This window comes from Pogona vitticeps, chromosome 4 (assembly GCF_051106095.1).
Source record: "Pogona vitticeps strain Pit_001003342236 chromosome 4, PviZW2.1, whole genome shotgun sequence".
In the NCBI taxonomy this organism is placed as follows: Eukaryota; Metazoa; Chordata; class Lepidosauria; order Squamata; family Agamidae; genus Pogona; species Pogona vitticeps.
This window is the reverse complement of record NC_135786.1, coordinates 219,247,252-219,319,340: the sequence shown is the minus strand read 5'-3', so window position 1 is coordinate 219,319,340 and position 72,089 is coordinate 219,247,252. Positions and strand designations below refer to the sequence as shown.

At 40.8% G+C, this 72,089-nt stretch overlaps 1 protein-coding gene and 1 long non-coding RNA gene across 2 annotated transcripts; one reads left to right on the top strand and one right to left on the bottom strand.

Annotated features, from left to right (window-relative positions):
• The first annotated feature begins 31,757 nt into the window (after positions 1 to 31,757).
• Positions 31,758 to 71,225, top strand: EIF3E (eukaryotic translation initiation factor 3 subunit E). The gene is made up of 13 exons (XM_020783456.3): positions 31,758 to 31,921; positions 34,452 to 34,566; positions 36,055 to 36,172; positions 38,233 to 38,275; positions 38,745 to 38,849; positions 47,506 to 47,631; positions 52,416 to 52,540; positions 55,051 to 55,177; positions 55,856 to 55,957; positions 59,053 to 59,162; positions 63,853 to 63,955; positions 70,351 to 70,485; positions 71,057 to 71,225. Exons 1-13 carry the CDS (start codon positions 31,832 to 31,834, stop codon positions 71,093 to 71,095), a joined length of 1,338 nt encoding a protein of 445 aa, XP_020639115.1. The 5' UTR covers positions 31,758 to 31,831; the 3' UTR covers positions 71,096 to 71,225.
• LOC144589306 (uncharacterized) lies at positions 38,523 to 46,968 on the bottom strand. Its single transcript, XR_013545359.1, has 2 exons — positions 44,580 to 46,968; positions 38,523 to 39,373 (listed from the first exon to the last, which is right to left on the bottom strand). It is a non-coding gene; the product is annotated as an uncharacterized LOC144589306 (long non-coding RNA).
• Positions 71,226 to 72,089: the final 864 nt, after the last annotated feature.

The window sequence follows — 72,089 nt, the reverse complement described above, 5'->3', positions numbered from 1 at the left end:
GATAGACAGACAGACAGACAGATCAAACAGCACAGGTGTGACACAGAAGTAGTCCATCAGCCTTGCTAGCACTGCCAATGATGAGGAATGATGGGAGCTGTAGTCCAACAACATCATGAGATTCATATATTCCTTAAATGGAGTCGTGTAAAGGTCATAGGGACTGGGTCATAAAATGTTTTGTTCAGAGAAGAAAGGATGGTGTCTGTGATCAACAACATCAACAATTTGTGAGAGTTCCTGCTGTCATCCAGTGGGGGTTCTGGCTGCCAATTCAGAGATCTTGCTTCAGGACATTTTACTCTCTTTGAACCAAATGAAGTCCATCATCACATACCCAAGACTTTCATATCTTCTTACAGTTAACAGTTACCCAGCTTAGAAATATTGTAAACAAAATCATCCCCATCCTCAGACTCAAATATCAAAGAGTCAAATCACTGGAATTTAAAAAAAAAGTTATAAGGGTCTGAGCCTCTCCAACTATCTGTAACAGGTCCAATACGACACCTCTGTCAAAATTATTCCAGTATGTTCAAGTGTATGCTCTCATTCCTTTTTATTAAGATTTAAAATAATTTCCAGATTAATGAAATTCAAACCTTGGGTTGTCACCCACTTCAAAATGTACTACATTTTTCTCTCTGTACCACCAACATGTATGTGGCTCTTTTGCCAATATGCAAATTCTAGAATGGGAAATTATCAAGGACCAGTATGGATAGAAAGAACCAGTGGTATACGCAGTTTAAAGTATGTCTGAAGTTGTATGGGCAGAAAGAACTAGTGGTATACATAGTTCAAAGTATGGCAGAAATCATGTACCTCCTTACATTGGCGCAAAGCCATTGAATTCTCATAATCTCTGCATTGTAAAGTTATCATCCTATGACCACACCCTAATTCTAATTACCTCAGTAGAACCTACATCCAAAAAAACATACTTAAGATCAGGTTGCATGGATGTGATTCCATCAATTCTGGTCAGCAATTGGCAAATTTGCTTTTGGACAATACATTCCAGAATGTTCTGACTAGGATTGCTTGGGCATATTGGAAGATATAGTCTGTGGTCTGGGTGGATATTGCTGAAATGTGAAAACTGACCAATTGCCTTGCAGTCACACAATATAGTGGTGCCCCGCATGACGATGATAATCCGTTCCATAGAAATCGCTGTTTAGCGAAAACATTGTCTTGCGAAAACCATTTCCCCTTTGGAATGCATTGAAACCTATTTAATGCATTCCAATGGGGAAAAATCGTTGTTGTTCTGCGAAGATCGCCCATAGGGAAGCCATTTTGCGAAGCGCCGGTCAGCTGTTAAAATGGCTGCCCTGCAAAGCATCGATCCGAAAACACCCATTTTGTGAAGTGCCGATCGGGGCAAAATCGTTGTCTTGTGAAAATCGGTTTGCAAAGCAGGGACCCAAACATCATCCAGTGAAAATCGCCCATTGGAATCACTGTTTTGCGAATTGTTAGAGCGATCGCAAAACCTCATCGTCATGCGGATTCATCGTTTTGCGAGGTCATTGTCTAGCGATGTACCACTGTATAGCAAAGGAACATAGGAAAGTTTTTTTATGTCATAGTCCAGCCAACTAAGAAGCTTGTAAGAAGTTGAGCAATGACAAGACTGAAGCTGGACTCCTAAGTAACTGATGGCAAGTAGCACAACACACCACTAGGAGACAAATAAGAGAACACTATGCTTCAGGACCTGAAATAGCTCCCACAGAAGGCAAATGTGAATCCAATAAAGTCCAAAGCTCTCCAAGTCCATATGTTCCCAATTAGGGCCACTCTTTTGACCCACTGATTGTCAAGTTGGTACGACATACACATACACACAAAACCATCACCACCAATAACAAAATTACAATAATAAAAATGATAGTTTGGAGACAGAAGTGCAGTATAAAACAAATCATTTAAAAAAAATCTTAAATACCGAAAAAAGAACAAGATGGGCTTTGCAAGGCACTAAAATGTTAAGAGAGAAGGCAAATGAACTAGAAAGAGAACATTAGTCACCACCACCAAGTTGCGTTCCTTACCACACACCCCTTGGCCTGGTCTTGTAAGAGAAACATGGGATTTCTGTTAAAGACTTCAGTTGGCAGGCGGATTCATGGAAGAGGTTATTTACTGCTGAAGGGAGTTGAAAAGGCAGCAGTTTTGTATGTTTTGTGGCCAGTTTGTTTTCCACTGAGCCTTTTGTGAGGCAGAGATAGAAAAAGGGAACTTTTTGAATGGCAGCATCTGGAAACCTCCCCCCCAACCAGCAGAGGGCACACTACCTGGGGGAATTCTAGATGGTATAATCCCAAAATGTTAGTTTCCCCAAGCTCTGTTCTAGTGAGCAAAGAATGCTCTTAGATAACAGACAGACCTAAATGTGACTTCTGACAGCCAGGTTATATAAGATTCTGGACCAGTTGCTTACAGATGAATGTGAACATTTGGGGCGGCGGGGGGGGGGATAATTCTGTATAAACATGCACTTGTTGCTCTGTAAGCATAATTGAGGAGTTACTATAGGCTCTATTAACATAAGAAAAATTCAGGTCAAAGTAAGTCTTCATTAAAGTGCTATAATTATATCTGATGAAGTCCATATCATCATGGAGCATGTTTTCATGCCTGCAGCCTCCAAACAGTTAACAAAATGGCTTGCATTTTTCTGAATCATAATTTCTTCCAACTTAACAGATAAGAATTATGTAAATTTTCCATGATCAAGCTCTCTTTAAACCAAAGCAATAGTTCCCAAATATCTTACATGCACATATAAACAATGTCTGAACCATAGTCTTGTTTTACAATCTTTGCATACTTCTCATCGAGTATTTCATTACAAAAATAAACAAATGAACCAGCACTCCGCGGGAGACAGCCAGCAATATGACTCTTGGCCTTAACAGCTACTACAATGTTTACTAGTGTCACTTAGCACCTTTTCTTTATCATTGAGTGATTTAGCCCTACACAGCCATCTTTCTATTAATGCAGCGGTTCTTTATGGACATCAGGAGTGCAAGAAAACACATGTTGAATGAGGGTGGAGCCTTCTGCCCTTCACTTATTCACTGGACAACAGATGCCCTTCCAGATATCTGAAAAGCAGATAGAATGTTCTCATCATACATAGACATACAGTGTAGAGGAGTGAAATTTCTACTCCGCCTAAAAATTTTTAACCAGCCTTTAGTTTCCCTCAAAGGTCTTGAGATGTTTTTACTGAAGAGGAGTTTCTAGGTTCACTTTGGATTTTGATTTAGGAGGTTTCATTCTAAGACTGTATATAAAATTATTGAGGGCTTTTAAAAAAAAGTCACACCAAAACTCTTCTGCTTTCCCTCAAAAATCATCCAATAGGGCAGGAGGCCCTGCATGAACTTCAGGTTTCATATTGGTTGACATTGATCAAAATTCTCTTGTGTAAAGTCACCCTACACCTCAGCCAAAAGGCCAAGAAGCGGCAAACCAAATGATGCATTGGTAATATTTAACTTAAACTAATTAAAAGCTTCCTCCTCCTCCTTTTGGGTTTCTAAAGTTTCTTAGGGCTCCGTTTAGCACTGGGGAAGCCTCCAGGAGCTTTGGAGCTGGTAAAGGGACCTTTAAAATCACCACCAAATCATTGCCACCAAGATCAGGACCCTGGGTGATGAGATCTGACTATTAAATGCTTCTCTCACACACACTCCACTTACAAAAGCTCCTAAAGGCTTCCCCAAGGCAGAGGGAGCTATAGGGAGTTTTCAAACCTTGAAAAGAGAAGGGGATAGGAAATGTTTAATTCGTTTTAATGAAACATTACTGGTGCCAGATCAAAACATCATCTAGTTTACACTGCATAACTGTTTGTGATCAGGATTTTGGACATTGTGTGACAAGTGTAATTACTGGCAACAATTAGCATATTGATTTACTTCACCACCACCGTACACAAATTACAACTTAGAAGTAATGTGATACAAGTAATGATGTTATCCATAATGTTACCTTTAAGGACAACATAAGCATAACAGTGGACCTTAGAAACAACACAATAACAGTTTCCTTACAGCACTACATTCACCATGTAATGAGTAATATTTACTTGCTACTTTTTCCTCATTACTTTCTGGGAAGGAATAACACTTCTGAGGCATTTTCCCCCATATTTTTTGCACTTTTATTACCTTTTCAGGTGGAGTTTTTCTAAAAAGAGAGAAACCACCTTTTAATTTTTTAAAAAAAATACGTTATGCTAAAAAAATTCTTTTTAAAAATGTTTTCAGCTCTGGCAGAACCAAAATCTAGTTGTCTTCCACCCCACTCCCTAGAACTGAATTGCAGTATCTTTGAATGCCTTTCAGAGTTTCCCCCACAGTTTTTTTCCCCCTGTGCCATTGTAGTCCTGCTACAACAGGAAGTAACCAGGAAAGTATTTTGGACTTGGAAACTGGGGGGGGGGTGTGTGTGTGCAGATTTGGGTCCTTACTGAAATACTCTAGGTAACCTTAGGCCATTCGGTCTTTTCCAGCTTGACCTACTGTATATCACATGGTTGTTCTGAGGAAAAAGTGAGAGGGAAGAGAAACATATATGCCACCTTGAATTCACTGGGGGACTTTGATGGGTTAGAAATGTAAAGAGCTAATGAATGGCCTTAGTTGCTCTCAAGCCTCTGACAATAAGGTGAGAGTTTATGGCTTGAATGTTCAAGCCAGAGTTACATAGAGCTGATATGGATCTAAATGCATATGTTAGTACCAACTAGAACTTGTGTAAGTATTGATTTATCAACTTTCCCTTGGTTATATGGCCAGAATCCTATTATTTAGTGACACTGGTGTAAGTCAAACAGTATAAATCACAGCACCAAAGTATCACTGCTAAAGAACTCAATACTTTTAATCAGTATCACGTGCCAATGGGTGTGTGACAATGCATACATACATTTACTTCTTAAATAGCAACAATTCCGCACTGTGATTTCTGTAGTTTGACTTAACACTGGTATACAAAAGCAACAGAAACTGGTCAATGTCTCAATTCCAGTTTAGCTGCCACTAGAACAGCAACGCTGGGTTGGAACAAAAGTCCACCCAGACTTGGATCCCATTTCCCAAAATGCAGTGTGTGGGAGGCTGCAGTTTTGACTGGAGCCTCTCCTTGCCCTCACAGGTGTGGGAGAAGCAATAGCTGCCATTGCGTGCCTTTTAGCCTCCTGGTTTCTGTTTCGTTGCTCCCCAAGCATTTCAGCTTGCCTTTACTCACTCCAGAAGATAACTTCGGCTGAAAGGAAAATAGGAGGCCCACCTGCTCCTCCATCCCAAAGGGCTTTCCAACAAAAACAAATCATGAACCACTACCTTAATATATAACATATGTACTGTATGGTTGAGCTACAGGCCCCGTGGGAGTCATAATTTTTTAAATATTCTGACTTTTTGTGTATTTTAAATCTCTACTATAGCATTACAATAACATTAGGCACTGGGGAACAGGGTTGTGTTTAATTTCTTCCCTCTCTCTTTTGCCTCATTGAGGGGAAAAGAAAGTGTGTTGGAGCAACACGTTCAAAGAGGGACCAGACAAGGGAGAGTCAAATAAATATAGACAGATAATTTATTTAAATGATTGTCCCATTCCATAATGAAAATGAAGTGAGTGTATTTATTCCAACTTTCTCACAGGTATTTGGGATGCCAAAACTCATGGACAGGCAACCTGAGTCAGCACTGAAGGTAATGTGTGCCTATGGAAAGCGGGGACAGCAGAATATGGCTGTTGGGTTCATTTCAATATATAAATCGCAGCACACTGCAGAGTTGTTGCACTTTCCTAACAATGTGTGTTGTTTTGTTTTGAGACTGGGTTTTCCATCTGCACTAAATGCCCCATCTGTCATATTTTTCTTTATACGCCATCAGAAAACGTTGGCACCTTTTTAAAAAACATTGGCCCAAATCCTGTGATGTAGCCCCCCCGAGTAGACATGGTTTAGAGGGACGGGGTAAAAATCAAATAAATAAATAAATAAATAAAATTAGCACAGTAAGTTGCACTAGGATAGGCCCATTGTATCAATGGAGATTTGGAGCATTTACTGCTCCATATGTTCCACTGATTCAAATGAGCCTATGCTAGTTGCACCTTACTATGCTAAAGTAAATCACAGGTAGAGTAGGCCCAGTTGAATCAGCGGCGGAAGGCTTTCTTCTTCAGATACTCTGTCCTCTCATGGAGACAATGATAGGCAGGTGAGCAGCATCAAAACATTCTCCTTGTTAAGCTTTCAATTTAGTCTTGGTTTGAATGCCTGATCAGGTCTGAAGTGCACATAGAATATCTTATTGTTTTGGGAAGCTCTTACTGGTGCATATTCCAAATGTTTATTTTATTATGAGGGAGACTTTGTTTTGGGTTTTACCTACACAGACGAAAAGCTTGCAAAGCCTATGTGTGGGAGCCAAACTGCATACAGTAAATAACAGATAACTCGTATTTAGAGCTGAAATCACATTAGCATCCAAGAGATATGGTTGAGGCATTTTTGCATCTAAGACATCAGGCTCACAAAGGAAGATTATGCTTGTGGCTTTAAGACCAATCACAAAAGAATACATACTACTTTACAAATTAAAAAGGTAAAGGTTCCCCTTGACAATTTTTGTCCAGTCGTGTTCGACTCTAGGGGGCGGTGCTCATCCCCGTTTCCAAGCCATAGAACCAGTGTTTTGTCCAAAGACAATCTTCCGTGGTCACATGGCCAGTGCGACTTAGACACGGAACGCTGTTACCTTCCCACCAAGGTGGTCCCTATTTATCTATTCACATTTTGCATGCTTTTGAACCGCTAGGTTGGCGGGAGCTGGGACAAGCAACAGGCGCTCGCTCCGTTGCGTGGATTCGATCTTACGACTGCTGGTCTTCTGACCCTGCAGCACACAAAGGCTTCTGTGGTTTAGCCCACAAGCGCCACCATGTCCCAGGCACTTTGCAAATTACGCAAGGTTAAAAAAAGCCTGTACTGTGACATACAGTACAACTACCCTGTTCCCCTGAAAATAAGACCTAACCTGAAAATAAGACCTAGTATGATTTTTCAGGATGCTCATAATATAAGCCCTACCAAAAAAAAGCCCTAGTTAAGTGAAAGCTCGCCCTCCACAACTGTGCAGAAGATGACAACTGTATTTGAATAAATGTAGATTGTTATACATGAAAAAAATAAAACATCCCCTGAAAATAAGCCCTAATGCTTTATTTGGAGCAAAAATTAATATAAGACCTTATTTTCGGGGAAATACGATAGCACTCCCAAAATTCCCTCTTTTAGTGATCAGTTTTTGGTAATGTATAGTTCAGTTCTTAATCAAGTTTGTCCATTGCTCATCATGCCCAACATTTTGCTTCCATCAGTAGCTAGCCACAAATAACTGCAAACTGAAATTCAGTACATGAATGTTTTGGTCTTTCCCAGTTGTTTATCACCAACAGCTGGCATTCAGAAGCATTCTGCTTCTGTGTTTGGAAGTTTCATTCAAATATCACATCTGTATTACTTTTTCCTATCTTTTATATTTCACTTAGAGAGATTACACTTTTATGCTGTAAATGAAGTAAGGAGGTTCTGCTGTGGTGTGGCGAGAAGGCTACTTGTATCATATGACGGCTGGATAGGAAATACAGTACTTTGACAGTGTGAATGAACATTTGAATGGCATTTCATTCTTTCCAGATCCAGGTGAAATACAATATGATAATATCTATACTCCTTCTTTCTGCTTTGCTTCCATGGTAACTAGCTGGCTACTATTGGTGGCCAGACATTGGATTTAGATTTTAGAACAGTGACTTTTAGGGTAAAACTACCAAAATTCATTCCCCATCTAGAATGCTGGCTGCAAGATTCTGGACATTTCAATACAGAAGGTTATTTTTCCAAGCTCTGGACTAGATTTATTCTTGTTCTACTAGAACAAGGTACTTGTTTGTTCACTGTGAATTACTGATCTTGGTATACTTGTTGGTATACCTTCCTCAGCTATAGTCCTCTCAGCTCCCTACTCTTGTCTTGTTTTCTGCCAGACTTGTATGGAGCGCTTGCTTCAAGCAGTTGCACAGGTCAGTGAGATTTTATCACTGTTACATAAATCCCACGGCCGCTGGGACTTCGCAGAGATGTTCTTGAACAGCTTATTGACTTGCCAACAACATTGTTTAGGAAAATTCAGTGAGAGTGAAAGCAACCACCGTGCAGTCTGGAGAACAGATTTCAAAGTGGGTGGCAGGCAGATTAGCTGGACATTCAGCAGATCTGACCTGCTCGCTTGGGATCATGCTGGATGGGCCAAGAATAAACTGAACCAGACCCTTTATATATTTAGAAATTGACCTACAATTCAGGGGGCTTTACATGCAACAGGACATGCTGCTACCATTGCTGCTTGGGTTTCATCTGCAGTCCCAGTTGCTAAATGCCCAACATTACAGACAAACAGAAAAACAAGTTACATGGCAGCTAAAGCTAGAGAGGATTGTGAGGTCTAATTAGTGAGTAATTAGTGAGTTATTCAAGTCTGTTTGTACTCAGTAGGCCTACAGAAGGTAGGGGAACATGTAGTCTTCCAGAGGTTGCTGGTATAGAACTCTTTTGACCCTAGGCAGCCTAGTATATGGTGTGAAATTATGGGTGTTGTAGTCCAACAGCATCAAGGGGGCCAGCTCTTTGAAAGAGATCCCTAATACCTTGTGACAGGTAAGCAGATGCTACCCAAGAGTTTGGGATTTTGCACTTTATGGATCAACATAGGAGCAGATCTTGTCTGCTGTTTTCTAGGAAACTCATTGGGCTGGTCCAAGGATAAAGCAGAGAGGAACATATTTGCTATCTGAAGCTCATAGGAGGGAGGGTTGGGTGTGAAAACCAGGACAATGATGAAGAGTCTTGTGGTATCGTCAAGACTAATCTGTTTTATTCTGCAAACATTTTCATAGGCTAAAGTCTATCAAAGCTTTTTTCAGATCAAATTGGTTAGTTCTCACGGTGCCAGAAGACGACTCTTCGTTGGTTTTTGCTGCACACCTAGTCCTCTGGAAATTTCAGCAGCAAAAACTCTGTCTCTTCTTGCTACGATATTCAAGCTCTCTCTGGGATGGCTTCTATCTCTGGGGTGAATTAGAACAGAAGCCTGTTTCACAATTAGAAGGTGTTAAAATATTCCCTCTCCCAAGTCACTGTCCCCCAAAGCTGTCAGATCTACACAATCCACTTGCAGGTGAAGCCCATGAGTATTTCAGGATAACCGATCACCAAACAAAATCAAGGCAATTTGCAACAGAGCTAAGAAAAACAATCATATGTCTGGATAAACAGACAAATTTAATCTGTTCAGGGAGTTCTAATAGTGGGTTAATTGTAATGCCTGCTTTGACCCTCTATATTTGCTGCATTTTACATTTCTTCCAGAACATGACTAGTTTTCTCAGCTGCAACCTGCATTTTGGGCTACAGACACCTTCATATTTCACCACTGCATTCTTGGCCTCATTTCTCCAACTAAGTTCAGTGTTTGCCCCTCTGGTTATTTGCAGTGGCCCTGAACTTAGTGCTAGATTTCAGCCCAGGTAAGGTGGCGTGTAGTTTTTTGTTTTGGCATTGAGACAAGATGCATTGAATTGCCTGAAACAGGACCAGCAGTGTACGCTAAGACCACACACCAACACACTGGACTTGATGTAAACACCAGTCTGAGCATGCTGATTTCTAATCTGGATCTCTCAGTCTTGCTGCACATTGCCTGCCCTTGTGAAAAAAGAAATATATTTGTTGGCAGAAAATGAAATTAAACTGTGCTTAAAAAAACAGAAAGAAAGAAAGAAGGAAACACAACATTCTAAGTAAAAGAAATAATTATTGCAGAAGTCTATAACTTGTTGCTTCACCACACCAGCAGGGTTAGCCTTCTCAGGAACAAAAACATTTCACTTGCCTCATTAAAATGAATTACAATAAGTAATTTGAATGGAAAGAACCTGAAACAGAGCTGTCTTCCTGCAATTCAGAGAAACAAAAACCAAGTTTCATTTGATTATTTTGCATCCAAAGTTCTTAAGTATTAGCTGCCTGGTCAGTTAAGGGAGTGGCCGGGCAGCTAATACTTCAGAGCACACCAATCCTTGGCTGAAGAAGGCTCCAGGTTTAATTCTTGGCATTGCCAGATACATACTGCCCTGACATGAACCTCAGGGAAAGTAGTGACATTCAGTAATCAGCCTGTCATGTCATGCTAATCAGAAAAGGATGGCCCAAATAGACAAGATAGAGGATGCCAGTGTTGAGATAATAACAAACCTACATGCACTAACAGTGGGGTATCAGTGAGAGGGGGGCTTTACAGCCTAAGGTGGCTATGGTTTGCCACTGACTTGATTTGTGGAGTTCTTTTTCTTCTTGAGGCAACCCCAAACCCCCAGTTCTGTTTTGCTCACTTACTCCTATTGTTTGTGCTATTTATAGCCACTTCTTATTTCCTCTGACCTCTGATGAAACAGCACGTATGAAGAGTCTTTCTCCATGTGATGGAGACTCCTTTTCCCTCTTTCTTATTCTTCTGACTGTAACTACAGATAGTATCTGTAAGTAAAGAAACGTTTCTTCTACTTTAAATGCTTCTAGAGTGATTCTATAGCAGTAAAGTGCTAGTTAGTGGGAAAACCAAAGAAAGTGGGCCGTGTGTGATGAGACTGCGTTGACTGTTCCACATTTTTTTACTCTGTTAACTAAAATTTCCAAACAATTAGAACCTTAGGAGAAGGCAGTAACTAGAATAAAGACTGCAGCTTCCAGAGTTTTGGCAGTGCTGTTGGGGAATCCTAAGTGGTGTGGCCCAGAAAATTAAATTTTCTGATCACTGATGGCATAATCATCTACAGCAAGGAACAGAACTCTCCCAAGACCTTATGAAAGCTAGCCTGTCAAGTTCTATCACTATCCTGTTCTCTTTTGAGAAGCAAACAGAACCACTTCACCAATGAACAGTTTCTAGCTCCTACAGCATGGAAGTGATGGAACTGCACGAGATGGAATAAGTGCTGAGTCCAATGGATAGCCTCTTCTTGCCCAGCAAGTCCAAGAGAGAAGTGTTTTTCTAAGCTTGAGTGGAAGCATCATAGCCAAAAAACATGTATATGTCATTTTATTCTCACAACAACACTGTGAGATTACTTTGACTGAGAGTGACTGGACTCTGCCTAAGTGGCTCTTGGAAGCAAGTCTTGGAAGTCCCATGCACTACCTGGCTGAATCCTCTTCAGCAGAACAAGCTGAGGATAACTTGCTTCAGCAAGGGAAACCAGGGGAAGGAAGATCTTAAGGCCACCGCTGACAAACTTCTCCCAGAAGCACAGGACATTGAAGAGATGCCTGGCTCTGCCAAGGAAGGATGAGTCCATCCAGGAGATGTCATTTGCTTGATGAATGAAAAATCTCCTGGCCCTTGAGAAGATTGGAGAGTCTGGATGTTAGAAGAAACAAAGGCAACATAAGTTTTTTCAAGATCAGACCCCTGCAGTAAATAGTTAACTAGAGCCACATGAGAGGAATAGGGCTGTCAGGCCAAGGAAAATAAATATCACCAGCACAGTCAAAGCCAGATTGCTGAAAGCAAACATTCGTAGTCACACTTTGCCTCCTGTCAGCCTGAACTCCTATTTGTCGATCTAGAACAATAGGCCTGTTTTTGTTTGTTCCACCTTGATCCTGTTGGATTGTATGTACATACCGTATTTTTCGCTCCATAAGACACACCTTTCCATAAGACACACCATTTTTTTAGGAGAAGAAAACAGGAAAATATAATCTGTTTTCTTTGCTCCATAAGACGCACAGACTTTCCACCCCCCTGTTTTGTGGGGAAAAAGTGTGTCTTATGGTGCGAAAAATACGGTAATTTACAGCTTGACTACCAACCATCTTCTGTGACTCTGTGCTTTCCTTCAAACCTGGCTCTTGTTTGACCTGGGTGGCTGTGAGCTCCCTTGTTCCTATGAATAGACACTTACCTCCTTACAGCACAATCCGAGGAACAAAGGCCAAAAATGGGAATCATTCTTTTTCTCACCTAGAAACACTTGGACATGCTGGGGCATCCTGTGTAGTTGTAGTCGAAAAAAGTAACTTCTGTCCATCTTTGGGCAAGACCCTAATTTTATATGTGTCTTGCTTCCAGGCAGGTAAACCCCTGTGGAGCTTTCTGTAGAGTAAGCTGGCTAGTCTTCAAGGTGCCAGAAGACTCCTCATTGGTTTTGCTGCAACAGACTACGGACTGGCACCCCCAAGAACAAGGACAAGGGAAATCATAAGACAAAATGAGACACAGTTCAGCATTTACTGGAAAGTAGTAAACAGGAAAATTAAAAAGTAGAGCTTCGCTGTCGCCACTGAGCTTTGGTGCTACTGCTGCCAAAAAGCCTATCCAAAGCTCAGGTACGGAACATCTAGACTTAGGCCTCTGTGTGAGTTTGCTTTCAAGGAGGACCATTACTCCTAAGGGAGCAGCTACAGTGGTGCTTCGACTTACGAACTTAATTGGTTCCAGATCTCCGGTCGTAACTCAAAATGATTGTAAGTCGAAGCTCCATTTCCCATAGGAATCCACTTAAATGCAATTAATCCTTTACAGCTGAAGAAAAAAAATCACCAAAACAAAAACCAAAAACCACTGCAAGACCCATCAGAGATGCAATTAATCCGTTTCGGCCGAAGGGAAAAAAAGAAAACCAAACAAACCATGCAAGACCCGTTGGGAATGCAAAAAAGGAAAGCAGAAAGCAAACAAACCGTGCAAGACCCATTGGAAATGCAAAAAAAGCAAAGCAGAAAGCAAATAAACCATGCAAGACCCTTTGGAAAGGCAAAAAAAGCAAAGCAAAAAACAAACAAACCCCGCAAGACCCATCGGAAATGAGAAAAGAAAAAAAGCAAAAAAGCAAACAAACCCTGCAAGACCCACCACAGCATAGAAACATAATCCCACCACCCAGCCCAAAACCATGCTGCAAAACCCACCCAGAACAGTTTTTAAAAAGCAGAAGGCAGCACCTTACCAGGCAGTCTGAAGCCGCCTCCGATCGCACTCACTCCAACCATTGTGGCGAAAGAGCTACAAAGAAGCAGCCTCTTCGCTTACCAATGGTTAGCAATTTGAATTCCCCGCCTTTTTCCCCTGCATTTTTCTGTTGTCACTGGAAGTTCTGGCCGCAAATCGGAGCAAAATTTTGCAGCCGGAGCTGGTCGCAACTCGAAATGGTTGTAAGTCAGGATGTTCGTAAGTCGAGGCACCGCTGTACTTGCAAACAAACCTTCATTACTACCAGATGCTGCTTTTGACAATCTCATGTCAAGGTTTTGTTTTTATCTTCCTTTGCTCTTCTGTGGCATTGTGCTTTCCTCCTGAAAAGATGTTGTTTTCTGCACCTCAGATGTTCCAGGGTCTGTGAGGCATATGTAGTCTTCATCATCCTCTGATCTGCTAAAGCTGTGCTCCCCAAACTTGGGGCCTCCAGATTTCAACACCCAGAAATCCTGGCAAGCAGAGGTGGTAGTGAAGGATTCTGGGGCTTTGAGGCCCAAGGCTGGGGACCACTGTGCCAGAGGACTCTAAGCACTAGAGCAGTGGTCCCCAACCTTGGGCCTCCAGATGTTCCTAGACTACAACTCCCAGAAGCCATCACCACCACTTCTGCTGGCTAGGATTTCTGGGAGTTGAAGTCCAAGAACATCTGGAGGCCCAAGGTTGGGGACCACTGCACTAGAGGACTCACCTAGGGAGGGCAGGATATTTTTATCCAGTTTGCTGTGTAAATATCTGCCTCAATGTATAATGAGAATAAAGCGGGACATGCATATATTTTCACACACACTTGTGTACAGTATCTGTATAAATATATCCCATTTCATTCTCACAGCCACCTTACATAATTAGTTTGGCTTGATCTCTTGTTTGCTAGGGAGGGAACACTGAAAGGAATGGGATGAATTATTTATAAGTTATATAGATTCCATTGATTCCAATAGGTCCAGTCCAGTGTGCATTAAGTCACACATGGATATATAATGTGCATTAGATCCAATAGAGTGGCCTCTTGTATTTTCCATCTTTATCAATGGGATTCAGTCACCGCTGGTGGCTCAGTCACAAAGGTGTTCATTTGAAAGCAAGTCCAACGTTGGGCTCTCAGACTAAGAATTTACTGGCTGTAAGTTGGAAATCTCAAATAAAATAACACAATCAAAGCTTTCCAGTCTCTACTATGCTGGGAACACACATGGAATTAAGATGTTTTAAGATACAAAATTAAAACAGCTGCTGTTGATTAACGCTTCCATTGATGTCTGAAAGGAGGCTTCCTAAAATGCATTCAATTTGATTTTTATATGGCTTTTGTTATTAATAATTCAGTAGAAAAACAATCTTTGTTTCCTGTGTTTTCTGAGCTCATTCAATAGTCCGACTGGACAGGATGTGCCAGTTTTCTCTTCCATTAGCAAAAATATTATTGCGCTATGACTCTTATGAGTTGCCAGAAGAACACCTACAGTGAAGGTTTAACAGAGTCCCCCACACACACACACACACTCCAAGACCTAAGCCCTCGTCTACCATACACATTTCCCTTTTTGCTGCGCATATAAACAGTGAAAAGGCTAGAGACATGGGATCCATTGATTGGTAGAGGATCATAAGGATGGCCCAATAAGCTTTCTACAAAAAACATGAACAATCCTTACAGTACCATACACAATCTTTAAGTAAAACATTGAGTTTTCAGTGTTCAGGGAGCTAGTGTAACAGTACACACAAAGCAGCCTTCTGCAATATGCTGCATTCCAGATGTCTCGTACTAAAGCCCTATTTAGGGGCTAGCAAAGCATTTGTACTTCACATGTGTTTATTTGTCATTGATTTGTTACATTTATGTCCTGTCTTTCTTCCAGTTAGCTCAAGGCAGAGTACATCGGTCTTTCCTCCCCAATTCATCCTCACAAGTCTGAGAAATAATTAGACTGAGAAACTGAGACTTCCTCAAGACCACCCAATGAGATTCATGGCCAAACGAGGATTTGAGCCTTGGCTTCCTGACATTTAAAGTTCTAGCCACTCACACCGCATTGGTTCTCCTCTTATTGGTGAGGTTGACTAAATCTCCTTCTCCATTCTGAGAGGGGAGTGTGCGAGTCGTTTCGCTCAGTTGTTGCTTTTTCCACAGGAAAATGCTGAGCATGAAGAGGAGAACCTGCTACATTCATTGAGGCTCTGTATGTGAGGTGGAATTTCATTTTTTCCCTTATCTTGATTGCATATACAACCTCCAGCAATGCAGCAAGACCTTTTCTTCAGATATGTTGTTTTCTCATGAGGAACACTACAACCGTTAGTGAGCTCCCTTCATCAGGTTTTATTAATGCCTGGATAGAACCTAAAGGCCTGCTAGCCTCAGCCAGTAGGAGCAATGGTTAGGGATCATGTATGCACCCTATATTTTTGATGTTTAGTTTTTATGTTGTGTCCAACTCTTCGTGACCCCATGGACCAGAGCACGCCAGGCCCTCCAGTCTTCCACTGCCTCCTGGAGTTTGGTCAAAAGGCACCCTATACCGAGGACCAATTACAAATTTCCATCTATCCAGTCTTCCACAGAACAGCAACCAGCATCCAGCAGTGTCTTCCAGCTTCCTGAAACAACTTTGCACACATAGTCCTGAACTATGCATGAGAGCAGAATCCAACACAGGTTCCAGCTGCACAACTGGTTGGACAAGCGGTATGATGATTAAGAAGCCCAGGGACAAAAGCACAACTATTTACACACCTGCATAAGGCAACAGAATTGGCTGAACAGTATTACTTTGCCTTCATCTCACTGGAGATAAATCAGCATTCCCATTAGTTTGTTCATCCTCTTCTAAAGACTGATCCTGGGTTTTCACTACTTTCCTGGAATTAATAGACAGAAAAAATTTATGAAAGAAAGGTATGTGTCATGGGAAAGGGAGACAGTGCTCACATATTAATTACACCTCACCTTAAACTTTCAGAAGACCTCTCCCAGCAATTTCATGTAGGTATTCAAAAGCAAGGAGGTTGAAATTAGCATTTGAAAAATGGCTTCCAAAACGAAACTAGTTACAGTGCCAAAGTCCCCCCAAAGTAGGTAGTTACAGTTGCTTTTTTTTTTGCCATTCAAAAGTTGCTAAAATGATTGATGTTCAGTTACTTTAAGGGAAATAAAACAAATCAAAATGCTACAAGCTGCTGGCCAATGATACCAAACACAATAAAGAGAGTAGACCTTTGGTTTAGATGGGTGGGATAGAAATCCAACAAATAAATAAATAAATAAATAAATAAATAAATAAATAAATAAATAAATAAATAAATAAATAAATAAAAGTTTTACATTATTAATTAATTAAATATATATCCCCCACCATCTTTCCTTCAGTGAGCTGAAGGAAGAATATGAGACTCTCCACACTTTGGGCTAAATTAGTGCAGTGAAGCCACACATCTAACTGTAAAAATAATTAAAGCTAGTATGGCTATAATGACCTCTTTACAAAAGTAAAATAACTTAGCTACGCGTTACTTATTGAGGAAGAGTTCATTACAAATAACCTGTTTTTGTCAGAGGTAAGAACATGACCTGTGGTTTAACAACATTGAGCCACCAATTGGATGCCTCTATTCCTCTTCGCCCACAGGGGCAGCAAAACTGTATGTGTGGATGTTCAGTTCCCTTGCATGAGGGAACAATGTACAGGAATTCACTTAGACATCCCATGCTACAGGAAATAGCAAGGGCTTCTCAGAAGGGCTATTATTATACAGAATACACAGCCTTGGGAAAGGAACATAAAAATGATGGGACACAACATTAACTGGGTACACTGCATTGCCGGATACAATGGTCACTTAGTCCAAAAAAGAAAAAAAACAGACTACCAAAAGAGAGGACAGAAAATAATGTATATTTGCATAAAATTTGCACATACTAATTCAAATGTGTAGAGATGAAACGACACAAATAATGTGATTTGCATTGAAATACAATGGCCGTTGTCCTATTGGCATTGACTTAAGTTTTATATAACTTGCTATGGCTGACTGATGGCATCATGCGGTACATCATGGTTGCATCACGTTATCAAATAGTTGCACCAATCTACACAAAGCTTGTGGAAACACCAAAAAGTTTTCCAGACAATTCATTCCACTCTGCTTTGGAACGCTGTGTCCAGGTGATATATGTACTGGCTCACTTTCGGTGAGTAGCTTCAAAATTAGTACTTTTTTCTTATGGTTGGACTAGTCAGCTCTTCCATTTTCAGACAAAATACCACCCTTCGACAAGCCCATGAAGCAATAGTAGGATACATGGCTACCTTAAGAACAAGTGGGCCACAGAATGGAAACATTCCAATATTTTACGTCTTCTCCACATCATTTTTATTATTGCCATTACAACTTCATTGTCTTTATTGTATATTGTCTTTATTGTCTTCATTGTCTTTATTGTATATTTATGTGAAATATGGTGGTGCTGTGGGCTAAACCGCAGAACGTGGTGGCGCTGCGGGCTAAACCGCAGAAGCCTGTGCTGCAGGGTCAGAAGACCAAGCAGTCGTAAGATTGAATCCACGCGACGGAGTGAGCTCCCGTCGCTTGTCCCAGCTCCCACCAACCTAGCGGTTCGAAAGCATGCAAATGCAAGTAGATAAATAGGGACCACTTTGGTGGGAAGGTAACAGCGTTCCGTGTCTAAGTCGCACTGGCCATGTGACCATGGAAGATTGTCTTCGGACAAACGCTGGCTCTATGGCTTGGAAATGGGGATGAGCACCACCCCCTAGAGTCGAACACGACTGGACAAAAATTGTCAAGGGGAACCTTTACCTTTACCTATGTGAAATACAATACTTTCTGTGGACCAAATGTAGAACACGTTTCCTCTCCTAAAGTATCACCCTCCCCAAAAGTTTTATAATCTTAGAACTATAGAACTGGAAGGGGCCCTATGGATCATTGTGTCTGGCCCACGTCAAAGAGGCAAAGTGAGGAGTCAAATTCCCAAACTATGACTCCACAGCCAGAAAACTAAGCCCCTGAGCTATCCAGCAGTTCTGCACTAATGTATGAACCCCAGCTTTTTGAGTGAGTGAATCTATAGGTAATCCAGAAGGAGGAACCCCAGGTGGTAGCTAATCACCATGTGAGAGCAACTTGATAGCTAAAGAGCTAACCACTTGGAAGGGACATACACAATAATTTAAAATGAGGTTTCAATCCTATTCATTTCATGCATCTACTCTGGCTGAGACTAACTTTTAGATAAAGGCCTATAGGTCTTTCACATAACTGTTAATTCTTTAGGCAATGCCACTGAACATTCTACAAGAACTTAAAATGATCATTTAAAACTCATTTTTGCCAGCAATGACACTTTGGAAAACTTCTTGTTAATCTTTCTTTTTTTTAAAGTCCATTCTGTCCAGTCTGTACTGCACACTGTTTTCCAGGCAACATTATTAAGACTATTGCCAGTTTTATCACTATTCGTGTTGATGTTTTTGGCTGCTAATCCACATAATTTCAAATGGCTTTTTTCCCATTAACTGCAATGTATAATTGTAATCGAGGTGGGAACATATAATAGTATTATTAGGCGAAAGGTTTGGCATCACTGAGCAATTTCCTGGAAGGCAGGGCCAAGAGCACCGTCCATCTTTTGCCAAAGAAATATGCCTCTCTATGTGGTAATCCTGAAAATTGAAGCAAAATTTCACAAGCTGCTCCTAAATGTACTGTGGCCAATTTTAATAAAGCTTTTAGTGCATTGGAGAGGGGAAATTATAGTAGTATTGTCTCGACAGATTGGTATATGATTTGAATACCCAGGTTTTTGTTTTTCATAATTTTGTTTTATCCCTGTTTGCTGCAATCAGGAGATCTAACTGAGGATTAATACATTGTATGTATATTAACTCAGTTCTTGGTTATTGTACACTTTCCCAGCTATACAAGGTTGTTTCCAGATTAATTTTTTATTGTGGAATCATCTTGCCTATTTAAGGAATTTTTTCAGGAGGTCCAAAAGTTGTTGTCATCTCTCTTGTGTTTCCCCACCATGTCTTCTGTCTTTTTTCTTTGTTTCCACAGGAAATCCATCAAGGTGGAAAAGATGGAATAACTGCACGGTGCCTTTTAGTGCTAAAGGCCCCTGTCTGGAAGTAATTCTTGATTCTTCTATGGGCCTGCTTCTAATACCCTATTCAAAGAAGTATTAATCTTCTTAAGACCTGCAGTCAATGTTCAGGCTGTCTTAAAATGTCTCGCATCTCTCTTTCACAACAGTAAAAAAAAAAAATCTCTCCGCCTCATCCTTCTCCAAGATGGAAATGGAACAAATCTTCTACTGCACCTTCCCTCCCAACCCTCAGCAGCTTAGGTTGTCTTTTGCATAGAAGTAGTTTTCTTCTGGTGGCAACCATTTTGAGAGCATAAGGTAGACTGGAAGATGGCCTAAAATGGCAGCTGTTCCTTTTTCCATCCTGAAAAAAAGTGTGAAACGATTGGCAAAATCCAATTCATCCATGGGCACCAGGGTGCTGAAGGAACAGCAGGGTGACACTCATGTTCTCTCCAATATAGACCTTTTAATTACATGTTTCATCCATCTCCTTGGGCTCACACAGGACCTTATTTCCACCCAATCTTCTCACAGGTCCTTACTGCAGGCCTGTCTTGGATGTGTCCTGGGAGTGGTTTGGTCACCTTCCAGAATGAAAGAACGTCTCTCCAATGTCCTCAGACCTCAAGTCCAGTCCTCAAGCACCCAAGGGGCTAAAAAGCATCCTTTCACTGTAGTCCTTCTATGTGACAAGGATGGGAGGAGGTCTCCTTGATGTACTCCGCCTCTGACAAGGCCTGCTGCTGGGCTCTGATGGCCTGTTCCAGCTGCTGCAACCGTTGAGACTGGCACCATAGTTGCCTCCTCAGTTGCGTCAGGGTTGGGTACTCCAGCATCCCACCGGCCGATGGCTCCTCCAGTTTGAAGACAAGGATTGCCCTGCAACTCCCCAAATACACTACTGCTCTGACTCTAGGGTTAGCAGCAGGTTTGCATAATTTGACAGAGACTGAAACTCTGGGCTCCCTGGATACCAGGGATTGCAGAGCTGCTCATAATCTTCACTTCACTCCACTCCTCCTGGTCCTCATTGGCCTCCTTCCCAGACCGCCCTGCCGCCTCCTTTCTGGGCCTCCGCCAGAATGATTCCCTGCTTCTCCCCCTGCTGATGCCACCACCTCATCCCCTCTCCCCCTGTGCCCTTAGGGCTACCCTCATGATTGGCAGGCATTCAGGCAATGGTGCCTGCTGTCAGCCCTAAGGTGCAAACCTGCCATAGATAAGGACCAACTAGGCCTGATCCTTTTTAGCAACAACAAACAAACAACAACAACAATAATAGTTTTTTAAAGGCTCTCTTTAGGTGTTCAAAAAGAGTTAATTAGACAGCACAAGCTTGGGAAGTTTTAGCCCAAACCTCACTGTCTCCATGAGGGAAAGGAAAGTTTGAAGAGCAAACCGTATGCTCCATGTGGAACTGCTCCTCATAGTCAGGAGGTTTTCAGGTTCCCCGTTCACACAAAGAACCTGCACTTCTACATCAGCAGAAACTTTCCTATTCAGTTTGTCTCACTGTGGAGGCCACAAAAACACATCCCCTGCTCTGCTTCCTACTTTCAAACTTGTGATGTTTCAAACATATCTGAATAGGACTGTTCATCTTTAGGCTTGTTACCTTATAGGCTGTATAAAGGGTGCCTTCTGGAGAACTACTAACACTCAGGAAGCACCAACAGCAGCTGCTTCTTTTTGCTACATTAACAACAGGAAACGCACCCCATGACTGTAGTACAGTTTCCAAGATTGGTCCAGCTTAGAGAAATGTGTCTGTAAGGGCTTTGGGCTGGAACCCTTGGAAATCTGCCTGGGGAATTCTGGGAGATGGAGCCTAAAAAACATAAATACTGTAGAGAATTCCTGCTTCTTTGCAGATCGTATTGTAGAAATGTACAATGTACAAGTTACAGAGAGATATTCCCCTGGCTGGTCTGGCAATTCCACTTTCCAAGGCATGCAAAATTGCTGCAACTCTCTCAGTTCTAGGAAAGAGCTTGAATCAGCAAGTCAATGTCTGCTTTTTAAATTAAAACACTCCTCGTTTGCTGGAGGCAGTCAGACAACGACTTCTGATGGGTTCCAGCAAATGTCATAAGATCTGAATGGCACATGCACAGGTAAAGGGAAATGAGTTTTCATACATTTCTGCAAGCATGGTAAACAATTCTGCTTCGGTTTCTCCTCTACTCATAGAAATGGAGTTACAATGTTGGATCTCCACGTTGGACTGAAACTTTGCAAACAGTTGTTAATTTAACACCAATTGTCTTTCTCAGTAGTTAGTAGAACAGAATTAGAATAAATGTTGAAACTGATTCAGACGGATTGGGCTCTTTCCCTCCATCTGTCCCATGGAGGTGGGGGAGAATCAGCTTTCCCCAAAGAGAATGAAAAAAATTCTTAATATGGTTTAATGACTTGTATCTTGGAAATAAAAGATGAAACAGCTGATATATTTCACTATGACAAATAGTCTGTGCTGACATTTACAAATTTGCCAGTTGGGTTAGAATGACAAATTACTTTCACAATGGGACTTATTAGGCTTTCAGAATATTATTATACCATCACCCTTCAGGAAACCTTAGTCCATACTACGTCAGCACCTCTATTTTTCAGAGGGGTTTATAACAACTGTTAAAAAAATAGGCAGCCATTTGAGATGCAACATCTCAAACTGAAAGTGACTTTAATTACTTTTTAAAAAATCAGACCTTGCAAGTTTACAGTGCCTGTTTATAATCTTAAAACACAGCTCTCCTTTCTTACAATGATTGGCACCGTAAAGCCTGGTGTTCAGCACAAGTATTTTAGAAGTGGAGGTAGAAAGAAGGGTAGAACATTTTCCATCTGGGAAATCGGAATAAAAGCTGCACTTCTAGATGTACTTTCCTGGGAATAGGCTCCATTAAGTTCAGTGCAATGTACTTACAGATTAACATGCAAAGAGTCCCAGTAGACAGATAGAAATAAACCAGCGGATTTAGCTTAGAAACATTTTTGTCAATGCCCAAGAGTACGATGGTGTCTGTTGGAAAACTGCTCAGCATTCTGGCTCAGATCCAGAGTTGCAGGAGTATTTCAAACCGACTTCCAGCTGGCTTTACAACATGTAGCCTTTTGACGCTGTCAACACGTTCCTGGCACTACAGCCTTTGGAGTTTGATAGTACAGAATGGTTGCCTATGGGACTAGTAACCAACAATACATTATTCTGGTCTTTCTGGGGGTTTAAAAGAAAACACTTATTTTTATGACAGGCAGTTTGATTGCAGAAACATGAGTGGCTGTGATAGAACACATAGCAACAGGAACTGGTATTGTGGCACAATTTTTTGGTATGAACTTAGTGTAAAAGATCTGTTTTGTGATGCCACTGTGCCATAAAACAGGGCAGCCCTCTCTGCTAGCAAGGGACCACAAGAGGCCTGATTCTGATCCATTGCATACATGGTGTTCCAATTATTGCAATAAGCAGATGCCAACATAGTCTATTTTGGATTGCAGTTTCTTGGCCTCCGTGATCACTGCAGATGGTGACAGGAGCCACGAAATTAAAAGACACCTGCTTCTTGGGAGGAAAGCAATGACAAATCTAGACAGCATCTTAAAAAGCAGAGGCATCACTTTGCCGACAAAGGTCCGCATAGTCAAAGCTATGGTTTTTCTAGTAGCAATGTATGGAAGTGAGAGCTGGACCATGAAGAATGCTGCCTGCCAATGAATTTATGCTTTTGAATTGTGGTGTTGGAGGAGGCTCTTGAGAGTCCCCTGGACTGCAAGGAGAAAAACCTATCCATTCTGAAGGAAATCAACTCTGAATGCTCACTGGAAGGACAGATCCTGAAGCTGAGGCTCCAATACTTTGGCCATCTCATGAGGAGAAGACTCCCTGGAAAAGACTCTGATGTTGGGAAAGTGTGAAGGCAAGAGGAGAAGGGAAAACAGAGGACAAGATGGCTCAACAGTGTCATTGAAGCGACCATTGAATTTGACCCAACTCCGGGAGGCAGTGGAAGACAGGAGGGCCTGGCGTGCTCTGGTCCATGGGGTCACGAAGAGTCGGACATGACTTAATGACTAACCAACAACGAAGGAGTCTCAGGAAGTTTAAAATAGCAACACCAGAGAACATACTTTCTTCTTCCAGGCTTCTAAAGAATTCCCTCAACACTTGTGCACCTTTTCTTTTCAGCTATTTCCCCTTTGGAAATGTCCCCTCCCCCCTTTTTAGGTGGTTACTTTCGATGGCCTTACCACAGAGATGCATGAATCTGTCAGCTTCAGTTCCACATTTTCCCACTTCTAACTTTGTTCTGTCTCATTTCATCTTCATTTGGCAACTTGCGGAACACAAGTTCTGAAGCAAAACCTGCACTATTTCTCAGTTTATGAACACCTTCATTAATGTAATTTTTGGTTTATGACGAGAAATCAGTTGCAAATAATGCCTCAGTTTACAGTTTGTTTTTTTTTCCAGAATATGAATAAAGTTCCCCCAGGATGCATTGTGCCTGGAGGTTTATAGTGCCACCCCCATTCCTATAGCAATCCGTGTTCTGGTTTATGAATTTTTTTGCTTTACGTAACATCCCATAGGATGCATTAATTTTGGAAACCGAGGTACTACTGTACATAATGCACACAATCCCAGGCACATGCCCCATCATACAACTTCATTGGAAGTAGTTTTTGTATATAATTTTTATTAACATTTTTTCAGATAGTGCTTATCTCATCTTCTCTCAAAACTAGAAGATGCTTCCCTACAAGATTTTAAAGGGTACAGTACGTCTAAAAGCGTAAAAATGCTAAAACATGGAAAGCAATTAAAAACACTGCATGCACTCATTAAATACCTCTTGTTATGTGGCTATTTGGTTGCAAAACCCCTACTCCAATTGTAAAGAGTCTCCTGAAGGTCTGAAGCAATTCATGTGCCTTTTGTGTGTGCACTTTGCTTTCAGCTATTTCCCGACTCCTCTCTCCTTCAGAATTTTCTTCTAGCCTGTTGGCCAAAAGGCAACCTGCAATGGGGCAATCTAGTTTCCTTTGGAAGGCATTTCCACAGCTGTATGCATTTCTGTTTATGTTTCCTTCATTTACTCATTTTAAAACTTGAGAACGGCATTAAAAATTCTGAGAATGCAAATGTCCCAAACTGGGACCAGCCAGAACTTCAATGAGATTCTGCTCTTTGAGACCTGATCAAGTCTGAAAGCTATGAGTGCCTTAGCAGGTTTATTTAGTTAATAAAGTGCTGAATGATACAATACAGCAAAAGGAAATATGCAAATGCCTTCACATGCTGGAAATGTGGTCCTTGTGGCTTGACACCACATGGATGACTGTTCTTCCAAATTGTCACATCCTTTCTTTATACCATGCTTCTTTTAATATATCATTGGCACCATGATCCACATCACAGAGGGAGTTTGGCTTCTTCCTCAAAAGCATAGCTCAGTCACGGTTACTGCTTCTGTTCCTGATCTTTTGCCTGGATATATTATGCCTTGCTTTCCTTGGTAGTCATAGGGCAGACTGGTCAGTGTACATTGCTTTTGCCAAAGTTGTATTCTCCTCAGATGGCCTGTCTTTAGAAGTGATGATCTTGGGACTTCTGCCTGCTGACTCCGTTTGGACCCTCTGAATTTGGACCTCCTAGGAATGTAATGGGGCTTGATGACACTAAGCCAAACCTTGACAGCTCATATTTCAGAATGACCCTATATGAACACCACAGCTAATGTCCATTTCTTCACCCAAGGGAAGTATATATTTTATATGCTCCATTTAGTCTTGGTTTCACAAATCCTTGTTCCAAAGTTAGAACGATTTTCCAGATTCTTCTTCTAAGAAATTACCCACTCTGTGGTTTGTCCTGATCACTCTAGGGTTGCTCTAAATTGTTCTGGTATTTTTTGTTGCAGATTTGAACAGATATTCCTGGTGTTGGCATCCACACATGGGAGAGTATTTGTTGCTAGATGTACGCATGTTATGCACATACATTCGTAATTGCTCACTGACATCCCGCTCCCAACAGGATTGCCCTCCCATTTTGTTTATCTTCTGTGCCATCTCCATATCTACTTCACCTCCTCTTCTCTTCCTTCCTTGTTCTAGGCATCCAACATTCCCAAACCTTTATGTTTTCACCACAATGCTTTCTAATTTAATTTAATTTATTTTTAGATGTCACTTTTGCCTTAAAGGACAAAAATAATAACACTGAAAAAGAATTAAAAAGCAACAGTAAGGAAACTGACCAGCAAAGACATCATCAAATGGCACATACCCACAAAGGGCATGAACCAAGCCACAAAAATGTGGTACTTGGGTCCACACAGGCTGATCATGTACTGGAAGAATTTGGAGCCAAGCAAAACAAAAATACACTGCCATCCGGTGGTGGTATCAGAAACCCTGGAAAGCAAAGAATTGGTCCCAGTTTGACTCTGTTGACACTAGTTTCACTCTTGCACCACGTGGACCCTGGGATGCAATACTATTATCATGGTGCAAGAAAAGATGGGCAAATTCTCAGTTTGGATGTGTCATAAGATACCAAAGCACAGAGCAAATCAAATGTGAATTAAGAAACTGTGGTTTAGGCAGCATTGTTTTTGACAGCAAGCAGTATCCAGTGGCTTGGTGTCACTGCAGTTAAATGCAAGGAGGTTGGCCAACTGGTTCTCTTTCTAGATGGAGTGATAGCATCCTATCTCTGCATGCCTTTACACTCATTTAGGAAAGGTTTCTGAAAATGAGCCAACATTCCTCAGCCATCAAGTAAATCAAATTACATTGTCAACAGGCACATGCTGAGTTAGCTTTTGCAAGTGAAAATGTGAGTATGCCCCTGGAGATACAGAAAGTCAGTCTTGTTTTTTGGTTATGAGTGTTGGACTTTGATATTATAGTGCCTAGAGTCCATGAGGCTTGTTGGAGAAGACTGGGAAACTCTGAAACCAATGTTTGATTAAGCTACTATCAAGAATGAATAGAAGGAGGGCACACATATTACTCACAACGCCCTGAAGGAAGTGTGTGTGTGTGTGTATCATCAAGCCAATTCTGACTTATGGCAGCCCTTTTCAGGGTTTACTAGCAAATAATGCTCAGAAGTGATTTACCATTCCCTTTTTCTGGGACAGCGCAGCTTGCCCAAGGCCATACAGGCTGGCTCTTCTCCCAGGAGACACAGTGAGGAACTGAACTCCCAACCTATGGCTGCACAGCCTGATACTTAAACTACTGAGCTATCCAGCCAGCTAAGAATAAAGAGTAGGACAAAAATATTTGATGCGGAGTTTAAAAATGGCCTTTGCTTTAAAGCAGAAAGCTGTAGTTGAACTGGAAGTTGAGTCATGGCAACTGGACTTCTTTCTTATTAGGTTGAAATGTTTCACTACTCATCCAAGTAGATTCTTCAATCCAGGGGACAACTCTAATCCATTACGGAGAATACCTGGGTAAAGATCAAGTTTCAGGAAGTAAAGGCCTTCACAGACCACATAAACATAGTGGACCCAAATATCAAGTTCACCAGGGAAGACACCTAAAAACAACGAGCTGGCTTTCCTGGACTGTGCAGTCATCATAGGATCCAGCAGCAGCTTAGGAATACAAATCTACAGAAAACCTACACATAGTGATCAATACTTGTGGTTTGATTTTCATCACCCATTGCCAATACAGTCGTGCCCCGCTTTATGATTGCCCCGCATTATGACAAAACCGCATTACGATCACGTTTTTGTGATCGCTTTTGCGATCGCAAAACGATGGTCTGGATAGGTTTTTTTCGTTTTACAATGATCGGTTCCCTGCTTTGGGAACCAATTCTTCGCAAAACGACAATTTTCCAACAGCTGATCAGCAGTTTCAAAATGGCCACCGGGTAAATAAAATGGCTCCCCGCTGTTTTCTGGGACAGATTCCTTGCAAGACAGTCACCGAAAATGGCCGCCCTATGGAGGATCTTCGCTGGACTGTGAGTTTCCAGCCCACTGGAATGCACTGAAGTGGTTTCCATGCGTTTCAATTGGCTTTTAATTTTCGCATTACGACATTTTCGTTCTACAGCGATTTCGCTGGAACGAATTAATGTCGTAATGCGAGGCACCACTGTATAAACTAGGGGTCATCAGGACACTAAACCACAGAGGAAGAAACATCCTCACCTCTACAGAAGCCAAGAAGAAGGAAGATGGACATCTGAAGACAGGCCTTAAGGCCTTTGGATGTCTAAAATGGGCCTTTAACAAGGCAATGGCCTGACCCAGCAGGACAATGGAACAGTCCGAGACTCGGTGATAATGGAAGAACCTGGTCATTCCTTACATGGTGGAAAATACAACAGGAACAATATAGTATATCTGATCCAATGTGAAAATGAGTGTTCGGAGATTTACTTTGGAGAAACAAAACAGCCACTAAACAGAAGAATGGCCCAGCACAGGAAGAGTAACAGCTCAGGACCACAATCAGCAGTGTTCCTTTATTTGAAGGACAGAAGACATTCATTTGATGACCAAGATGTACTCATTTGATTGAGAAGATAGGTGGTTTGAGAGAGTGGTCAGGGAATGTGGGGGTGCCACTCCCAAGGTTACTAAACTGTTGGCTTAATCTACAGTAGAGGGCAAGCCCTCCTGGATGATGTCACCGCTGCTTCTGAGGGGCATGACTACCCACTATTCTTCTTCTTTCTCATAGGTGCTAGAAAGCTTGCATAGAGCCTTTCCTTAGGCCAATTATAATGGCATGATGTAACCATTGTCCTATCTGAACTCTGTAACCTATCTGTATACTGTCCACTATCTGTGAGCTTGTAATGTTAATAAAAACACAGTCTTCCTGGGGGCAGGGCAGAATGCATTGGCAGAATTCATTGGGAACCCATTCAGTGTTATTCTGCTTCTTCTACTAGTCGCCCACCAGGAACACTGCTGGCAGACATCCCTGTGTGTGTGGCAGACTTCTTTAACTTCTATCTCTAAGAGACTATTTGCTATCCTAATTATCTGGTGATCATCACAAAGCCCATCAGCCTTCTCATTTTGTGACTCCAACAAGGAAGGCCATTTATGTGCATACAGAATATCCCTCTCAACAGGGGTGGAGGCCTTAGATAGAATCTGTATCCCATTTATCATGTCACCCTTTCATCCGTCCCCTGAAAGATCATGACCACACCCACCAGAAAGACTACTGCTAACGACTGTTAATGACCCTTGACAATAAGTGGAGGAGGACAGCAGAAGTGGGGTTTTCACTCATCACCTGTCCTTTGTCCATCTAATGAATCTATTCAGACCAGGGGGAAGTGAAACCAAGGTGGAGAATATATCAGGGGTCGCCTACCAACTCTTCTCAGACTGAAGAAGCTGTTTGGATGAGTAGCAAAATGTTTCAACCTAATAAGAAAGAAATCCAGTTGCCATGACTCAACTTCCAGATAACCTCACCTGGATGACTGAGAATTTTCAGAGATATACAGCTGCAGTTGAAGTTGGCATTTGCAAATTACTAACATTCAGACCACAGATCAATGTTCCTCTTTACTATTTAAAACAAGGGTCTCCAAACCTTTGCCCATGAGGGCCACACTGGATATTTCCAACTTTTTTGAGGGTTAAAGGAACAGGAAAGTGTGCACGTGTGCATACGAACACCTGTCTACCCCCTGCATGCCTATAAACTGAAGAGCCATTATTGTTCCCAATTGTGTTGTGTAGTGCCCTGTTCCCAGATCATAGCCTTTTATTTGCCACATTCTTATTTTTCCCCTAATTGATCCAGAAGCATACTTTTATTGTTGTTTAGTCGTTAAGTCGTGTCTGATTCTTTGTGACCCCATGGACCAGAGCACGCCAGGCCCTCCTGTCTTCCACTGCCTCCCAGAGTTGGGTCAAATTCATGTTGGTAGCTTCAATGACGCTGTCCAACCATTTCGTCCTCTGTCATCTCCTTCTCCTCTTGCCCTCACCCTTTTCCAACATCAGGGTCTTTTCCAGGGAGTCTGACTTGAATTCGCCCATTTCCGTCCATTTTAGTGCACTTATGTCCAGGAGAGAGAAATGAGAGTGAGCCGTTCCTGCAAATAAAAGTGTTGCAGAAAGGGGGGGGAGAGAAAAGAAAAAGAGGGATTGATTGTAGAGGGAAATAATAGCAGGAGAAAGAGTTAAAGGTGGAAATCTGTCTGGTAGAGGAAGGAAAGGGAAAGGAAGAGTTAACCCTACCAGTGTGGGAGGAAGATATAAAAGATCAGGAGAAAATGAGAGTGTTCAGTAAAGCGCAGGGAGAGATAAGAAAAGATGAAGAGTTCAGATATGGAAAAGCAAGTGAGTTATTAGACGACTTTCCCAACTTAAAGGTGAGAGGTTTATTGCCTGACCCAGATCTAAAGGAAAAGAAGGTGACAATAACAGAGTCTCAAGAATGGATGGTGGTGTCTTCCCGCGAGGGCAAGGTCACTGGAGGAGGGTGATCAGACCCGATGCGACATTCAATCAGCCACCTTGTGAGGGAGATTGGGCTCGACATCCTTGTTGTGGCATATGTGCGGTGAGGAGCACTCTGCTGAGGAAGCCCATGGACAAAGAGTGATTTAGACCAGTCCCTCAATAGACTCTCCTGAACCACCATTTGGACTCTTACCTTCCCCCTATGAACAATTACCTAACCTGAGTTGTTTTCACTCCGCTGAAGTCTCCAACTGTTAATGCAAATAAATCAGTTAATCGTTCAAACAAGTCTCCATGGTTATTTCCTGCCAAAAAAGAGGAACTGCTCCAGTCTCCTTAATGAACTCAATCACAAGTACTGTATATATGTATTAAGCATATTCTTTTATAGGAATCTTTCTACACACTATGCCACAGGGAAAAGAAAGGTTCTACAGGGCCCACCTTCATATGTGCTGCCCTTTTATTTGTAGAAAAGTTGCCTAGCTTCTACATCTTATGTATCAAAGCTGTTTCAAGTTTGTTCACTGTTAGGGTGGATAATATTGAATCATTTGACAGCTGTTCTCCTCTAGAGTACTGTTGCAACATGGGGCAGGCTGTCAGAAACAAAAGTTTGTGCTCACCACTGATGTCAAACAAAAATGTTTAACAAAGCACAAAAAAAATCGGATCACCCACTCATAAATTATTCTTTCCCTTTCTGCTGAAGTACAGATTTAAAACTTTAAAAAACCTGCCCACTGAATGGCTTAGTTAATTACCTTCCTTTCAAACCATTTTTATATTGCCCTGAAAGAGACACAAGGATCTTTGTCTCATGGAAATTAAAGTCTACTTTAGTAGCCGTCTAGGAAATGAAAACATTTGGTAATACAGTAATTAATGCATAGGGTTCCTATTCAGAATCTATATTCAGACTTTAAGCCTGCAGAAGCCAATCAAGGCTATGCATTTAAGCTTTTCTATACCTCCTGTCCCATTGAGAAAGAAAACTTGCTGAGCCTGGGAAATGTTCTGATAGGATCCATCACCCAGGGAGAGCTCCCCTAGCTAAGGAGACTTTAATTATTTCCTTTCTTGTAGGGAATGCTAATCCTGTGGTGCCAGAGCCAAATATGATTGTGTCGGTTGCTTGAAGAAAGACATTTGGTTTTCACAGAGAAATTATTCCCCCCCCCCAATATTAACAAGAATTAAGGCCCGTTAAGTCAATGGAACATATTTATGAGTAGTCATGCATAGGATTCCAACGTGAAGTTTTTTCTTTTTAAAAAGACATATAGAAGACACAATAATTTGACATACAAAGTTGTTCTTATCCATTGTGTTTCTTAGATCCTTTTTCTTAAAAGAGATTTTTCAGCTCTCAATAGTCATAAGTTTATTAAAGAGATTTTTCAGCTGTCAATATTCACAAGTTTCAAACCAGGATAGTTGTTGAACTGGCATGCACAGATAACATGCTGAACAAAATGTAGGAATAATTATTTAGCCTAAGGTCAACAGTTAAATGAGCTAAACACCCCAGGATCCAGTTTCTTTCACTTCATGTTTCCTTCTTCCAGCACCATCTTTCTGGAGGCTTCAAAGATTAAGGTCAGGGAGATGCCCTGACATCTATGAAATATTCTCCCCAAATTATTATTTTTTTCCCCAGTGCTCACTTAAGATCATTCCCTGTTCCAGGTGTTTAGCTAATTTAAATGTTGACCTTAGGCCAAATGAATATTCCTATATTTTGTTCAGCAGTACACATATAGACGTCATTTTGCCTTCCGTTCATTCATAGCTATGAAAGAAAGGCAAAATGAACTGGCGAAGTTCTTAACCCAAGCTATGGAGCAGGTTGTCCGCCAAGCGCACGCGCAGTTCCTATCCAGCTGGTGCCCAGACCTCAAGAGGGAGGACGCACAGGGCTAGCCGTGGAAAAGGAGAGAGAGAACAGCGGCGGGGAAAATAACGCTCCACCCACCTCCTTCCTTCGCTCCGCCCAACCAAAGGGAACCCGGCCGCATCGGGCGCCTACTCCGCGCGTGCGCACTGAAGCCTCACCCCGACGGACGCAGTGTACCCTGGGTCCCCCTTTTCCTCTCATCCTCGCGTCCAAGATGGCGGAGTACGACTTGACGATCCGCATCGCCCACTTCTTGGACCGGCACTTGGTCTTCCCGCTTCTTGAGTTCCTTTCCGCCAAGAAGGTGAGTCAAGGGGAGCCCCTTTTCGTCACAGGTAGCGGCCGGGGGAAGGTGTGTGGGTGAAGCGAACGGCGGGGAAGGAGGGAGGGAAGCCTCGCTGCCGCCTGGAGGACCGGCTAGGCCGCGGCGCCTTCTTTCAGCGGCGTGGCTGAGGGGGGCCTCTTTTCCTCGCGCCTCGCTTTCGGAGCGGCTTCTTCGGGGGGAAAAGACGGGGAGCGCGTCTCCCTTCAGGCGGCGAAGAGGGACGCTAGCTACCGGTTTCCTGCGGGGCTCCACAGGGCCATAACGGCTTTAAAAGGAGAGCAACGGTTGCGCCCTCTTCTCCGACCGCCTGGAACCCCTTCTAATTTTTTCATAATGCCATTTCGGCCCCAGCTTCGGTCACGAGTCCCACTGTTAAAAGCCAGAGCCCCTTAAGAAGGGAAGGCCAGCAGCCTCTGCAGGAAATCTGGTCAGCTAAGTACAGTACTGCCTGTGTTGGCAGAGGAATGGGAAAGAGACGACTATTATCCTGCCTTCTCTTACCTCTTACCTCTTCCATGATTCTGGCTCCCAAGCAGGCTTTTCTCTCAGTCTGTCGTCCTCTAACTGGGCCCCTTCATCACAGCCCATAGTGATTGGAGGCGATGGGGACTCAGTTGTCTGACACATTACTTCTTAACCTTGGGTTACTCAGGTGTTTTTGAACTGCAACTCCCAGAAACCCCACCACAGCTGGTGGTGAAGGCTTCTGGGAGTTGCAGTCCAAATACACCTGAGTAACCCAAGGTTAAGAACCACTGGTCTAACACACCTGCTGTCTGGAGATGATGGGGATTGTAGAGAAGTTTCTTTGGAGGACACCTGTTGGGAAAGTCATCCGCAAAACATGATGGAGAAAGGAGTTGCTCTGTGTGTAGTACTCTTGTGACTGGTTAAGTGGTGAACCCTCTTTGGTTTGTGTGTCTCACAAATATCTGTAATCTGTGGAAGTGTGGTTATGAATGTTATGATGAATTGGTTGCTGTGGGTTTTCCAGGTTGTTTGGGCCGTGTTCCTAAGGTTTTTTCTTTTCTTCCTAACGTTTCGCCAGTCTCTGTGGCCGGCATCTTCAGAGGACAGGAGTCAGAACTCTGTGCTTTGGTGCAGTTTGCTTGAATAGTTGAGTATTTATAGCTGTGGGATAAGTTTATGTCCTATTCAGGAGATTGGGTGGTTATGATGATCAGCGTGGTTTTTTTTTTGGTGAGTGTATTGTTGTCATAAGGGGGAGAGATTATCTGGCACTGTTCTGATAAATTCTTTTCTGTCTATGTATAACTGAAGCGTATACATTGTGGATAAACTACACAGACTATCAAAAATAGTTTCAAGGCTTGCACATGGGAAAGTCATGTTCACCAGTTTCTGACATGGCTGTTCTGGAAACTCTATGTAATGGCTACGGAATTCTATCCTGTAAAAACAAAGGGATTGTGTAGCCTCTTAACAAAATACAGTGGGGTCTTGACTTGAGAACTTAATCCGTATTGGAAGGCAGTTCTCAAGTCAAAAAGTCTGTAAGTCAAGTCTCCATTGACCTACAGTGCATTGAAAACCAATTAATCCCGTAACAGGCCGTTTTTGTTCCATTTTGGTTTTTTTCTGGTCTGTAAGTCAAATCTCAGGCTGCAAATCAAACCTAAATTTTGCGGCCAGAGAAGTCTGTAACTCAAAAAGTCTGTAAGTCAAGCCGTCTGTAAGTCAAGGGTCCACTGTAACCTGTTTATTGTAGCACTGTATAGGGTATTTGTTATATCACAATTGAGTGTTATCTCACAACCTTTTGACTAGTGAAATTGTCAGACACCAAAGTATTATTTTAGTTTATTTATTTATACCGTAATTCTATGCTGCTTTTCTCCCAGCGGTGAGACTCTGGTTTGATAAAGTTATGTTGTGACAAACTTCTGCTGTCAGCAGGCAATATAAGACGTGTTTTTACTGCTGTGCTTGCTCTTCTATCTTTGCTGAGGAAAAGAACAGAAAATCCTTGAACTAAATATCACTTCTGCATTGAATTAATCTTAAACAATTCAGCTTTGTTCTCATAATTTTCAGTATGAGAGATAATAGTAAGTTTTCAAATAGACAGTGTATTTGAAGTATTTGAATATTTGACTGTGATTAGGCTTAGAAATTACTCTGATTTTGTATTTTGCTTAACAACTGATGAAATGTATGATGTTTAGGTCCCTATCAATACATTGCTTTTGTAGCTGCTTTCCCTGATACAAAGGGAAAGTAGCTACAAATTGAGTTAGGTTTCTTTCTTTCTTAGAAGGACCACTGTAGCTGACACAATTGGTCTCCGGGTTTTTTTCTAGTCCATGACAGCTCACATTAAAAGAACTGTTTTTAATCTTAAAGGTGCTACAGTATTTTTCTTTTGTTTTATTTTTGTTGTTCAAACTGGGTAATATATCTGCCTCTGATACAAAGTGTAGTGTGATTTATAAATAAATGTTGAAAAGGAAGCAGTACAAAAGCTGTCAAACATCTTTTCATTTTTCAGATATACAATGAAAAGGAACTGCTTCAAGGAAAATTGGATCTCCTTAGTGACACCAAAATGGTAGACTTTGCTATGGATGTCTATAAAAACCTTTATTCTGATGATATTCCTCATGGTAAGCTTTTTGACTATAAATTATGATATGATGTAGTTACTCCTCATATTTAGAATGATACTGTAAGATCTAAAATAAAGATCACTGAATATTCCAGTTGGAAACTTGCAATCTGGAACAGGGAGGCAGGAAAAGATAATTCTGAAACTAGGATAATGCAAGCATTGCTCCAACTCTATGCAAAACATTGCCTCTTCTGACTTCTCCTGGGATGAAATGAAGCTTTTTCTTGGGGTCTGGAAACTACATCTGGTTTGGGTAACATGGGGAAAAGCTGGATTTGAAAAAGGCTATGGTTGCTACGTGAGAAGGTAGTGGCTTCAGTGAAGAATGGAAGTGAGGAGAGATGAAGCAGAGGATCTTGGTATAAGAAAGCACTAGAATTCTCTGCCTAAGACCCTTTCCTACTTGTCACCCGTGGCTGGATTTTAGGTGTTGTTAAATAAATATGAGAAAGAATCATTGTTACCCGGATGGTTCTTCTATCCTTTTCTGTTTTTCTTAATGCTTTCTTAAAACAAGGAGTTATGTCATCCATATTGAACAGCTGCTTCTTCAAGCAATGGATTATAACAGTATTTTTCAATCTTTTTTTTTTAGTTGCAACTCCTTTTTATAATAGCCAAGTAACCTGTGATCCCCCACCACATTTGCATAAAAACACATTTTAATGGAGCAAAGAAAACATATTAAAATAGATTTTTAAGAATATAATTCTAAACCAACATGCTAATATTAATGTAATAATACATAATTATGAGGGGTATAAATCCGCCTCTACCAGATGAAATTTGGGATGGAAAAAAATGTCAATATACTTTAATTTATTTTTGAGGTCGTGGGGGAAGTGATGCTCCTTTCATGCCTCTTACCCCAAAAAGCCCCTTCAGTGAAGAGCCTCTCCCCTTTAACCCCAGTTAAACAGTTCTTTTGGAGGCTGGAGTGATGTGCATGCATAAAAGGAAAATACACCTAAAGGTCTACAGAAATTCATTCTGTCTGTCTGTCTGTCTGTCTGTCTGCAACTAAAAATAACCCCCATAATACATTTTGCAGCCCCACTGGAAGATATGAACCCTAGGTTGGGAAACTCTGGGGTATATGATAATTCATACACACTCTTGTTAAGGTTTGTCAGCATGGTTGATTATTGGGGTTCCTTGGAGCATTATTTCTTTTGTCTATTCCTGGATCTGTCTGTTGCTGATGATTACCCCTAGTTTCTATTTGCATATTGTCTATATCTCAAGTATTCTATCATTCTGTTGTAATGTTTATGGTTTTTAAAAGTTGATTAGATGATCTTTATATCTGTTATGCATCTATTGCTGACTTCAAACATATGAAACAAAATTGTTCAAGTGTTTCATTTTCCAAAAAGCGTTCTAAAAGTTGGTTAAGCATGTAGTACACCTTATTCACTTATCCTGTTTTGCTGTTCTCTGTTGAATATTGTTTTCTCACTCTGAATTCTGTATTTTTGCCCAGCTTTACGTGAGAAGAGAACCACCGTTGTAGCACAGCTTATGCAGCTTCAGGCAGAAACTGACCCAATTGTTAAGATATTTGAGGACCAAGAAACTACACGGCAAATGCAGTCTACTAGGTAACATTTTTGTTTATTGTCTATTATAATGTAAGAATAAATTGGTGTAGTTTTGCAAGGTTGCTTTTTGACTTAAATGAGATAATTTTATGTGTTGGATCTTCTAATTACCGTAAGTGATAGCATGTACAGCCCTATTGTGGAAATCAGAGACCAGTGTAGGATAGATAGATGCTCTCAGTCTTCCACTAAATTCTGACTCATAACTTAGAGAATGGCTTCTTAAATCCTGTTTGCGCACCTCCATGCATGTGGAGGATTGCTTTTAATCAACAGTAATTTGCTATGATTTTGAAATAATCTCCATTGCATGTGCAGACCTGTGCAGCAGGATTTTAGCCATAGAGTCATCGAATTTTGTTACACCTATAACCCAATGCATTGGTACTTTAAGTGCATTTTCTGAGTCCCATTGTAGTAGGGACAGAGGTAGGTTAGAATAAAAAAGAAGCAGCTTTAATATTCATGTGCCAGATAAAGTGGAAAGTGCCACTGCTGCAACTCTCTCACCTCTTCCTATTTTTAACCTGTGGATTGTTGCCTTCATAGTTAAAGATCATTCCCAAAAGCCCTTCTTTGTTTGAGAAGATGACTAATACTGATCTCTAGCCTAGAGCGACAAATATTTCAAATCATGGGGTAGAATACTATGCAGTACAGTGTGCAGAAATAGGGACCAGCAGAGTTCCTACTTTAGCTATTTTAATTCCTTGAATGAATCGGACTCTGCTTTTTAAAAGAAACCCTTGCCTTAAGTTTCAAGCTTGGTGATTGGTTTCTGAAGTAAATACAGAGGTCCTTATAAAACTGAAACATGTTATAAGTTTAAGTGTAGAATTTCAACTTTGACTATCTAACAGGCACATTGTGGAAAACGTGGCCTATATGGATATAGGGAACTGCAGAACAGTGGTGTTAGTTGTTATAGTTAAGTGCCCCAAACCATTGTTCTTGGATAGCTTTGCCTTGGAGATGCATAGAATATAATGTAGTACTGTGATCGCTAAACTGCATGTTCTGTCATGGCATCTTTGATTAAAGGTTTACATATTCTTTTGTTTATTATGTTTTTTCAGTACCAGTTACGCAACCAAAACTTCAGGAAACTCTTCCTTTTTATCTTTATAGCTTTGACTCTGTTGAAACGGCTAATGTTAAATATTACTAAAGGGTTTTTTCCTTTAGGCTTGACTTCTTGTTTAAGTATATCAGTGGAAAATAATTATATTCATTGTTGATGACTGTTGACCTTTTAGTTGCTATGCTTTTGTTCCACATAAGCATTCATGAAGATTTGGGGAATACCTCTGGATTAATTAACATCTAGATGCCCAGGAAAGGGTTCAAGCCATGGAATTATTACTTAACCACCATTGAAGACAATTTATCTGAACCTAGTAATTATCATGTGCTGTCAAACAATGTTCCCTCTTATTTTCCACTAACGTGGAAAAGTGGCACGGGGAGGGGCTGGAGCGGAGAAGATGGCTCCCGGCTCTTTTCTGAGATGGATTCCTCGCAAGAAATGGGGCGTTTGCGATGATTGCTTCCCCCCAATTATCGCAAATGCTCCATTTTCGCACAGCTGATCGGCGGGCCTTTGCGAAGATTGCATGGCCCCACCGATCAGCTGCGCGAAAATGGGGCGTTTGCGATGATGGGGGGAAGCCATCATCGCAAAGCGATTTTTCGCCATAGGGAACATCGCAATGCGATCGCAAAATCTTCATCGCTATGCGGATTTGTCGTTAAACGGGGCACCCGTTAAGCAAGGCGCCACTCTGTGTGTGTGTGTATATATATATATATATATACAGTATATATATATATATATAAAGTGGTATGTAAGTAGATTCACCTTGACATTGTCTTCTTTGTAGCCAACTGCTTCTAAAAATGGACACAGGAGCCAGGGGCCGCCTTCTGTAAAAATTCATTAGCATTAATATTTATGTGCCCATTGAAATGAATTTCAGTGGACAATTGTGTTTTGCTCTGTTATTTTTGCAAAGAGTTACATAATGATCTGTAGCATCACAGTTAATTCTTCTGTATTCCAGGGATGGTCGGATGCTGTTTGACTACTTAGCAGAAACGCATGGTGTAGGTATTGGTTACTTGAATGTATAAAACTGAGTTTTGGCATGTATTTTAAATGTAGCCTGTCATCAACATAGAAAAGAAAATGTAAAGATGGACAAATTACTGTTGCATGTAGTGATTGGTCATGAAAGCATGAGTAGCTTTGGTACCTAATTGAAGAGAACAGTTGCATTGAGGAAACTAGCATGTCCAGTGTGTTTTTTTTAACAGTCATTTGGGTCAGCAGAGAGATTATGGGGTGGCAGAGTGGGAAAAGTGAGAGTGGCAAAAAGAGCAAAGGTGTGAGCTGCTCACCTAGTTTTGACTCTGGCCTTGTCCATAGCTTGATTTTGCCCTGCCCATTTCTAGCTTGCAGAATTTGGCACAGTATCCTCAGGTCTCTTGACAGAGAAGAGACTACCCCAGTGTACTCTAAAGTAATATTTTGAAACAGGTTTTTAAATACTCTTTATACTGGTTTATCTTTCAGTTTAGGCAGGAGTATCTAGACACACTCTACAGATATGCAAAATTCCAGTACGAATGTGGCAACTATTCAGGAGCAGCAGAATATCTGTACTTTTTTAGAGTGTTGGTAAGTATTTTTCTAAAATGCTTAGAATATGCTTTAGGAATATTTGAAAATCATAAATTTGAATTTGAGATCCATATGCATTTCTTATTTATATGAATATTAGCTGCTCTTTTCATAGTGAATATTTTGTTTAGAAAGCCTTTTTGTGTTTAATTCTTGAGAGCAAATTGGAATTTGATACATCTAAGTCAATGGTAGTGGTATAGTATATGTACAGAACTCTTCTATAAGATGGTGTTGTTGCAGGTTATCCAACTGTATAATTATGTTTAAACTTTGTGTTGGTGTACTTGATTTGTTACAGTCATAGATGCTGACCTGACATCCAAGTAAGCCACAGCAGTCTAACAAGGGAGATGTACTCATACAGGAGTTGCCGATATTCTTTGCACCTGTTGTTCTCAGTGACTGTGTCTGTAGATCGTTTGGTACATATCGTCCTGAGGGACCAGTTGCTTGCAAGGAAAAGTGACTAAAGGTGGCTTGATTATCTTTTTAAAATAGCAAACATTTATATGTAGTACCTGCTGTGGGGAAAATCCCCAGGGAACCCTGCTTGGAAGCCAGCCAAGCAGCAGTTGCATGAAAACCAGGGAGAGCTCTGATAAATGAAGACACTGCAGACTTTATCTTGTTAGTATTCAGGTACCGGTAGAGAAGAAGAAGAAGATGAAGATTATAATATGGCTACCTTCTTCCCCCCAGACGTTTTTATTAAGCACGCAAAACAAGCAAAATTAGCATAAGATAAGAATTTGGCCATAGAGGCGTCGTGTGGTTATCAGTCTTAAGGCATTCCACGCCTGCGCAGAGAGAGAATCATAGAACAATGCATCTTTATACTACAATAGCTTGATTATGCTAAACACCAGTGATGTATCCCTTAATAGCCACAAGATGGAACTTTAAACTACAAAATCCCCACATTCCCTCCGTTTGTATTTCATTTTGGATGAGCAAGTTGCTGCCAGTAAGACTCCTGATGGTTTCTGAGTCCATGGAAGCTCTTCATTGATGGAGGGTAACAGCCATGTCATCTCAACCCGTACAGTATATCGTGCATCAGCCTCACCATAAAAATCACCTACTCTAGAAAGGAACACATGATATTAGAATTGATACAATTGCTGAGCAGATAAAGACATTGATTGTACAGATGTTTGATATCACTTAGTGAAAACAGTAAGCAATGAAGGAATACATTGATTAAAACAAGCATAAGGCAAATACAAATTTTCAGTAAAATAATACCATGCATTAGTAGTATGCAAAGCCATCCCATAGGGAAGTGTTAATATTATTGGTAATAATGGTATCACTCAAATCAACTAATATATGCTCAATTGAAAGCTGCAAATTATGGAAGCAAATAATACTTTGAGTATCTATTACAATAAAACATAGTATAAGTATGTGCAAGCAATTAGCGATGCTTTAACTGAAAGCTGCTTTAATTGATCTACAGTATTTCACTCTGCAGAGCTACCATGATTCTTGTTGTAGCATTAACTGCATTCTTTTAAAACATTGTCCAGATCAAGTGAAACCTGGAACCTCGGCATTCCAGTTCCCTGCATGAATACAACAGAAACACAAAGCTCAGATGTGGTGCGTAAATTGAACCTTTGAAATATTAGAAGTAGGAGGAACAGCATGGAAAAGAAGTTCAGATTGACCATGTTCTGAAATACTTTGCAAAGAGGCAAGAATTAAGGTTGGATCATCAATAAGACCAGGCAGTGAGCTCATGATTCATATAAAAGAGAAACATTCCGTCCATGAACATCAAATATATACTGAGCATGTTGCACCCAAGAATTGCCTTGATTGTCCGGAGCAGAAATACGTGGAACCAAGAACAGTTCAAGCAGTCCTAGGAGTCGGATGGCAGAGATCCACACCATCTTGCCAGGATCCAAACAGCGCTTTTGTCCAGTGCGACTGCAGCATCCTTGTCCCAGGTGACTAAGAGAACTGATCTCTTACCACTCAGGTGGTCGAGGAAGTTGCTCTTCTGCCCTGAAATGAACTTTAACTTGGGTTGTGAACCCTGTTAATGAGGAAAAAGCAGAAAATTTAAAGTATACAGAACTTTTGCAACAACCATAGGAACAATCTGACCCAGAAACCCCTCTGCCTGAGGTTTGCTTCTGCAAAAGAAATTTAAGCGTTAAGTGTGCTCTTTCCACAATTGCTTGTCCTGTGGAATTAAAAGGAATCTCATGCTTCAGTGAGAGTCCCCATTGAACATAAGATTCTTGAAAGGCAGATGATATATAGACAGGTCCATTGTCCAGTCTTCAGGCCTAGGATGGCCCATTACAGCAATTGTTTCAAATGTAATGTTGAATACCTTGTCTTGCAGTCTCTCCATGAAGAGGAGATGCCAAATAAACCCAGAAAATGTATCCACAGTCAAATGTAATTTAGGCAAAAACCTGCACTTGTGTGACATCCACATGCCAACTACAATGTCTCTTGCCTGAGTCATTGGGATAGAAAACATTCTGTGAAACATATTTACAGAGTAATGAAACATGTCATGAGAAGCAAATAGGATCAGAAAAAAGACTAAAGCACATGAATTCTGCTTGAAAGCTGAATCAGCAACAGCATTCCCTTCAGTAATAAATCCCAGAAGTTGAGGGTGGGAACATATATGGGCAATGGAACAGAATGCTGTTCTGCTTTAAAGTAACAAAGTCAGGAAAACAGTGAAAACAAATCCTTATCTATGGAAGGAGACAGATATTTAAAAAGCAAATGCCTAAAAAGCTTAGAAACGTGTGTCTACAACAAAGTAAAACTCATCATTAGAAAAAAGTTCAAACGCTGCCACGTGACAACACCTTGGAAAGGCAAACCATCTGAAAAAAGCGTCTGTGGAAAAACAAGTGGTTAATTGATAAAAAATACAGGAAAGCAGGCGCTTGTCTTTTGGAGAGTTCAGCATCACCCTGCAGAAAAGAAAAATAGAGTTAATACGTCCCTGACAATTGTGGCAACATCTGGAACAATGCCTTGGCAAAACAAATCTTCAACTGCTTTAACACAGGAGTACAAGTTCAAGGGAGTGTGTGGCAAGTGCATCCATTCAACAATTATGATCCTATCCTTATCAGGGGTGTAGAGAACTACAATTGACTTGAAATAGGAATGCTCTCAGTAGGTAGGCGATCCACAGCTTGTAGATGAAGTTGTTGAGAGATCAGCTGTAAGAAGCTTTCATTGATGCAGTGATAAGGATGATGTCAGCTGGAGTTACCACAATAACAATAACAGGTGAAGAACGACCAGGGAGTGCAGAGAACAACCGTGAGAGATCATTAGTAGACAATACCAAAACTGATGTACCCAATTGATATCTCAATGGTATAGATGCAAAAGTTTATGCCCAGTCTGTTGACTTTCTCTGGGCTGCACAAAAACCCTTCTGCAAGAAGACTGTAGGTTGCCAAATGATTCTCCATTTAGACTGTCCGAATACAATGGCATTCTCTTGGCAGAACGCCCAGAATCGCTGATAAGAAGAGAGTACTAAGTCTGGGCATTGCGCCAGGTGTGGACCTTGAATTTGCTACTTCACAGAGACACAGAAAACAATACAGAGTTTATGTCCTAGCAGGCTGCACTGAATCCGTGGATGAGATTACAGGTCCCATCACGCTGAGATATTCAGGAAACTGCTAAGCAATGCAAGGTGTGATAGAATTTGTAGTTCTAGAAAGAACATGGAACATAGTGTCCAGGATGTTGCAAGTGGCTTGAGAGTAACAATGCTTTCTCCAGATTGGAAGGTGATGGGGGAAGCGCTTTAAGGAGTTGGCTCACCTCCTCCCACCCCATACGCATTTTTCTCTCTAACTGGCCAGGTGGGGGGGCAATCTTTCTCAGCTATGACTGTCCAGCTGAGTAGGATTTTTCACCCAAACCTGAATGTTTGCCATGCGAGTTATCAGTCCTGGCACAACATTCAAGCTGAGACAAACAAAATCAGCGCATGTAAAAACCAGAACAGTGTAGCCTTGAGGAATAGCGGCACATTTAGCTTTAGAAACATAGACCCATTGTGGCAGTTCAAAACAGGCCTCCTGTTGGGCTGCCCCCCTTACATTTTCTTCCTCCTCCCCTTCTGATTTCTCACAAGACACATGGCATGCTTGTAAAGCTTCTTTTGTATACCAGCCCGTGACATCACATGAATCCTGCAGATCCCCTATTATTCTCTCTTGGCCTGGGGGCGGCCCTGGGTCCCATTTCCCTGGGTCCCATTTCCCATGTGACCTTGGCTGACTGAGAACTGCGTCCATGAGACGGATTTGAACAGCAGCAGTGAATATACCTTCTCCCATAATAATTGGCTGACGTACAGAACCAACAGCATTAATTTCTGCTTGCTTAGTTGCTAAATCTTGCCATCCTTGAAGGCAAATAAGTCCTTCTGCTGGTAGAAGGAGACCCCTACTCCAGTCACTAGGGGCCGGCCATTGGGCGGATGAGGATTCCGGGAGAGTCTGTGTCTGTTTGTCCTTGAGACTGAGTTGCAGTTCGCGGATGCCTTGATATGGGAGCAGTTCAGAACTATGAGAAACTGCTGCGGCATCTCCCTGTGCCTGTGCTTGTGTTCCCTGAACGCCAGGATAACCAGTTTCTAAAGCAGCACCCATTGTATCCATTAAAGGACAGTTAGAAATTTTGTTCTCAGTTGCCTGATGAACGGCAGGACTGGGAGACAATGCTGAGGTGTTCCCAGGCTGAGGCTCGGTTGGCTGGGCAGAATGAGACAGAGAGTCCAGCAGCGGAACCGAGGGGGCTGGTGTGAGAGGAAGGGGAGGCAAAATTTGAGGGAGTTGTTTGAACAGATTATTTTCAAATTCTTGGTCGAAAAGAATGTTCCGTGGTGGTGCCAAGCCTTGAAGGCTGGTACGCACTTTGCAGCATGTAGAAAGCACTTTTGCTGTAACTCTTGGATGTCCCTGTAAACAGCTGCCTATTTTAGACCATTCCTTGAGGTCCAGTGTCCCTTCTTCGGGGATCCAGGGACATACATCCCGAATAGTATGAACTAAATCTTCCACTTCTGTGCGTGTGGTCGTGTGACCATTCCTTTTTAATAAGAAGTGGAGGTCCTGTACTTCCTGAAGATTAGATACAAAGCTCCCCATGTTGCCAGGAGGCTAGGTGTCTAACTTGACAAATTCAACACTCACCCGGGATCCTTGCGGATGTGTGACGTCTGAAACCCTTGCCGGGCGAGGGGAGTGTGAATTGCCGCGCTGTTGCGTTGCTCAGCTTGTCCCGTGCTTCTTGCCTCACACGGGCCGCCAAAATGTGGGGAAAATCCCCAGGGAACCCTGCTTGGAAGCCAGCCAAGCAGCAGTTGCATGAAAACCAGGGAGAGCTCTGATAAATGAAGACACTGCAGACTTTATCTTGTTAGTATTCAGGTACCGGTAGAGAAGAAGAAGAAGATGAAGATTATAATATGGCTACCTTCTTCCCCCCAGACGTTTTTATTAAGCACGCAAAACAAGCAAAATTAGCATAAGATAAGAATTTGGCCATAGAGGCGTCGTGTGGTTATCAGTCTTAAGGCATTCCACGCCTGCGCAGAGAGAGAATCATAGAACAATGCATCTTTATACTACAATAGCTTGATTATGCTAAACACCAGTGATGTATCCCTTAATAGCCACAAGATGGAACTTTAAACTACAAAATCCCCACAACCTGCCTGTTGAACTATTCTTGATGTTTAGAACATTAGAGAAGTTCTGCAGAAGAAAGATGTTCAGATTGGTTGCTGTAGGTTTTTAGGGCTGTTTGACCGTGCTCTGGAGGTTTTTCTTCCTAATGTTTTGCCAGTCTCTGTGGCCAGCATCTTCAGAGGACAGGAGGTAGAACTCTGCCTGTGTAGTGTGTGGGATAGTTGAGTATTTGTAGCTGTGGGATCAGCTTTTTGTCTTTTTCAGGAGATTGAATGATTATGGTGATCAGGGTGGTTTGTGTAATAAGTGTATTGTTGTGATAAGGGGGAACATGATCTGTCACTGTGATTGAGGAAGGGGGAGGGAGAGTGAGAGAACTGATAGATTGTCACGAGCTGGGACAAGCGAAGGGAGTTCACTCTGTCGTCTGGATTTGATTTTACAACTGCTGGTCTTCCGACCTTGCAGCACAGAGGCTTCTGCGGTTTAATCCACAGTGCCACCATATCCTTATTGAAATAGTGTGTACCTTAAACCACTGTTTTTGCTGTTGGCAACTATCTGGTAGATGCCACCACTGCTAATAAAATAACACAAGACATTCCTTGTGTAGGATTGGGAGAGGTATGCATTTGAGAGAGAAGACCCAGTGTTCCATTGTAGTCTTTACAGAGTAAAGTTACTGTGCTGGGCTGGGTGAACATATCATTTTGTTAAGAAATGGAAACACAGTTGGAGAGATCCAGATACAGTGGGGTCTTGACTTGAGAACTTAATCCGTATTGGAAGGCGGTTCTCAATTCAAAAAGTTCTCAAGTCAAATCTGCATTTCCCATAGGAATGCATTGAGAACCATTTGATCCGTATCTGCTCTTTTCCGTCCATAGAAACTAATGGGAAGCTGCTATTCTGCCTTCGACCACTAGAGGGGGATATTTTGTTTCTTTTTTTCTTAGGTCAAGAAAGGTTCAGGGAAGGCTGGGAAAATACAGTCCAGGCAGTACAGTACCAGGCAGTCTGAAGACTGTCTCCCAATCCACTCTCTAAACGCTGGGAGGAGTGAGGAAGCAGACAGGCACCCTTTTCACTGGCCAACAGTTAACTGAAAGTTCACATTTTGCACTTTCCCTGCCTCCCACGTGGTTTTTTTCAGTTCTTAACTCAAATCTAAGTACTTAAGTCAAGTCAATATTTTCCTATGAGAGCGGTTCTTAAGTCAAAATGTTCTTAACTCAAGCCGTTCTTAAGTCAAGACCCCACTGTATTGAAAGTAGTATAGCATGTCCTTCATTGAAACTAAGTTGCTTTACAACGCTAGTGGAAACTGTATGGAACTAAGCCAGAGTAATAAGTGTAAGTTTTGCTACCTGAACTCCTGCACTCAGAAGTCAAAAGCACACCTACCCATTAACTTGGTATTTAAAATACAGTATATGGTTCCAGTGTCACTTGAGGTTTCTGAAGTGCCTGAAGGGAATTATTTGATACCGCTATTACATCTTAACTTCCCTGATCTCTACTAGTAACATCAAGTGGTGGTACTAGTACAAATGATCCTCACTTCCAGACATTTAATTCTAGACTGCAGAGAAGAAGGGGAACCAATGCCATTTCCATTTGTGCAGCCACATGTATAAGTGATAATATGTCTAGGAATCACCCAACCAAATGTGTAACTAGCAAAACCGTGCATGGTTTTTCTCTGGGTTTATGCACAATGTTCAGCAGTGTGTCAGACTTCAATCTTAAGTGAGACTGAAGCTATATTCAAACCACAGGGACAGCTAGTTCTTCCTTCTGTTCCAGTTTCAATTGCTTGTGAAAAAATGCCAGTTTATTGTAGAAGGATACATTAATAGAAAAAGACAAGTAGTTGACAAAAATCAGATCCTTTAATTGTAGAATGGGTAACATCCAGTTCTCAGGGTTTTTTTGTTCTAACTTTATTCCCCCCCCCCCCCCCCGAATCTTAGAACTTGGCCTATGACTGTATTTTTAGAAACCATAAGACAGTGGTGAATATGTTACTATTAATGGTTTGGGAAACTTGCTCAGTATTTGAGCAAAAAATAAAAATAAAAAATCATTTTTAAATAGGTGTTGAGGACAACTGGAAAAGAACCCACTTAACTAATATATTTGCCATTTACTGTCTGAATAACTTGGTACATTTAGAACTGTCTCAGATAAAGCTGACTGATCCTAGAATTATCTGTACCTTGTTGACCTTTCTAGCATTCAAAATTCTCTGATACTGTAAGTAACTACTCAGTGGGGAGAATAAGGGGTTGCGGTTAGCTTTGTCTTGCATGTGTTTGTAACTTTATTTGATTTGTCTTACATTAATCTGTGTTACAGTAAGGCCCCAATAAATACATGTGTCAAGGGACCCCAGAACAAGCTATAACTCCTGGAATTGTAAAAGTTCTAAGATATTTTGATTTCATAAAAGTCATATTGCCCACAGCAGTCTCTCTTTAATAGTCTATGCAAACCATGACTGTATGGCCTAGTTTTTGGCCAAATTTACTTCATTCTGATTAGCAGAGATTTTCAGTAGAGTTGGTGGTTTTACCACTTAAGCTTTAAACCTTTCTAAATTAGTGCATGAAACCTAAACTACAGTGAAGTATTGTTGACCAAAGAATTCTTATTTCTTGCACTGAATGTTCTGTGCAGAAGCTTCGGCTGCCAACTCTCCAGGCTTTCCTGCTTTTTTTTTAATCTCCAGCTGAATCTCCTTGGAAATGCCTACTGCTGATTGTTTCCTTGAAAATCAAAACTGATTTACTAAATGAAACACAGCTCATTTTCCCCAAATTGTGGAGCAAGTATGTCAGAGGCATATTCTCTCTACTGGTGCCAGCAAGTCTCTAATCAAAATGTTTGACCTAGAGAAATATTAAATTATTGTGGTTATTGTAATTGGATTCACTTATTTGAAACAGGTTCCATCAACAGATAGAAATGCTTTGAATTCACTGTGGGGAAAGCTGGCATCTGAAATTCTGATGGAGAACTGGGATGCTGCCATGGAGGACCTTACACGATTGAAAGAGACAATTGATAATAATGTGAGTTTAATTTTGATCACTTACAGGCAGGTATTTGAAGACAAAGGGCTAATGGTTCTTGGCAAATGTTTAATTCCAGCGTATATTTCTCTCAGTTATGGTTAACACTTGATCAAGACTTTTCAGACAACTTTAGCAAATTTTCATATGCTTCCAAGGAAGTGGAAACTTATTTGCTGACTTGATACTTTAACATTTGCTGAAGTCACATACTTTGAACTGGGTGATTTACAGTTGAGAAAGAAGACTATGTTTTAGGACCAGATCTGTTGCAGAATGCTCTTTTTGTAATTGGGTATCATTAGTAGGCACTGATGGAGTAAGATGTAATAATCTGATCTGGCACAGCCAGAAACAAAAGAGGATATAGCTGAACTGAAGAGCACAATGAGACAAACGAATTGTGTAAAAACCACGGTTCATATGCATATGTACCTTATTTGTAAAGAGAGTATATGTGACTCAAAGGAATGTGTCTCTGGTTAGATCTGCCTGTCTGTGGCATTTAATCTGTTTTTTAGTGGATCACAGTTTTTCTACAATAAGGATTGAGGGCTTCCTATGAAGCTGATAACAGACAAGGAATTTGTACTTGCGCAGTTGTTTATATGTTTAGAGGAATTTGATGTTTTATGTAAATAATGCTAAGGAATTCAGTAAAAAAAACTATTCAGAATTCATAAGGCTACAAGTAAAGCTATCAAAAGTAGTAATTTCAAGAAAAACAAGATATTTGGGGTTGATTGGATCACAGATGATGCTAAGAGGTGGTTGAGGGCTGACCTGGACATGTTACAGCAGTCAGGAGAACAGTTCTGTTATTCCCACTTTGCCTGTCCTATGTTGCTGTGAGAGACCTGCAGCTAGAGGAAGTTGTAGACGGGGAGTGCGAGCATGTGAAAACACATTAGTTCTTGGCATTTTGCCATTATAAAAGAAGTACAGTGGTGCCTCACGCAACGGTCGCTCCGTAGAGCGACGAATCCACGCAACGATGCCATTTTTGCGATCGCAAATGCAATTGCAAAACGGCACCTAGATAGGGGAAAATTCACAGAGCGAAGGTTGGTAAGCGGTTCACTTACCAACCTTCGCTTTGCGACCCGCCGATCAGCTGTTCTGCGGCTTCAAAATGGCCGCCGGAACAGCCGAAAGGGCCGGGCGCAGCGTTTTCGCGCCCTCCCCTCGCTTACCAAGGGCACGAAAACGCTGCGCGCGGCCATTTCGGCTGTTCCGGCGGCCATTTTGGACCCGCCGGACAGCTGATCGCAGCGTTTTCGCACCCTCGTTCAGCGAGGGGAGGGTGCGAAAATGGCTGCTGGCCATCCCGGAACATCGCACAACGGTGAGTATTCGGCTGAATTGGAACGCATTAAACCATGTTTAATGCGTTCCAATGGCTTTTTACTTTCCGTTGAGCGATGTTTCACACAGCGAGGGTTAATCTAGAATGGATTAACCTCGCTGTGCAAGGCACCACTGTACTTGCTATTTCAGTTCTTAAAAACCTCTGTTTGAAGATGAGTGGCAACTCACTGTTCACACAATCTAAACTTTGGTAAAATAGAGGCATGAGGTCTGTGGGTGAGCTTATTTGTCCTATTGTTCTCTCCACATTATGGTGTTGGAGAAGTGTAGATAACAATTCCTTTCCTAGTGCTTAGGTTAGTAAGTGTACCCCACCTCCCAATTCCACTTCTGCGTGTCTTCACAGTATATTTACTGCATTTGAATAAAGCAAAAGCATCCTATGTTTAACATAATATACATTTATGGGAATATAATATATATTGTTTGTGAGACTTACTACTTGAAAACATTTCACGGATTCTTGAATTTATTTACTATCGGTATGACAGTTCCAAAATCAGTGCCCTGAAGATACTGATTAAACTACATTTTACTTACTTAACAATACAGTGGTGCCTCGCACAACGATGTCAATTGGCTCCAAAAAATTCATCGCTGTGTGAATCATCGTTCTGTGAAATACCATTTCCCATAGGAATGCATTGAAAACTGGTTAATCCGTTCCAATTGGAATGGATTGCCGTCCTTAAGCGAAAATCGCCATAGGAAGCATCGTTGAGTGAAACAATGTTTCCTCCATTGAAATGCATTGCAGCCTTTCCAATGCATTTCAATGGTTTAGCGAAGTCAATTTTTGCAAATTTAAGTGTGTCATAAAAGGGTCAAAAACGGTTTTAAATGCTTGGAATAGCTTCTGCACCTTCTAAAATGGGTGCAAACATAATTTGGCTTTGATCTCACTTTTCGTTAATTTTTGCTGAATTTTCTTCCCCCACCAACTTTCGACAGCTGTCAATATCTGACAGCTCCATTGTTTCCTATGGGGCACAAAAAAATTCCCCATAAATTAACGAAGACTCAGATCAAAGCCAAATCAGGTGTGCACCCATATTAGAAGGTGCTTCAACGATCCCAAGCGTTTAACACTGTTTCTGAGTCAGTTTTCCCGCTCTTTTTCAAACATTGTTGTGCGAAACGGGGACCATTAAATGTCATCGTTCAGGGAATCAAGGTCCCAAAATCGCTCTGCGGATTTCCTCCATAGGACCCATCGCTGTACGAAGCATTAAATTTTCAAAAAAAAGGTCATCGCTGTGCGAATTTGTCGTTGTATGGAGCAATCGTTGTGCGAGGCACCACTGTAGTTATAGTGCACTCTCAAGTAATAATTCTAAAAATTATGTTCTGTTACACTGTCAATACGAATTCTAAAGTTTCTTTATCATTACAGTGATACTAGTTTCTTAAGATGCTTGTGAGTTCAGTTAGGTGGTGCAATCAACTTTTCAGCAGGCTAGTTACTGAATCCTGGCCTTTTGACTCCCTCTTCCCCCTGCCTACATAAGGGGAATTTTCTTGTGGTTTATAATTGAGAACAGTATTCTCTCTGACTGCCAATTGCTCTTTATAGGTATATCCACCTAGTTGTATTGGAGGCAGTCAGATGATTAGCACCAGTGATCTGATACCACATACCCTGTTCCCCTGAAAATAAGACCTAACCTGAAAATAAGTCCTAGTATGATTTTTCAGGATGCTCGTAATATAAGCCCTGCCCCTAAAATAAGCCCCAGTTAAGTGAAACCCCGCCCTCCACCATTGTGCAGCACCCAGAAGAAGATGACGTGACTGTTTGAATAAGTGTAGATTGTTGTACATGAAAAAAACAAAACATGCCCTGAAAATAATTTTTTTAAAAACAAAACCAACCCTGGGGGTCCTTCTAGATCTGGCACTTACCATGGAAACACAGGTAGTGTCAGTGGTTTGCACCGCCTACATCCATCTTAAGTGGATTGCCTAGCTGTGTCCCTATCTTGATGGTGGGGCGCTCACCATTCTGTTCCATTCACTTATAGTCTTGAGATTAGACTACTGCAATGCATTCTACATGGGGCTGCCTTTGAGACTGATGCAGAAATTCCAAATGATGCAGAATGTGGCAGCCAGACCTCTCACTGGGGTGAGAAAAATGTCAGCATATCTTCCCCACTCTGGCTGCCCGTTCAATTCTGCGTTGATTTCAAAGTATTAACAACAACATATAAAGCTCTAAACGGTTTAGGATCTCAATATTTGATGGAACACCTCCCACCTATATCTACCCGTATCGCTCGTTCTAGCCAGGAGGGGTGGTTGAGGGGTCTAATGCCAAGGGAGGCCCGGAGAGAAAGAACAAGAAACCAAGCCTTCTCAGCAGTGGCCCCTTGTCTCTGGAACAATCCACACCCAGAAATTTGCCTGGCTCCCTCGCTGGGTGTTTTTAGGAGCAAGCCTAAGACCTGGCTCTTTAGGCAGGACTTCTCTCCTGTCATTATTTATTTTTGCCATCTTGTATAATATTATATTGTTGTTCTCTTATATGGCTATTGTTTTTATGAAATTATTTTATGAATTTGCTGTTATCTGCCCAGAGTAGACTTCGGTCTATATGGGTGGGATATTAAATAAATAAAATAAGCCTTAATGCGTTTTTTTTTTGGGGGGGGGAGCAAAAATTAATAGAAGACCCCTTCTTATTTTCGGGGAAACACAGTATAAAGACACTGATAAATAACCACATATATATATCATTTTGTACCAAGTCACATTTTTTATCCATCTTGATCACTAATCTCTAGAATTTGTTTCTTCCGGTGGGAGTGGATTTCTCTTAAGGATGCTCTTGGTAGCAGACGGGGAGTGGGAAATTTTTTCACATTTTGCATGCTGTCTGCAGCTCACAGCTTCTCCTTCCATACCCTTCTATAAATGTCTTCAACTCTCCAGAGACTTTTGGAAAGAATAGGGAAGACAAGAGAACTGACGAAATTGATTCTTCACCTGTTATCCCAGTAGAATTTCTCAGTTGGATCTAAAGTCCTCTTTAAATAGAATAGCCCTTTCATTCATGGAGGATAAAGTGTAGATGTAAGTCAGTAACTAGCAGTGGCTTTCCAAAATATCAGACACATCTGTACTTGATTAAATTGAACTAGAAAGAAGAAAGATGGTTGGATATGGAAGGTAAACAAAATAAAAGTTTCCCATCGCCTCCTCTAAAACTGTGTCTTTTCCCTCAAAAGTTTCTACAGAGGATAGAGTCCTGGACATTATGTGATGAGATCTGAAGGGAGAGCTGCTAATGAGCAGATTAGGAAATTTCTTTTTTGGAAACTTAAGTTATGATAATAATTGCATGCAATCAAGACTTTAAGTTAGGATGTATACTTTGAAATGCATGCATTATTAATATTCAAATGTCTTTCTTACAGTCCGTCAGCTCTCCACTCCAGTCACTTCAGCAGAGAACATGGCTCATTCACTGGTCTCTCTTTGTTTTCTTCAACCATCCAAAAGGCAGAGATAACATCATTGATCTCTTTCTCTATCAGCCTCAGTGAGTTGTGCTTTCAAAACAACAAATGGATTTATGGAATCTCAATTGTCCTGTTTTCTATCCTGAGAATATTTAGTGAGTTAATGGAAGTATTGGATGATTATTGCTAATTGCCAGCTTCCAGTAACCCTTGCTATGAAAGTGGTCCTTGTCCATCATAGTTTGAATCTGATTTCAGAATGCTACATGTAATGAATTAGTGTTAATGAATTGGGAGAGGTGCATAAACACTAGCTCTCAGATATAATAAAAATTAGAATTTGGTTTCTCAGACTGTTGTGTATTGTTAAAGTGAACGTGCAACTGTATGTTCCCTCACAATTTATGATGTAGTCCTATGCATTCACCTTTGAATAAACACATTTCAGTTAAGTAGAATAAAAGTAGGATGGGGACAATTGCTTGATTCCAAAATGCCAGCCCCCCCCCCCCATTAGGAAAGGGAGGAAAACAGCTTTTAATTGTAAGGATTTCAGATGGCTGATTTTCCAGTGACACTACCTTAGAAAGCTAGGTCGCAGATTAGCAGTTTGATCTTGGGTATTCTAAGTTTCAGCATTTCTGAAATACAATGATTTGGAAAATATCAAAGTAGTGAATATTGAATGTGGAATTATGTTGTTAGAAGGCATCATGAATTTGGAAGATATATTATTTCAGAGATGACTTCACCTTTGATTGCTGTTATTGGTACTGTATCAAATTTAAAACATCCAAAGATGTTAAGTGTATTGGCTATCCATTTCACTGAAATTGGGTGGTGATATAAGTGTTGCATGAGGTAGTGCACTGATTCATTGTCATTTTCTATTGTTTTTCAGGATGTATGATTCATTGGTTATAGTCATTAGTATACAGACCAGACAGATAGTCCCTTTGCTTCCAAATAATTATGCTAGATTTGTATTATAATTTAGGTTGGCATCTGTTTTTCTCCTAATTCCAGTGGCATTGACTAGTTTCTGCAGCACATCACGTTGTTAAAACATGCAGCAGTCCAGAAATTAGTGTGGAACTTGTACTTATGTACACTGAGTATTTATTATGTATTTATTAGCCATATCTTTTTGTGATATGGTTGGAGATGTAAAGTATGTGCACGTGAGTATACAGAAATATTACCAGTTTTGATATCTTCTCACCAAACATACAAAGAATAGCTTAATTCTATACATGATGATTCATGTATGGAAGACTCATTCAGGCATGCAAAGCATTGCACAGTTCATAATTATGTTAAAATGTGTTTTTAAATGGATTTAAAATGTATTGTAAGAGCAGGTGTATTAATTTAAGATAACACTTATCACCAATCAGAGATAAGAATGGGTTTCCCTGTATAACTGAGGAAAGCCCCTCCTTCCATGCATCCCCAGTGGATTGCTGTAGCAGAGGTATTTCCCTATAGGAGGAAACTGGGTAGGAACCGTGTAATATATAGTTGAATTTTGCATGTGGCCTTTAGATTGTATAGCTCAGGAATTGTCTAAAGTACATATTGAAGACCATACCAGGACACTGGTTATTCCCTGCCCTATAGCTTTCAACATGTGATTTTAAGTTGCCACTACAGTTTATTGGAATTGATGCACGTCTTAATGTGATAAGTGAATTAAATTTTGAATAACTTGTTATTCCCTTTAAAGAAAAGATGTGCACAATTTCTTAGAATTTAGCAATTAGCTCTGGTGTTAAGTTAGACGTAAAAATACTTAAAATATACACCTGACATTGTAAAATAAGACCTGTGCCAGCTAGTGTTTTGTATTGCCAAGCAATTTTCTTGCCTTTCATTGCCTTAGAAAGTAAGGCAGATTATGCTTAAAAAGGGGCTTTCATTTTTGAAGGGATGTTTGAATAGTTAGCATGTCGTAAATAAAAGAATCAAAGCACATTTGAGGGGTGGGGTGTAACCAGCCTGATTCCGATCTGTTTCTGAACTTTAGAGATTACTTGATGGCTAAATTTATACTACCTTGATGGTTTGGGTAGGCTAGAATTGAGTAACATTAGGTAGATGGTGTCTCAAAAATTTCATTTCCATTTCAGTTTTTATTGAGAATCTGATATTCTTTTTACTCCTTCAGCTATACTAGATAGGTTTGACTGAGAGGGAGACAAATCTGAATCAGAAATGCCATGTTTTGCACAGGCCGTTGTTCAAGTAAAATGCTTCTGGCCTCAGGAACTTAGTCTTGCAGCCCTCTTCAGGTGCTCTCTTCTGTCTTTATCTCAAAATGGTGGTTGCTGAACAGGGACAAAAATGTGAAGCTAATGTTTAGAGTTTGTTTATAAAAGCTACAACCCAAGCCTCTGCTTAGAGGCAGATCCTTCTTCCTTCCTTTTCATGTTTCATGGTGGTGGTAGCAGTTGAACTTCATGTAGTGTTGGTGGTCCAGGAGAAGAAAGGTTTATGCCGGGAAGGAACCTTTACTGAGCCACTTTACACTACAACATCAATTTCTCCAAAGCTGCTGCTTCTCACTCTGAGTAATACTCTCTTTGTTAAGGTACCTTAATGCAATTCAGACAATGTGTCCACATATTCTTCGATACCTGACTACAGCAGTGATAACAAACAAAGACGTTCGGAAACGTAGGCAAGTTTTGAAAGACTTGGTCAAGGTTATTCAGCAGGTAAGGGATAATTTGTTCATATTTACTGCTTTTAAAAAATTCCCTGAGCCATTGTCATTCTATAGTGACCCATTACATATCTACACTAGGTACAGTAGAGGGAATTTTCTTTTTGGAGACTAGCTTCTGGGCTGGAAACAGAGAAGGAATGAAGCATTTTATCCGTTTTGAAGCACTCTGTTGCACATTTGCATGGAATTTGTTGTCCTTTGCTGCCTGTCCAGTACCTAAATGCAAGGTTGTTAGAAATTGTATTGTGTAATTCACTCAGTACATACCAAAATCTATGTACTGCTTAAAAGTATAAGTGTGTGTGTTGATTAAAATGTAACATCAAGATTAAATTACCTTTTCTGAAATACTTTGACTATTATTGGATGGGTATATGAATTCAAATGCGCATTCTTAAGGGATCTTGGCTTGTAGCATCATTGAGCTATTGTTGCTTGAAGCCACCTGGACAAATACAAATCTTTGTTTTGCGTATCATATCTGACACTCAATATAGTTTCTGTTTAACTTTCCATTAAATATTACTGTCTCATGATTGATACTTTCTAGGGTAATTGTGTCACTGTAGTTTTAAAAGATGTTTACTTGATACAAATGTTTTTCATAACACGCTTCTGGAGTACTACTAGGAGGTATTTAATTGAACATCTGTTCCTTAATTTGCAGGAATCTTATACCTACAAGGATCCAATAACAGAATTTGTAGAATGTCTATATGTAAACTTTGACTTTGATGGCGCTCAGAAAAAGTTAAGAGAATGTGAATTGGTAAGAAGCACAGTCTTAATTAAAAGCCACTATGATGCATTAAATCTAAGAAATATCTTACTTTAATGTATATTTGATATGTTTTCAAAAAGATAAATGTTGATCAAGCAAAATGTGGTTCGTAAGGAATCAAGAAGGAATAGTTGAAAAATATGATAGCCTTTCTTTACCAAAGGCACATGCCAGATTGCTGTGTGGTCTTATGAATAGTTTCTTGCTTGCCAGGAAAGAGGAGAATAGCAAAAATCCCACCTTCCACCTAGCCCTTTGATCACAATGAAACTATCCCTTTGCATATAAAAACCATCCTACAGATACCTTAAATAATATATATATTTATTTACAGTTTATCTTCAGTTACAGTCAGAAGAATTAAAAGGGTAAATAAATTACAGTCTCAGCCATTCAGGAGATTGAAATCGACTATGCTGGCCACATGGCCAGAGAAGAAGAGAGGAAAAGAATTAACAAGTTTGCTCTGATAGAAGGTCAGAGAAGGAGAGAGAGGGCAAATAAACAACTGGAAGCAAACAGACAGGAAGTGGGTGGTGGGTGGCGGCTTGCTGTAAGCTCAGGGGGAAAAGGACTTTGCTAATTGGCTAGTGGCAAGGCACAATTATGTTTCTCTGTGGAGCTCCCTTCCTCCCACTGAAACCAAGTGTTGTTGTTTAGTCGTTAAGTCGTGTCCAACTCTTTGTGACCCCATGGATCAGAGCATGCCAGGCCTTCCTGTCTTCTATTACCTTCCGGAGTCATGTTGGTAGCTTCGATGACACTGTCCAACCATCTCGTCCTCTTGTCCCCTTCTTCTCTTGCCTTCACAGTTTCCCAACATCAGAGCCTTTTCCAGGGAGTCTTCTTTTCTCATGAGATGGCCAAAGTATAGGAGCCTCAGCTTCAGGATCAGTCCTTCCAGTGATCACTCAGGGTTGATTTCCTTTAGAATGGATAGGTTTGTTCTCCTTGCAGTCCAGGAGACTCTCAAGAGTCTCTTTCAGCACCACAATTCTAAAGCATTAATTCTTTGGCAGTCAGCCCTCTTTATGGTCCAGCTCTCACTTCCATACATCGTTACTGGAAAAACCATAGCTTTGACTATGCAGACCTTTGTTGGCAAGGTGATGTCTCTGCTTTTAAAGATGCTGTCTAGGTTTGTCATCGCTTTCCTCCCAAGAAGCAGGTATCTTTTAATTTCGGGGCTGCTGTCACTATCTGCAGTGATCATGAGGCCCAAGAAAGTAAAATCTGTCACTGCCTCCATATCTTCCCCTTCTATTTGCTAGGAGGTGATGGAACCAGTGGCCACAATCTTAGTTTTTTTATGTTAAGCTTCAGACCATTTTTTGTTCTGGGTGTTTTTGCAGCATGGTTTTGAGCTGGGGGTTTATGTTTCTGTGCTGTAATGGGTCTTGGGGGCGTTCTTTTTTTTTTTTTAGGTTCCCTCGATTTCTGATGGGTCTTGGGGGTTTTTTGGGGGGAGTGTCTGCCGTTCTTTTTTTTTCCCATTTCAGATGGGTCTTTGGGGGGTTTGTTTTTTTGGCTTTCCCCCATTTCCAATGGGTCTTGGGGGATTTGGTTGGTTTGGGGTTTTTCCCCCATTTCCAGTGGGTCCTGCATGCTTCCTTTGCTTTTTCCATTATTTTCTTTGCTTTTCCGACCTGTTCCCTTTGTTCTCTGTGAATTTCCAATCTGCTCTGATTGTTTTCTGTGCATCTCCAATTGGTCTTGCATGTTTGATTGCTTCCCCCTCCCCTTTGGCCAGAAGGGATTAATCATGTTTCCAGTTTGTCTTGCAGTGATTTTTTTTTTTTTTTGTAATTTATTTCTTCAGCCGGAATGGATTAATTGTATTTCAATGCTTTCCTATGGGAAATGGTGCTTCAACTTGCGACCATTTCGATTTACGTCTATCTTCTGGAACGGATTGTGGTCGTAAGTCGAGGCACCACTGTAGATGTTTTTTTCTGGAACTCTCTGGCTTTCTCCATAATCCAGCAGATGTTAGCAATTTGGTCTCTACTTCCTCTGCCATGTTGGACAATTTTGAGTCTCTCTTTCTCTCTCTTTTTGTAATTCAAAGCTAATACTTTTCTGCTCAGGAAGTCCTCCAGATACACAGAGAAAGAGTAGATATTGTAAAATCTGAAGTTGCCAAAAGTTAGCTTACCCAAGAACAATAAAACAATAACCGGGCTATGTTTGCAGCTGTAAAAACTATGTGAAAAAAGGATGAGATGAGACAGGAAGAGGGAGAATGGAGAGATTGAGGCACTGGATAGAATAGGAGCATCTCGGGTAGAGGAGATAGCAAGTGAAGCTAGTAACTCAGAAGAGCCAAAGGAGTGATGCAGAGGATTGAAAGCCAATTGTTGATCAAGTAAAATAGAATGGCTGGAAATCCGAACAGAAGCATTCCATGTGGCAACATTATGTTACTATGTGTATACTTAAAGTCTGTCTCTAAGTGTTTATCAGTTGTTTGCAGTACAGTACTGTTGTCTTACTTGTGTAAGTACCAAATATGTGTTGTTTGTGATTGAAGTAGATTTTATTTTTTTCAGTCCAAGGCACTCTAACTGCTAGATACATTTGCAAATGGGGTACCTGCACAATTTTCCTTTGCAACAGAGAACTCTAGTGAGCCTCAGATCATTAGCTTTCTTTCAATCTTAACTCAGAAGTTGAGTATTGGTGCATGCACACTCAAAGGCATCCTGAAGAAAAGTCTTTGAAGGGAATAGATTTTAAATTATCCCTAGAAATGCAAAGACAGTAGAACCCCTAATTAAGATTCTTTCAGGCTTCTTGGGCAGCTGAACTTGGTACATACAAGTCCAAATAACTTGGTTAACTAAAATTGTGAAAATTCAGTATTTTTTGACCTTGTAGTCAAAACTTAGGGCATGAAGCTTACTGCCTACTGGAAGGAAGCCAATACTCTAGCAGGTAAGCCAAGTGCCATATAGTATGTGAGGCTGAATTGTTGCTTTTAAAAAAAGATTAAATCAAACTGTAGTTTTAGGGAAAGGAGTCCTAATTTTACTAGCTTTTATTGCTGCCATTGTTCCCACACATGACCACATTCTGTCTTGCAGGTTCTTGTAAATGACTTTTTCCTGGTGGCCTGTCTTGAAGACTTCATTGAGAATGCTCGCCTCTTTATATTTGAGACTTTCTGTCGTATCCATCAATGCATCAGCATAAAGTAGGTGCATAAAAAAACATACTGGAATTCTTGACTTCTGTAATCATATAAATAATATTTCTATATTGAGGTTGTCCATTTGCTTCAGCAGTAGTTGAATTAGATACTTTAAAAAGTATAAGTGTGGGATGGTTTGCCTGTTAAGCTATACTTAATGATAAATGCTTAAGTGATGGTACCAATGCTAGTGAGGAGGACTCTTCACAAAACTCCTGAAAGTGTTTTTCTCTGTATTCATGTGTATATACACACTCATGCTGTCAGTGTAACCACTTAATGGATTGTTCGGGATGGCAAAGATCCCTTATCTCCTTGAGTGTGGTCATTTCACAATATACTTCAGAGGTTTATACATCCAAGGATTAGAAACTAGAACATTTGTCTCTCATATTTGTACTTTAATTGGTCTGTGTGGGCTTCAGTATAAAAGAGCTTGAGATTCCACATCTTTTCCTTCCAAGTTGCCACATCAGGCTGTCTTGTTATGAGCAAACTGAAAAGGCCTTTGTTTGGGACATTACATCACTATCTTCAAATGAGAGTAATGACCAAGTTGTTACTTAAGAGCACAGCATTACTATTTTTGGAAAATAAGTGTTTGAGTCATTTCAGATTATAGAGAGGGGACATTGGACCAGGTCATCCTGCATAATTAGTTATTGCAACTAAGGTGATAGTAGTTCTGCATGGTATTTTTATAAGTTTGTTTTCAGTAGTACAACAATATCCCACACTATAAGGATGCAAACCCTGCACTAAATACGTATTAATGCAATATCCAAAGTCAGAAATAAGCTGCTTATTCAGTGTTTTAATACTGAGTAACTATTGCAAAATATTTAGGGACATTGGGGAATTATTTTTCATAAGATAACGTATTAAAGGCACGATAACAATGAGAAAGTGCCACTTTTAAAGCTGAGCTAAAAATAATTTTTAATAAACACATAGTCCAGTTTGACGCCTGAATTTATTTTGGCGAGAGGAATAAAAGCCCTGAAGAAATGTAGCAAAAGAAGCTTAACAGTTCTTGCTTTCGTGTGGTGGCTTTTTTAAAATTAAACTTACAGAATAATCTGCAAAACCTTTTGGCTTTTAGGTATTATTAAGCACTTGATGAAAGATCCCAACCAAACAATTAGGGGACATGTAGTTCCTCATTTTCCTTCTTAAATTTTAGCTACTTCCACTCCCAGTCAAATGAATATTTCAGGGCATCCTCCAAATAATTACTAATTAATAAGTAGATAAACCATTATCATTAGATGTGCATTTAAAAGCACAATGTGTGTTTGTTTATAAAATGGAGCAAGTGCCAAGGGGCAGATACTACCTATCACTAACAATACCTCAAGAAGTGTTCAGTTTGAGTTAGTCATGCAAACAAATTCCACCTGGAGTATGTATTATTCTCTGAAGAGAATATTATATTTTCTGAGACACCAAATACTACTTTGTGAGTGCTATAGAACTGCAGTGTTCCTGTACAAAAAATGGGAAACAGATGTACAGAGGTTGCACAAAGAATTGATATAGAGGACTGGGAGATAAATTTTATATTTCTGTTATTGCTGTATTATGAATCTATTTCTGTTTCATTAAGGATTGTGGCTAGGGAGGGGAGTTATATGATAATTCTTTGTCTCCTCATGGGGTGACTTAAGTGATCCTTGTCTGCATATACTGTATGTAGTCCATGTCATCAAAACAGGGTATGGGTAGAATCGGTGGCGATTGCCTTAATCCCAACAGAATTCTTCAAGGCCACAGGCAGCTTGAAATTACAAGGGTTCTGAATACTGTCTTGTTCCATGCTTTCTCCATACAATTGTTAGCACCCATTTGAATGAAGCCGGCTCAGGCCTACTCTTGTTTAGAGCTGACCTTGGGCTTGCAGGACATACTATTTACTAGAACCCTGTTTTACAGCAAGTAGAGATTGATGCAACAGATGTGCACTTGAAATGAAATGATGCCATGTCCAGAAATGTATATTGAGTACCAAGATCAAATAGAGTTTACAGTCTTTGAACATAAAAATTATTTCTTGGTTATCTCAGTATATTCTGGCAGTGTAATTTAGGGGAAGGGAGTCATTTTGTTTTGCTCTTCCTAAAGCCTGGGAGTCAGACGTCTTTGCTGATCTAACTACAGCTGAACCAGAAATCTTTTAGTAGATGCAGATATAGTTTTGTCTGTTGCCTGCTGTTCTAAGGCAACAGTACCATGTTGAACCAGCAGAAGGCTTGTATATATGGGAACATTTACTGAGTAAAATGCAGCATATGTGAAAACAAAACAAAAAAATTGTTATATTGTTTAATAGGAAGTTTAATTTTATTTAAGAAAAAATGGATTGAGTTCAGTGGTGTGCCTTCCAAACATAACTTGTTTTTGGAAGTTAAACAGAATGTAAGGGTACTACAGCTGGACTTTAGGCAGATCCTCTGGATTATAATTGAAATCCATATTTTCAAAGAATGTGTATTTAAAAGACTTTCACAGACTGGCATACAATAGTCAATTTCAATTTACTTTCCTCAGAATCAAACTGTCATGTATTATTTAACTTATTTATTGTTAGATATTTCCATTGCTCATATTTGTTATTCTTTAAAGCAGGGGTATCCAACCTTTCACCTTCCCTGGGCCACATTAGAAGATGAAAATTTGGTTTGGGCCGCACATAAATTTGGTTTGGGCCACAAGGGAGGCAGCCCTAGCCGTCCTCCTTAGCCCCATTCCAAGCGTGCTTACCAGCAGCTGCGATCTCAGACAGCAGAGGCTGTCAGCTTTGACTCTGGCGGCTTTATGGGGCTGGGAGGGGGTCCACCTATTGACGGGGACAGCACAATGCAGTCACGCAGCCCTCTCTCCCCTCCCCTGCCACTCCTTCCTTCCTTCCCTCTCCCCCCCCCACCATTGTGATGTGCCCCGGCCGCATTCCACCCGCAAGTGCTGGCAGTGTAATTTGAAACTTTGGAATTTTTTTTAAAATAAAAAATTGCACTGGGCCGCATTACAAGCCGACCTGGGCCGCATGCAGCCCACGGGCCGCAGGTTGGACAAGCCTGCTTTAAAGCCTTATGCAGGAAAGCTCAATTTTTTGGACTGTTTGTTCTGTCCTCAACCCCCAAATTTGTCTGATATGAAGAGTTGTAATAGAACTTTGCAATTCCTTAGTGATTCAATAAAGGCATCACTCGGCTAGAAAAAAAGAGAGTCATATAGATACATTTATTTCCTCACTCTTGAAAGGGTAACCCATTCCTATGTCAAACACTTGCATTTTGGGAGTAAGTAGTTTAGTGCAAGACATCGGAGTGTCTTCTGTCAAGCATTGTATTCCTAATTGAATTAATAGGGAACCTGTACTAGAACAGTTATCTGACCAAATGCCAGATGAATGTTCTGTGAAAGAAAAGCTACTGAGATGGCCCTTCAAATTGCCTGTTCACCAAACTAAATGCATTGGTCTTTATTTTTAAAGTGTATAGTCCTATAATAATTGCACTGGTTCTCTCTTTTTTTTCCTTTTTAAAATTTAAACTATTTAAACTATCATTAGGGTAATGTATGAGCAACAGGTGCAGGATTCCTGTTGATTTCTAAATGTCTTGGTTATTAAATACCATTGATCAACACTGAATGGGTTTTGAGGTGTCTTAAGTGAAATGGATAAAAACATCAGCTTTGCTTTTTCTGTAAATATTTCTTCCCTACCTCCAGTAGTATAAACAGCTATTAAGCACAGGACCACAGTAAGACTTAAAACTTCTAGTGAAATGTTTGAAAACCATAGTTAAAGCTGGTGATATTTTGCTGCAGAGCAATTAACCTGGTCTTCTTTTAAACACTGAGTAGAACATATTCCTGTAATGGCTCCTATATAAAATCCATTTCAATATAGAACAATCAGTGGTGAAAAGACTGTGTGAGCCATCTCTGCTTCCCTGTGTTTCACACTCCTGTTGTTTCCAGCTGCTAGATGTCAACGATGGTCATTGGTTCCTCCTTCTAAACAACTTAAAAAGTGTATTGTGATAGAGTGGCATAATATACAGTGGTGCCTCGCAAGACAATTGCCTCGCGGGACGATTAATCCGCAAGACAATGGTTTTTTGTGATCGTTGTTGTGCTTTGCAAGACGGTGTTTTCTATGGATGATTTTCACAAGACGATGTTTTGGTCTATTCTTCGCAAGACTTTTTTTAAGACTGATGCTTCGCAAGACAGTTCCCCCCCCCCATTGGAACACATTAAATAGATTTCAATGCATTCCAATGGGGAACCGCGTTTTGCAAGACGGTGCCCCCCCATAGGAATGCATTAAATAGATTTCAGTGCATTCCAATGGGGAACCGCATTTCACAAGACAATGTTTTCTATGGACAGTTTTCGCAAGATGACGATTTTCTCCCCATCGGAACGCATTAAATAGATTTCAATGCATTCCAATGGGGAACCGCGTTTCGCAAGACGATGTTTTCGCAAGACAGCAATTTTCATAGAATGAATTAACATTGTCTTGCGAGGCACCACTGTACTTCAAATGAAAATTGACAGCAACATCAAATACATAGCTATTAGCTAATTATTCTAACTTTGGCAAGTAAGAATGTGGTACAGAGCTTGTGTTAAGATTATACATTTTATTAAATTTTTATCTTTTATTTTCCCGTTCTCACAGTATGTTGGCAGATAAATTAAATATGACCCCTGAAGAAGCTGAACGATGGATTGTGAATTTAATCAGGAATGCAAGGCTGGATGCCAAGATAGATTCAAAATTGGTAAGCTCCACATCACACTAAACAGCCTGATCATTTTTTAAAGGAGATATGTTGAAACTAGTACCAGCAATAGCAAGATGATGTGCTGTGTGTTGTTTTCAACTTACTGTTTTGTGAGTGTCTGATGCTAAGGTGACTTACGGTGGCAATGAAAAACAAAGTACACCTTTTCAAGCTGCATGTAAAGTGTTGTTGTTGTTTAGTTGTTGAGTCGTGTCCTACTCTTCGTGACCCCATGGACCAGAGCACGCCAGGCCCTCCTGTCTTCCACTGCCTCCCGGAGTTTGGTCAAATTCATGTTGGTAGCTTTGATGACACTGTCCAACCATCTTGTCCTTTGTCATCTCCTTTTCCTCTTGCCTATGAAGTAGATAGCACCAAATGATTTATTTAGTAATGCTTACTACTTAGCCCCCCAGAATACACATTAATCTTTAGAGCTCTTCGGTAATGTATACAAATACTGGTGTTATGGCCTGAGCCATAGAAGGATATTGAAGATCATTTAATTAGCTGATTTCTGAGGTAAGATTTGAATAATGGGTCTGTAGTATACATTATGATTCCAATCATAGTCCACTCTAGATTATAAACAATTGAACTAGGATCTATTACAGGAGTATTCTGAAATACCTCTGAAAATAAAGTCTTTGAATAGCCCCAGTGAGTAAGAGTGTAATTGGAAATAATTAGAGAGTAATCTCAAATAGGCATAGGACTTTTAGAATTTTAGGATTTTGGTCCCATAATTCACCTCCAGGCTGACTTATGAGAGTAAAAGCCTTCAAACAAGGAAGACGAAAACGGCTCCCTGCTGCCATCTGTTCCCACACTGCTGCTTCTTTCAGTGGTAAGAAAAACGCTGCACTAGAGGTGTTCCATTGGAGGCTGCCTCTCTACAATCTGATGGGTGTTGGAACTTGCCCTCCAGTGGACCTTTTGTAAGTCACCAAGATCTGTGGAATCCCCGTGCAGCAGGGTGCTTTTCTTACTGTTCAAAGAAGAAGCAGCATGGAGGTATAGAGGGATGCTCTAACTTCTGGTGGTGGAGGACTCTCACTCTTGTATTTCGGCCTGAGGGATTCTGAGTGAATTATGGGTCGGGAAGTTCTAAAATTATAAAAGCTTCATCCTTTTAATGACAAATGCCATAAATTTGAAATCCGAGTGGATAAAAATCAATGGTTTATTTAAATTGTTATTTAAATCAATTTGTTCTAAATCAAATCCACCCTATTTGAAATACTCAAATTATCCTAACTAAGGAGCAATAGAGTATATGAAGAAAACACAATGCGTAAGGAAATGAGAGAAAAAATTTAAAAACCATATACACAAGAACTGTGTGTGTGTGTTTAGTCGTTTAGTCGTGTCCGACTCTTCGTGACCCCATGGACCAGAGCACGCCAGGCCCTCCTGTCTTCTACTGCCTCCCGGAGTTGTGTTAGGTTCATGTTGGTTGCTTCGCAGACACTGTCCAGCCATCTCATCCTCTGCCGTCCCCTTCTCCTCTTGCCATCACACTTTCCCAACATCAGGGTCTTTTCCAGGGAGTCTTTTCTTCTCATGAGATGGCCAAAGTACTGGAGCCTCAGCTTCAGGATCTGTCCTTCCAGTGAGCACTCAGGGTTGATTTCCTTTAGAACTGATAGGTTTGTTCTCCTTGCAGTCCAGGGGATTCTCAAGAGCCTCCTCCAGCACCACAATTCAAAGGCATCAATTCTTTGGCGGTCTGCTTTCTTTATGGTCCAGCTCTCACTTCCATACATCACGACAGGAAAAACCATAGCTTTGACTATTCGGACTTTTGTTGGCAAGGTGATGTCTCTGCTTTTCAAGATGCTGTCCAGATTTGTCATCGCTTTCCTCCCAAGAAGAAGGCGCCTTTTAATTTCAGGGCTGCTGTCTCCATCTGCAGTGATCATGGAGCCCAGGAAGATAAAATTTGACACTGCCTCCATATCTTCCCCTTCTATTTCCCAGGAGGTGATGGGACCAGTGGCCATGATCTTAGTTTTTTTGATGTTGAGTTTCAGACCGTTTTTTGCACTCTCCTCTTTCACTCTCATTACAAGGTTCTTTAATTCCTCCTCACTTTCTGCCATCAGAGTGGTATCATCTGCATATCGGAGGTTGTTGATATTTCTTCCGGCAATCTTAATTCCGGCTTGGGTTTCTTCCAGTCCAGCCTTCCGCATGATGTATTCTGCATATAAGTTAAATAAGCTGGGGGACAATATACAGCCTTGCCGTACTCCTTTCCCAATTTTGAACCACTCAGTTGTTCCATGACCAGTTCTAACTGTTGCTTCCTGTCCCACATATAGGTTTCTCAGGAGACAGATAAAGTGGTCAGGCACTCCCATTTCTTTAAGAACTTGCCATAGTTTGCTGTGGTCCACACAGTCAAAGGCTTTCGCATAGTCAATGAAGCAGAAGTAGATATTTTTCTGGAACTCTCTGGCTTTCTCCATAATCCAGCGCAAGTTAGCAATTTGGTCTCGAGTTCCTCTGCCTCTTCGGAATCCAGCTTGTACTTCTGGGAGTTCTCGGTCCACATACTGCTGAAGCCTACCTTGCAGGATTTTGAGCATAACCTTGCTAGCGTGCGAAATGAGTGCAATTGTACGGTAGTTGGAGCATTCTTTGGCACTGCCTTTCTTTGGGATTGGGATGTAGACTGATCTTTTCCAATCCTCTGGCCACTGTTGAGTTTTCCAAACTTGCTGGCATATTGAATGTAGCACCTTAACAGCATCATCTTTCAAGATTTTAAATAGTTCAACTGGAATGCCATCACCTCCACTGGCCTTGTTGTTAGCCAGGCTTTCTAAGGCCCACTTGACTTCGCTCTCCAGGATGTCTGGCTCAAGGTCAGCAACTACATTGTCTGGGTTGTCCGGGATATCCAAATCTTTCTGATATAATTCCTCTGTGTATTCTTGCCACCTCTTCTTGACGTCTTCTGCTTCTGTTAGGTCCCTCCCATTTTTGTCTTTTATCATGTTCATCTTTGCACAAAATGTTCCTCTAATATGTCCAATTTTCCTGAACAGATCTCTGGTCTTTCCTTTTCTGTTATCTTCCTCTATTTCTTTGCATTGTTCATTTAAGAAGGCCCTCTTGTCTCTCCTTGCTATTCTTTGGAAGTCTGAGTTCAAGTTTCTGTAACTTTCCCTATCTCCCTTGCATTTTGCTTCCCTTCTCCTCTCTGCTATTTCTAAGGCCTCGTTGGACAGCCACTTTGCTTTCTTGCATTTCCTTTTCTTTGGGATGGTTTTCGTTGCTGCCTCCTGGACAATGTTACGAGCCTCTATCCAAAGTTCTTCAGGCACTCTGTCCACCAAATCTAGTTCCTTAAATCTGTTCTTTACCTCCACTGTGTATTCATAAGGGATTTGGTTTAGATTATACCTGAGTGGCCCAGTGGTTTTTCCTAATCTCTTCAGTCTAAGCTTGAATTTTGCTATGAGAAGCTGATGATCAGAACCGCAGTCAGCTCCAGGTCTTGTTTTTGCTGACTGTATAGAGCTTCTCCATCTTTGGCTGCAGAGAATATAATCAATCTGATTTCGATATTGCCCATCTGGTGATTTCCATGTATAGAGTCGCCTCTTGTGTTGTTGGAAAAGAGTGTTTGTGATGACCAGCTTATTCTCTTGACAAAACTCTATTAGCCTTTGTCCTGCTTCGTTCTGAACTCCAAGGCCAAACTTCCCTGTTGTTCCTTTTATCTCTTGGCTCCCTACTTTAGCATTCCAGTCCCCTAGAATGAGAAGAACATCTTTCTTTGGTGTCAGTTCTAGAAGGTGTTGTAAATCTTCATAGAATTGTTCAATTTCAGTCTCCTCAGCAATGCTGGTTGGTGCATAAACTTGGATTATTGTGATGTTGAATGGTCTGCCTTGGATTCGTATTGACATCATTCTATCATTTTTGAGATTGTATCCCATTACAGCTTTTCCCACTCTTTTGTTGACTATGAAGGCTACTCCATTCCTTCTACGGGATTCTTGTCCACAATAGTAGATATGATAATCATCTGAGCTGAATTCGCCCATTCCTGTCCATTTTAGTTCACTGATGCCCAGGATGTCGATGTTTATTCTTGCCATCTCCTGTTTGACCACCTCCAGCTTCCCAATGTTCATAGATCTTACATTCCAGGTTCCTATGCAGTATTTTTCTTTGCAGCATTGGATTTTCCTTTCACTTCCAGGCACGTCCACAGCTGAGCGTCCTTTCGGCTTTGGCCCAACCACTTCATTAGCTCTGGAGCTACTTGTACTTGTCCTCCGCTCTTCCTCAGTAGCATGTTGGACGCCTTCCGACCTGAGGGGCCCATCTTCCAGCGTCATATCTTTTAGCCTTTTGTTTCTGATCATGGGGCGTTCTTGGCAAAGATACTGGAGTGGCTTGCCATTTCCTACTCCAGGTGGATTGCGTTTAGTCGGAACTCTCCACTATGTCCTGTCCGTCTTGGGTGTCCCTGCACGGCATAGCCCATAGTTTCTCTGAGTTACTCAAGCCCCTTCGCCACGACAAGGCAGCAATCCATGAAGGGGACAAGAACTGTAGAAAAATGTAAATGCAGCATTTGAGTGAAATGTGGAATGAGCAAGTTGGATTAAAGTGTACAAGTAGAGAGCGGTATTTCTATACAGATAGGAATATCCCCATGCAGCTGGAATTAATGAGTCTTCCTCCTAGGGCTGGACCATCCAATTGTGTGTGCGGTTGTGGCGGCCTCACTCATCCTTCCAATCACTCCCGGAGCCCCGCTCTCTTCCTGTTTGGCTAGCGACTTGGCAGCTGTGCAGGGAGATGCGTCCTCCCTCCCTTTGCTTGGAGTGGCTAGCTGAGCAGGAAGAGAGTGGGGCTCTGGGAGTGATTGGAAGGATGAGTGAGACCACCACCGTTACTGGACGCGTGAGTGGACGGTGCAGCCCTAGGGGGCGGACTCTCATTAACTCCAGCTGTGTGAGGATATTTGTATATGAATACCCGCATTGCTATGCAACAGCTAATTGACTACACTAAAGGACTAGAATACTCTGGCCTTAGATGAAAATCCCAGAGTTCAAAGTATAAGGTCTAACAAAATCCAAAAGGATCATTAGTCCTGATAAGACCTGATTAGAAAATGTTTAAAAGTAAGTCTGAGTCTTACGGAAGCTGAAGTTCAAACCAACTGGAAGGCAGCAGGTTAAGGAAGACTACATTACACAGTTAGGAATAGATGTGTGGGTTGGAATATCATTGGGATTGATCAGAGGAAGAAAAAGAATTGTAATGTAAAAGCTCTCATATGTTCTGTTAACTTAGGCTGGGACTGAAGTGGTAGAAGTAGACGTTGGGGATAGGTGTTTCAAAGCCGAGAGGACCACAGAGATCAAGAGAGTTATACAGTACTCTCCACAGAGTACTGCAATATTTCTTAGTAGTACATTGTCCATGACAAATCTCTAAAATGTTAAACTCAATCTGGCCATGGTGACATGCCTCTGGAAAGTGTCTGGAAACTTTAGCAGATCGAAAAGACAGTGGCCAGATTGCTAACTGGGGTTGGTCATAGGGATCACATAACCCTCCTTTTACTGCAGCTGCTCTGATTGCCAGTCTGTTTCTGTGCTGAATTGAAAGTGCTAGTTCTAACCTATTAAGTCCTAAAATGCTTGGTCCAAGCTATCTCAAGAGCTGTGTCTACCTTTAGGAGCCTGGTTGGGTGTTAAGATCATCAGGAGAATCCTTTGTCAGTCCCACTACCTTGGCAGATGCATCTAGTGGGGACACAGGAAAGGGCCTTCTCTGCTGCTGCTCCCAGACTTTGGACCTCCCCCTCAAAGGAGGCTAGGCTAGCTCCATATTCATCATCCTTCCACAAGCAGACAAAGACCTTTCTCTTCAGGCACTCTTTCCCGTAATTGATTTGGCTGCCTCAATGGGTTTTTTAATGGATGGTTGTGCCATATTGCTTTAAATGTGGTTTTGGTGTTCCTTTTTTTACTGTCTTTAGTGTGGCATTTGCCCAACCATTTTTAGTGTTTGTATACTTACTGTTTTTAGCTGCAAATATTGTCTCTTAATGGTCTAAACTGCCTTGGGTTCTGTTTAAAGAGAAAGGCAGGATAAAAACGTTTTAAAATAAATAAATACACTTGATAAACACTAAGATTGTAAAATGTTACAGGCAGTCTTACCCAGCACTGACACAAAGATGAAGGAAAATGTATTTGTCAGTTTGAGTAACCAGAGCTGCAAATGTTCCCTACATAACAATGACAAATGCTATTCTTAAATTCTGATTAATGACCAAATAAATTAATCAATATTGAGGGCATATATCCAGTGCACAGATTTGTTTGCAGAGCCTTTGTTTTTCTTTTTCTTTTTAGGGTCATGTTGTTATGGGGAACAATGCAGTATCACCTTATCAGCAAGTGATTGAGAAGACCAAAAGCTTGTCTTTCCGAAGTCAAATGTTAGCTATGAATATAGAGAAAAAACTGAATCAAGGGAGTAGAGCTGAGGTGAGTTTCTCTGCTAATTCATTGCCAGTGTAAGTACAAGTTTCCAAAAAGGGAGGATGTATTGGCAAAATGTTATACCAGTTTAACCTTTAGAGACCAACTGTCTTAAGCCAGGAAATCAGTGTAGACATTTATCTGTTGAATGCTGAGTCATGTTGCTCCATACACAGCAGATAATGCCTGTGTCAGTTTCTTAACTTGAAGCAGTTCATCTCCAAAAGTTACATTGTTCGCATTTCACTGGTGTAACTGCACCAAAAGAGTTTTGGCCATTCAAGATGATGAAGAGTCACAGCGGGATATAAATGGTATATCTAATTATGGCATTTATATTTCTTCATTTATTCATCTTCAGGGTTGGAATATACTTACGGAAAATATATCTACAATGAAGCCTTTTCTTTCTGAAAGTAAATTCATCTGCACATAAAATTCTTCACACCTGCATTTATTGCTAGGATTAAAAGCAGTTGCAAAAAAAAAAAAAATCAAATATCTGTTTTCAACATGTATGAATCTGGAATGTGCAGTACATTGTATCTTGACATGTACATTTGCTTTTTTTTCAAAGGCACCTAACTGGGCTACTCAAGACTCTGGCTTCTACTGAACTACTTTTGCAAAAGAAAGAAGGCATCTATTTGATAAGAACTTCAATTATATACTGTTTTGAAGAGTTAACAATTATGTGAGCTTCACAGCACATGATGATTTGAATAAAATTGGCTACTTTTAATTGACTGGCTGTCTATCTTTAATTGGATTTGTAAGAAGTCATTTGTTTAAAGCAACAAAACTCATGATTTTTCAAAAGTTTCAAAAATCTCATTTAAAGACCCATTTAATCTTTAATCATAATTTCTAAAGTCCCCCAAGTTCTATGTCTCCACTGGAAATTCCAAAAGAATAAATTAGCCATATGTGAACTTTGATTCAAAGTTACACTTTCTGCTATTTGGACTGTGCTACCTCCCCACCTCCCCCGCCTCTCCAAATAAGAAACTGCAGGCAGTGTCAAAATGTATTGTGACTGTGTCACAATCCTAAACAAAAAAAGGGAGAGAATTATGCCCGAAATATTTATTGCTATTATTGCAGTCTCTGTGTTTATTGTGTCCATGTATCTTGAAAAGGAAATTTAAAATACTAGGTAGGGGTTATAAAATAGTTGGGAATATAGCATTTTTTAATGGAAAATGATAGGCGGGTATAGGCTTTTGCCCTCAAAGTTTCAACTCCTGCTAATTCAAGTTAATTGAATCATGTGTAGGCTTTCAGCCAGCAGTATGGAATTAATACAGGGCTGACTTGGTTTAAGGCAACTACATGCAGATGGAGATTTTCACAGGTTGATTGTAGAAGTACCTTGCCACTGTCAATAGATTAATATGTGCCAAGCTTAGATAGTCTTGTTTCCAGAATGGTTCTGTCATGGAGCTTTGTTCACAGCTAGTGTAGTGCTTGTGAGTTGTAACATTTTTTCCATTTAGTTCAGTACTGTTTCTGTTAATATTTGAACATTTGTGTAATAGACAGCTGGTCTGTTACTGAAAGAAATGTTTAGAAAAGGTTTTCATTGAAAGTCTACAACTTGCTTGACTTTT

What these genes read in the sequence shown, in the direction of transcription:
- EIF3E (XM_020783456.3), top strand. Translation starts at nt 31,832, where the DNA reads ATGGCGGAGTACGACTTGACGATCCGCATCGCCCACTTCTTGGACCGG. An exon ending in TGGTCAAGGTTATTCAGCAG is followed by an intron (nt 55,178 to 55,855) that starts GTAAGGGATAAT and finishes CTTAATTTGCAG; the next exon opens with GAATCTTATACCTACAAGGA. An exon ending in ATCAAGGGAGTAGAGCTGAG is followed by an intron (nt 70,486 to 71,056) that starts GTGAGTTTCTCT and finishes TTTTTTTCAAAG; the next exon opens with GCACCTAACTGGGCTACTCA.